Raw genomic sequence first — 61,778 nt, 5'->3', positions numbered from 1 at the left:
GAGAGTCATGGTGAATCGCAGGAAGCCGGGGGTGCAGGGCCCTGAGTCCCCCAATACTGGGGGTGCAGGGCCCTGAGTCCCCCAATACTCCGTGACAAGCTCTTCCAAGTATGAGGGCCAGCGGGGAGAAAGCTCAAAGGGGCTTGTCTGAAAATGTATCAAGGGGGTGTTTGGATCACAGGCTCCTCTGAGGCGAGGGATGACAAGTCAGCTGGGAAGGGTCAGTGGTGGCATTGGACATGAAGACAAGAAGCTTGTGTTGGATACGCTGGAGGAGGGGGAGCCAGAGGAGGCTGACATGGTCTCAGCTGTGCGGCGGCTTTGTGGACAGAACTGAGCGGGGCAAGATTGCGTTTGTGAGGGCCAGGGGAGAGGATGGTCCAGAAAGCGAGATGCACGGCTGGACTGGAGGCTTAGCCGGGTGGAGGGATAGGAACAGCTGTAACTTGGAGATGCTACGCAATGGACATTTTCCGTCCAGACCAATCTGGGGATGGGGTGGCCCGAAGTATTTTTGCAAGGCAGAGGCAGGGAGGGAAACAGGAAACATTGGTTTCATTGGCAGATACGTTCCCATCAGACACGGTGATTTGATGAAACTTTTGCACCAGGGCCAGGATACAAGTTCTGCGCCCCGCCCCCAAAAAAGTGTTCCCCCCTCGGAGGAATCAGAGGGTGACAGCACTTGCTTGGGGAGGGACCAAGGGGTCAAATTCCAGCTTTCCTGATGCTGACATGGAATGGGGGAGATGTGAATTCAGTGGGTCTCCCCCACTCCAAGTGCGCTGACCATCCACCGGGTTTGGAGGGGGTGGGGGTCTCTCTTCTTCACATTGTTCCACTTGGTACAAACAATTAAATATTCCTTGATGCCGGGATTTCAACCTGACTGTCAGAATCACTAGCATCTAGAGTCCGGCTGTCTCTCTCTCTCTCATTCTCTTGGGTTTTTTGGGAGGGGGCAGAAAAGTTTCAAAGGTCTCAATTTCCTCCAAGTGCAGAACCAGGAACTTTTTTTTTCCCTCCCCCCTTCAATCTCAAACTTCTGATAACCAGCCACTGGTTCTCACCCGGCCTGTCTCCACTAGATGAACCAGCTCTTTGGTACCAGGTAGTTTCCCCCCTGGGAAGTTACTGCTACACTAAGTCACCGGCAAGTTTTTGGGGTGAGTTAAACATGGGGGGGCTTTGGTCAGGTTGCCAGCTAGGGCTGTATAGACTGTCACCCAAATGCTGATTCCTCCGGGAAAGCCTTGATCTTACCCAATCTCCCCCAAGCGGGGCCGCACTTTGCTAGGACCTTTTTCCCAGATACCTTCTGAGGAGCTGCTGGCCCTCAACCAGTCCTTTTCTAGTCGTGTGTCTCCAGTGCTTCTCTTCCAACTGGGAAGTCATCTTAGCTCCTGTTTAATATTTCTGAGGATACGTCAGAGTTTCATAAACTCAAGGACCATCCATGAATGTCACTGACGTGCTGTTTAGTTTCTCAAATCCTTCCAACGTCATTCTTTGTATTTAGCATCACTAGTTGCGCACATAAACCCAAGCCAATCTGAACAATTTGTAAGATTTGGCTACCCAAATATATTATAGTCTAGATCCAGGCTGCTAACATCCATCATTTAATCATACAGTGACTTTTTAAGAGTTGTTTTTCTTTTAAAGTTTGGTCCCTCGGTTACTTTTGAGCCGTCGTTAATTTCATTCTTCCCCCTTCATGTGTTAATTCATGCACCTACTTTAGTCTAATGCTACTTTCCCCCTTGACGAACTTTTAAATGTTCGTCTTACCCCCTGTAGTTTAGCATCAGCTCATTTATGTTGGTGGTGAAAGACCAAGTTAAAACACATCATTTGACCATTTCTTTCCCGACGAATTAGAAAGATCTCCAAAAATATCACGCCCAAGAATAAGGTAGAGATCGTGCAGCTTCGGTGCTGGCTCTGTATATGATGAAAACCACTTCAAGCCGGGGGTGCTGCACCCCCAGTGCCCCTAGTTCCAGCACTTATCAGTTTTTTTAAAGGCTGTGTAGCTGACTGAAAATAGTTCTTAGCCCGAGATTCCTGGGCGGTGTCTGAAACCCAGACATTGGAGCACCGGCACATTGAACGTGACATGAATTAAAAGTGGTAGAACTGATTTTTTCCAGTGTCTACACTTAGCTAAATGGAGAAAGCAAAGCACAACCAGGCTGCAGCATAGAAAATCTGGGATCGTTCCCTGCTGTGAAGAAACAAGCCGGCCCTGCCCTCCAGAAATCAGTGCCTAAAACAAAGCGTTTGGTTAAACTCTCTCTGGCTTTGAGAGGAAAGCTTGGGCCAGCAGGGGGCGCTGTAGGAGAGCATTTGGGGGCTTCAGGCTGGCTGTGCAGGGATGGAGATCGCAGGGCTGGGCTAGCAGGGGCTGGGGGTTGGGAGCCGGAGTGCAAGCAGGGTGTACGCGGTACCGGCAAGAGATGTTTAGGGAGTACGGGGTACCGGAAAGACTTGGGGCTAGGAAGGGCTTTTGTTCTTTATAAGGCTTTCACAGCACAATGCATGTGCTGACAAACTGAAAGGTTTTGTTTAAGTGTGTTAGCATGTGTATTGTGCTGTTAAATCGGCCAGGCGTCCTCAAGAGGGAAGCGGTGTGTGTGCGTGCGGGGTGGAGGGACGGAAGGTGTTTAAACAATGGTTTTGATTCTGTTTCTTCCCATTGGTCTGAATTATCCGTGACAGACTGGAAAATGTAGCCGACCTTCATTTTCTAGGGAATTTGTAGGAAGTTTAACAGCCCCGATTGTTTTCAGTGTTAATCAGTTAGCCTGGCTAAAGGTGCAGTCACACCCGAACAGCAAAAAATTAACCTGGCCTCTTAGGCTAAACAGAGTCAGGTCAGGCTCCATCTCTGTTGTTACATAACAGAGAACAAAACTCCAGGGGGCATGGTGCTGGCACACACAGGCGCCGACTCCCTGGGTGCTCTGGGGCTGGAGCACCCATGGGGAAAAATTAGTGGGTGCTCTGCACCCACTGGCAGCCAAGCTCCCCGCCCCGCCCCACCTCATTTCCTCCCCCAACAAGTGCACCATGTACCCGCTCCTCCCAGCGCTTCCCGTCAACAAACAGCTCCGGGAGGGTGGGGGGAGGAGCGGGAACATGGTGCCCTCAGGGGAGGAGGCAGGGCTGGGACGGTGATTTGGGGAAGGGACTGCAATGGGGGGGGGGCGGAGTTGGGGCGGGGACTTTGGGGAAGGGGTTGGAATGGGGGCAGGAGGGGGTGGAGTTGGGGCGGGGACTTTGGGGAAGGGGTTGGAATGGGGGCGGGGCAGTGGTGGAGTCAGGGCGGGGCCAGGAGCAGAGGGGGGTCGAGCCCCCCCCCGGGGCCAGTAGAAGTCGGCACCTATGGTCTCAGGTATGTGGTGTGATTTTTCCGAATCTCTTTGGGGACGAGTCTTGTCGGTGAAAAAGCTGCTACTTATGATTCTGCGGTTCCTTGCATGTATCATCTTGGTATCTGAAGTGCTGAATATTAGCTCTGTTCGCTCCGTGTTTGCTCCTGTGGGGACGCCCGCGAGGTATGTAGCCAGCACGGGAAGGGACACGTCAAGGCGAATGGCCCGTTACGGATCACTCAGCTCACCGTGGAAAATGCCTGTCGACATTGAATGGGCGTTTTGTGGACGTTCTAACTAGATAGGTCGGGGTGATGGACGTGGACCTTGCCCGTGTGACTCCAAACAGCGGGAGAACAGATTTCCCTTCGCTTGGCACTTGGCAGAAGCTAAAAGGCCTGGCCTGGAAAAATCTCCGTTTTGCGTCTTTCCTGCTCCGGCCTCTGGACTATGAACATCTACAAACGGGAGCTTTCAAACCCCCTCCCCCTGCCCAGCCTCCCGGCTGCGCTCACCGGCCCTGCTGGGAGGCGACTGTGTTTGCCACACACCGTGTGTCTGCCACACACTGTGAGCCGGTAGCGCAGCCAAGGCTGGTCCCGGCCCCGGGAATCGCTCCAGCCCCTCGGCAGTGCTGAGATCAGCCAGGCCAGGGCCTGCCCCGGACGGAGTCCCTCGAGATGCCCAGCCAAGCTCCCCGCACTGTCCCCTTCCTCCCTCCCGCCCCGGCTGAGACCGGCCAGGCTGCTGCCCCACTCCCAGGTGGCTCAGCTCCGGGGGGACAGGGGGGGCCCACAGGTGCTGGGAAGCAGAGACGGCCCGGAGCCGGAGGTGCACTGGGGTCCGGCCAGGGGGCCGAGAGGAGCAGGGGGTGGGGCCGAGGGGAGTAAATGGTGGGTAGGGGGAGCCAGCGGGGTCTTGGGGAACAGGGCAAGCGGAGCAGCCCAGGGCCCCTTCTGAGCACGGGCCCGGCCCCATGGCACCCTTGGAGCTGTTGTACACCCAGCACTGTTGCTGATTTCTCCCTGACAAAGATCAGATGGCTGCCGACTTTCTCCCACGCGTCCGCAGCCTTTGATACCTGTGGTGTAAGCAACATAGCCCTGGCTTGAGTGGTTTTGTTCTTTCCTCTCCAGATGCTCCCCAAACCAGGTTCCCCACTCCGCACCCCCTGAACTCCCCTGGAGGGCGCACAGCCCCCCCATGAGCCCAGCCCAGCCCACCCCACCCCGGCAGCCCCCGCCCTGAGTCCACTCAGTGGCTTTGCCGGGCTTGGGCCGCTGCAGCAGCTCGGCAGGGAGGAGCTGCCTTCTGGGGGCTCCTGGGGGCTCCTGCAGCAGATGCATGTGGGCAGAGGCCCCCGTGCACCCCCCCCCCCCGGCTTTCCCCTCGCTGTGCTCGGGCTCTGTGGCTCCCGGGAGTGTGAGCCGCCGCTGCCCCTCCCGGAGCCAGCTCAGGGCCCTGCGCCCCGGTGGCTAACATGCCCGGGAGCCACAGAGCCCGAGCGTGGTGAGGGGGCAGCTAGGGGGCGCATGGGGGCCTCTGCCCGCATGCATCTGCTGCAGCCTGCGGGAGCCCCCCGGGGGGGGGGGCCAGGCCACAGCCTGGGCAGGAGGGGCAGGGGACGCGGCTGCTTCTCACTAGCAGCGCTGCCGCCTTTGCAGGGCTCCTGTCCCCCTGCGCCGCGCCAGCTCCTCCATGGCTGGGGCTCACCTCCCCTGCAAGCCGACACTCTGGCTATCCGGTGCCTCCGGAAGGCGGCTCCTCCCTGCCAAGCCAGGGCACTGCTTTTTGGCGCCCCCAGGGCCATCCTTAGGATTTATGGGGCCCTATGCAGTATTATTAAACTGGTGCCCCTATGCCCCACGGCAGCCTGGGCTTGCAGCCCGGCGGGGGCGGAGGGACAAGGCAGAAAGAATAAAAAGCCGCCCGGCCCGCCTCACCGTGGTGGAGAGTCACAGTTCCCCGCAGAGACCCCTGTGCCCTCTCCCTCACGCAGAATGGACATGCAGAAGGTACCTAATTAAAAGCACTAAACTTGGGAATAAAAAGTGTCAGTCACGGGTTTTTTGATATGTCCGGAAGTTTGTCAGACATTTATTTGCAAATACTTTGTAGTAAGGGTGAGTCAGCTGTTCTGCTGAAAACAATATGAAATATTATGGAATACATGATGCAGCTCGTCTCTGGTTTACATTTTCTTAATCAGTATTTCTAGGCCGATTTTATATTTTAAATGTACTCTTCAGCCTTCGTAAAGTCACCATTCCCGATTACTACATATTTAACTCACTGAAACAGACATCATTTTAAATCCATCAGTCACAGAGGTTTAGAGTGTTCAGAACAATGTTCACTGCTTTTAGAAAAAGGGAACACTCATTTACCGTGTGTGAGCTCCATAACAATACACACGTTTATGAAATGTCACCAACTTTAAAAAATATGTTTTCAAAGATTTTAGGCATCACAGAGGATTTTATATCTTACTAAGGTACTGATTTTGCTTAAAACTAGTTCATCAGATAGTCAGAAGTAAAGAAAGGGAAACTCTTTGTCCGGCTATCTGGAAGGAAAGGGCTGTTGCTTCCTTCAACTCGGGGCCGGGGGGGTGGAGTAGAGAGGGGGTGAAGGGAGAAATGGATGGACAGAAAGGACAGGAAGACTTTGGGAGTAAGTTTTTTTACTATAGTAATTAAAATGTGTATTTTAGATAAGGGTGGTCTTTTGAAGAATTTATTTTAAAAAGCCATATGTCTGAAGATCCAAGCATTTAAGGCTAAAGATGATGGTGCATCTAAAAATTATGCAAGGATTTTTGAGAGAGGTGATTTTATAATCTTCACCAACTCGCTAATGAAATATTTTTAAATCAAATTTTACACGACGGTCCTGTAGACTGACATGTTCTGAGTAAATATGACAGTCATGCATAACTGTTTTTGTCAGTACATTCAGAAACTGACAGTAGATACCTGGGGGTTGGCAAATGCCTGTGAAATGGCTTCATTGCCCCTTGAATGGCTCTTTAACAATTTCAGTGTTGTGCTAATAGGTCTGGCAGGCTGGAGACTTTTTCTCTTTTAACTACTAGATCCCCTTCCCAGGAAGACTCGGAGCCTGCAGGAAGGGTCCCATGAGTGCAGTAACAGCAAGAAATGATTTCTGCTTGCACCAGGAGTGAGGGGCACCAGCAGAGCTGGGGGGGAGCCCAGGCCTGGGCTAGCAGGGGCTGCAGGTCGGGAGTGAGGGGCACCGGCAGAGCTGGGGGGGACCAGGGCCTGGCTAGCAGGGGCTGCGGGTCGGGAGTGAGGGGCACCGGCAGAGCAGGGGGGAGCCCAGGGCCTGGCTAGCAGGGGGCTGCAAGTTGGGAGTGAGGGGCACCGGCAGACCTGGGATCAGGGCCAGCTCCAGGCACCAGCCGAGCAAGCTCGTGCTTGGGGCGGCAGGTTCTAAGGGGCAGCATTCCACCCAATCCTTTTTTTTTCCCCTGCTTTTCTTTTTGGTTCGCTGCTCTGGCCGCCCTGTAGGGGACGGCGGTGCGGAGGAGGGGAGCGCCCTGCAGGGAGCCGGCTGCCTGCTCCGTCTGCCCCAGCTGGTGCCAGGTCTGCAGCAAGCCCGGCAGCCCGCGTCCTTCCCTTCCCGCCAACCAGAGCGGCGCGGAGCCCTCCCGGCAGGTGGCGCGGCGGCAGGAGCCGCGTGGCAGTGCCCCGCTGAAGGAAGCCCTGGTCCCCCCTTCTCTCTCTCCCCCCCCCACTCCCTCTCCCTCCCACCCCCACCCCCGCTGCCCGGGGCATGTCTGCAGCGCCGGGCGTCTCCCTGCACCCTGGCTCCGGCCGCCCCGCAGGTTGTTTTTTTTTTTTGCTTGGGGCGGCAAAAAAGCCAGAGCCGGCCCTGGCTGGGGGGGGCAGAGCTGGGCTAGCAGGGGCTGCAGGTTGGGAGTGAGGGGCACCGGCAGAGCTGGGGGGAGCCCAGGGCTGGGCTAGCAGGGGGCTGCAGGTCGGGAGTGAGGGGCACCGGCAGGGCTGGAGGTGAAGGGGGTGGAGGAGCCATTCTCTGGGGGTCGCTGACATGGGACAGGGGTGCGCATTGGTTCCCGGAGTGGCAAGGACCAAACAGAATCTGAGGTCTTCATATATTTAGCCTCCAAGTGTCTGAATTCCACAGCCAGGACTCCTGGGTTCTATTTTTACCTGTGCAGCTGACTTAACTAGTGTCTTTAGTTAGTCCCCAGCCCCTCCGTCCCCGTCCCCCCCCCCACCCCGGTGTAATTCCCGTCTCCCTGGGAAGCTGATCAGGCCCCGGAGACTGCGCCCCGCTCTGACCCATGAGGTCGGGGGGGGTCTCCCTGCTTTGGGGGCAGGCGATGCCCCTTGGCCCACAGTCTGGCTTCCTGCCTCCTTCCCCAGCGGGTGGGGGGAACTGTTAAGCAATAATGTGCCTTCCCCCCCCCCCGGGGCGGTTTCTGAACGGACGCCCCACACAACTTCCTCAGAACTTTCTCTCTGCAGCGTCTCTCTCCTGCAGCCGCCCGCCCTGGCTGGATTAGCGCCAAGGGTGTTGCCTCGCCCTGAGGGAAGTAGCATGTTTGTGCCGCATCTGTGGGGCTTTTATTCTCTGAGTGGGAGGGGGTTTCCTGAATCCTTATCAAAACATTCCTCGCTCTCTGGAGGGATGGGGGTTGCTGGGAAGCTGCTGGGGCTGGGATCCCTCTCGCCTGGATTTCTTGGCCTGCCAAAGAGAGTCTGCAGCTCACTCGTCTCCGCCTGTTCTGGAATCCGGGAAATCTGAGAAGCCACAACACCTCGATTGTAGCTAAGCTAACCCCCGCCCCCCGAGGCCCCCAGTACAGTTGTTCTAGGTGGTTCTTCATTCTGGAATCCCAGAACGAAGCCAACGCTGGCTGCTAACCGAATTGGAGGTAAGAGGTGTTCTAGAATGAGACACCTAGAACCCGGTCTGTCTGCCATCCAGAGTGAAGCCAATCCCGTCTGCTAACCAAGTGGGTGATTCAGGTGCTCTAGAACGAGGGGACCCCTGGAACCTGATACATCTGGATTCCAGAATCAAAGCCAGCTCCAGATGTTCCCATCATTTGAAGTGCAGGCACTCAGGAATGAGGAGAACCCTCGAACCAGGTCTTTCTGGATACAGCAGGAAGCCAACCCCAAGCCTGAACAGAATTTTGGGCTTTAGAATGATGCAGCACCTAGAACCCAGACTTTCTAGAAGTAAGCAAGAAGGCAATCTTGAGCCACAGGGGACAATGAAAAATCACATCTTTGGGTGGTCTGGGTGCTTGTAGTGAGGCGGAGTAGCCTCCCTTTGAGCTGGACAGGGAGGGACCACTGCATTCCCCCTGGTAGGCAGAGCCGAATCCGGCCCAGCACTGGAAGTGCCAGGGAGGGACAGGAAGTATAAAACCAGAGCCCCAGAGCTCAGTTGGGACTGGACCACCAGAGGGAGCAGACATCTCTTCCAAGGAGCGGAGATCTTTGCAGGATCCTGGACTAGCACCTGAGTGGAGCTGCGCCTTGCGGTTGGAGGAGATGGATGAGTATCCCAAGGAGCATACCACCATCCGACGAATGCCCCAAGGAGCTGTGGGGACTGCGGGTGGCTGAGAACCCCGAGGAGATGGAGGACCTTTGGACTACAGAGCCCTACGCCCAGACTGGGGTAGGAAGCAGCCCAGGGGAACCAGACTGTGACGGTGCCTCCCATCAGGCTTTATGGAAATATGTTTAGAATGTGTTTTATGCTGCATATGCCATGTAACATATCTCTATAAAGGTTATGATCTATTGAATGTATGAATCCTATTTGTATGCATGTATCATTTTTGTATTCAAAGTTATGAATGTTATGAATGTTGGCTGTGTACTGGCTTGATTTCTAAATAACCTTAGTAGAGCATTTGGTCAGTTCCTGGAGAAAGGAATGTTGAAATTAAGTACCTAATCAAGAAACACTTAAAGGACAATGGATCTTGGAATGCTCCAATCCACACAAGAAGTCTTCCTGGAGACATACAAGATACCATGTGGACAACGGCTTCTGCCTGTAAAGACTGTGAGTCATGCATGGACATGTGACTTGCCCAGGTGACTCCTAAACTCCATCTTGGAGCTGGACTTTGCATAGGAGTGAGGAGGGGGTTCTCCACCCACAAGAGAAAGTCTATTTAAACCCCGGGGAGACCCCTCCATTTTGTCTTCAGCTGGCTAAAGAGGGAGCCTCCCCACCCCCCAGGATACTTGGAAAAAACTGGAACAAAGGGGTGTGAGTGATTGCTGGACCCAGGCTAAAAGGAGTCTGTAAAAGGGAGCATTCTGGAACTGGTGAGGATCTTATCTGTATTCAGTTTGATTAGACATAGATTTGCGCATTTTATTTTATTTTGCTTGGTGACTCACTTTGTTCTGTCTGTTACTACTTGGAACCACTTAAATCCTACTTTCTGTATTTAATAAAATCACTTTTTACTTATTAATTAACCCAGAGTATGTGTTAATACCTGGGTGGGCAAACAACTGTGCATATCTCTCTATTAGTGTTATAGAGGGCGAACAATTATGAGTTTACCCTGTATAAGCTTTATGCAGGGTAAAACGGATTTATTTGGGTTTAGACCCCATTGGGAGTTGGGCATCTGAGTGCTAAAGACAAGCACGCTTCTGTGAGCTGTTTTCAGGTAAACCTGCAGCTTTGGGGCAAGTAATTCAGACCCTGGGTCTGTGTCGGAGCAGACGGGAGTGTCTGGCTCAGCAAGACAGGGTGCTGGAGCCCCGAGCTGGCAGGGAAAGCAAGCGCAGAGGTAGTCTGGGCACATCGGGTGGCAGCTCCCACGGGGTTTCTGTGATCCAACCCGTCACACAGACTTCAATCCGGTTCTGCAGCCGGGGAGTGAGTCAGTGTGTTTCGGGAGGATCACCGGTGGTGAACCCATCTGCCATTATTAGGGTCTTGGGCTGGGACCCAGTGGAATAGAGTGGGCCCGGGTCCCTCTACCCCCCACACATTGACCTCAACCCTGGGGTCACGGCTAAACCCCCTCTTTGTGTCCAGAAGGCCTGGGCTGTTTTGCGGGCTCACCCCCAGCCAGGCGGCTGTGGAGCCATAGACTGTGCGCCGACTGTTATTTGCTGTCTGCCTGTAGTGAGGTGAAGTGGCCTCCCTCCCTCGAGAGTGAGGAACCACTACAGTGCTCTAGGAACACCAGGAAACGGGCCTTTCGGGGATGCAGGAGGATCCAGAACACTTCTGTTCTACAGCCCAGAACCCCTGGTGCCTTTGGGCAGCTGGCAGAGTTTCTGAGTGGTCTGACTGTGGCTGGGGTGGACCTGCCATGTTGCCGTTAGAGCATTATGTTTCCTAGAATGCAGGGAAACCAAAACGGGCTCCGGGGTTCATGGGGCATTTCTGGACTGGGGCAGTCTAGAGCTCTGACTCCTCTGGGAAATCTAGGGTTCTGGAATCCAGAACCTTCATCTCTCCAGTGTCCTGGGTGTGGAGGCGGCAGGGATCTTTGGGTTCTGGAATTCAGTGCTTCTCGGTGGATCCCTGCCCTTCTCAGACATCAAAACACAACGTTCGAGAATTCAGAAAGCATTTTTTCTGGAAAATGTGGTGCTCTAGAACTCGGACTCTCCAAGCCGCACCCTCTAGAACAACCAGCGTTTTCTGAATTCCACATCCAGGATTCCTGGGTTCTATCCTGGCTCTAGGAGTGGAGTGGGATCTAGAGGATAGTCACTCTAGAACCCAGAATGTGCAGCCTAGAGCTCTAGAAGCCATGCACCTTGGGGCAATGAGTTCTGGAGCCAAAAATTCCACATACCCCAGCTCTAGACACTCTAGAATCCCGGCCCTTTGGTCAGCTGTGCACTAGAACAGATCATATTTAGCCCAGTCACTCAAGAAATCGGAATGTTCTGTTCCTGGAGGTCTAGAACACATTATGTTCATCTCCCCCGGGAACTCTAGAATAGCGTTTCTCACTGACCAGTCCATGCTCCCTGAGATCTCCCTGACACCATTTAGGAAGGCAGCAAGCAGGTCCCTGATATTAAAAAGGTTGAGAAATATTGCTCTAGAACTCAGAGCCTTCAGACATCCAATGTTCTAGAATGGAGAGGCCTTTCCCCCCCCCCCCCCAGGGCCCCATTGTGCTTTCTGGGAAATTCCATTATTTCTCCTTAACCCGACCCATTCCCTGGGTTTAGGGGAGAGCATGCATGCTCTAGAACAGTGGGTGCTGTAGAACGCCACGTTCCAGAACCCAGAACGCATTGCAGCTTCATGCGGATGGGGCAGGAAGGAGCTGGGTCTACAAATAGTCAAAGAGGAAGGAGTGGGGCTGTTCGAGGCCGGATGCTAACCTTCCACTGCTGCTGCTTAACAGCGTGACTCCACTAACTGTTGGTTTAGAGGGCTGGGCTCTTGGTGGAGACAGATGAAGGGTCAGTAGATGCTGAGGGGACTGCTCAGAGCAGGGTAATTGCCTTCTACTGCTGCCGGCTGATGGAGTCGCTCCTCCAGCTCAAAGGTTAGGGCTGTTGGGGAGAGAGACCAGCTCGCTGCCCTGGATTTTGTCCCAGGAAGCGGCCGATCAGCCATGGCCGCATCGTTCCCAACACCGACCTACAGGTGCGGGGGTCTGCTGGAGAAGAAACGGCGCTTGTCCTGCACTGGGAGGATGACGCCGAGCCCCGGAAGTCACAGTGGAGCTGGGCGGAGTCCCTCGGAGTCTCTCCCACCGGGAGCGGGGCCGCAGGGAGCTGTGCGTGATGGGCGGAGTTAAGGTGAGGTGAGGGTGAGTGTCCAAAGCCACGTTGGCCCAGGGGGGATGGAAAATGAGGCCCTGTCTGTCCATGCAATGAAGTGGGGGGCAGATCCTAGAGATCCTTCAGCCATAGGCATCGGGGAACAGGGAATGGGGCAGGGGTCTGTCCCCTCTAGGGGGCGCTGGCTCCCATCCGGCCCCAGGGCAGGGACTGGCTGGCTCAGGGGGGCGGGGAATGGGGCAGGGGCCTGTCCCCGCTAGGGGCACAAGTCCCTAACATACCTTGTATTGCAACTGCTCCACAGATCCCCCCACTTGCTGAGCCCTGCCTGGGTGTGTCTGGGGCTGAAGCTCGGCTGGGGGGGCGGGGGGGATGACACAAGGGAAGTGACTATGACTGATCTGGAGCTGGTTTCGCCTGGCCGGGGGCTGTGGGGGAACCACAGGCGGCTCATCCCAGCCTGGGAAACCGGCCGCAGCCTGTCACATGCACGCGGGAGAGACGCCCAGCCCGGCCGGTGCCCCTCACTCCCGACCCGCAGCCCCCTGCCAGCCCAGCCCTGCCCCCACAGCTCTGCCGGTGCCCCTCACTCCCGACCCGCAGCCCCTGCTAGCCCTGCCCCCCCCAGCCCTGCCGGTGCCCCTCACTCCCGACCCGCAGCCCCTGCTAGCCCAGCCCTGCCCCCCAGCCCTGCCGGTGCCCCTCACTCCCGACCCGCAGCCCCCTGCGTACCCCCTCCCCCAGCTCTGCCGGTGCCCCTCACTCCCGACCCGCAGCCCCCTGCGTACCCCCTCCCCCAGCTCTGCCGGTGCCCCTCACTCCCGACCCACAGCCCCCTGCGTACCCCCTCCCCCAGCTCCGCCGGTGCCCCTCACTCCCAACCCGCAGCCCCCTGCGTACCCCCTCCCCCAGCTCTGCCGGTGCCCCTCACTCCCAACCCGCAGCCCCCTGCTTCCCCCCTCCCCCGGCTCTGCCGGTGCCCCTCACTCCCGACCCACAGCCCCCTGCATGTCCCCTCCCCCAGCTCTGCCGGTGCCCCTCACTCCCGACCCACAGCCCCCTGGTATCCCCCCAGCTCTGCCAGTGCCCCTCACTCCCGACCTGCAGCCCCTGCTAGGCCAGCCCTGCCGGTGCCCCTCACTCCCGACCCGGAGCCCCCTGTGCAATGGGGGGGCCCCAGGCTCCCAGCCCCGCTCTGCCTCACTGGGGGTCTGGCTTCACCTGGGGCTTTGAGCACCCGGCCCCAAGCCTGGATCCCCGACTCTGAGACTGGATCCCCCCCAGTCCTGAGCCCAGCTCCTCTCCCCGAGCCGGCTCCCCCCCACGCCCCAGCCCCATCAGACCCCCGGCCTCAGGCACTGGGGGGAGGCGTCTCCAGGATGGAGAGGCTCCACCCCGCCCGCCATATTGTCATGGTGATGATGTCCCCAGTGTTGCCGTGGAGACGGCCGGCCATCCCCATGTCGTCGTCGTGGCAATGCTGCCAGGTGCCTTATCACCCGCATGGAGTTCCATGACCTATGACCTCTGCGGACCTGCGACCTCGTGAGTGTCGCCATGGTGTTAACCTGGCTATGATGAGCACCATGCAATTGCCATAGTGATGACCTCATGCGACCCATAACCTCCTTGACCTAATGTAACCTGTGACCCCATTTGGCCTTTGAACTCTTTGGCTGTGTGACCTCTGACCCCCTGGGGGTTGCCATGGCTGTGACCCCATGTGGCTGATCACCCCCTTGAGCTGACCTCCCATGACCTATGACCTCCTTGGCATTGCCATGGTGCTGACACCGTGTGTCCCATGATGCCTTGTGTTTCATCAGGGCGGGGACCTCACCCACCTCCTGACCTCCCACACGGTGCCCATGATGATGTCATCATGGCTGTGACCTCACGGGGGGTCCGGCTCCTCCCACGTGTGACATCATGGCTTTGCCTCACCCACTGCCCACCTCCCCACCCCCATGCTTCAGCCACTAGCCCCCAGGCCCCTCCAGGAGCCGGGGAGAGAACCCAGGAGTCCTGGCTCCCAGTCCCCCCCCCAACCACTAGACCTCCCCTCCTGGGTCTCTGTTGTTGTGTCTGTTGTCAGTGTGGGTGTGTTTCTCTATTTGTTTACCTATTTATTCCTGTTTGTGTCTTTGTACCTGTAACTCTGTGTGTGTGCGTGTGTGTGTAGCTGGGTTGTAGCTGGAGCATGTGTGTGTGTGGCTGGGGGTGTATGTGTGTGTGCTTAGCTGGGGTGTAGCTGAGAGGTTTGTGTATGTGTAGCTGGGGGGGTATCTAGCTCTGTGTGTGTGTGTGTGTGTGTGTAGCTGGGTGGGTGGGTGTGGCTGGGAATGTATGTGTCTGTGTGCAGCTAGGGTGTTTGTGTGTGTGTGTAGCTGGGTTGTAGCTGGGGGGGGGTGTAGCTGCCGTGGGTGTATGTGTCTGTGTGTAGCTGGGGTGTGTGTAGCTAGGGTGTTTGTGTGTGTGTAGCTGGGCTGTAGCTGGTGTGTGTGTGTGTGTGTGTGTGTAGCTGGTGTGTGTGTGTGTGTGTGTGTAGCTGGGGTGTAGCTGGGGTGTAGCTGGTGTGTGTGTGTGTAGCTAGGGTGTATGTGTGTGTAGCTGGGGTGTAGCTGGGGCGTGTGTGTGTAGCTGGGGTGTGTGTGTGTAGCTGGTGGGTTTAGTTGGCATTTAGACGGGTCGTGTGTGTGTGTAACTGGAGGGGTGTGGCTGGCTGGTGTGTGTGTAGCTGTGTTGTGTTTGTGTGTGTTTACACCTAGTCTCCTTGCATTCCCATCTCTCTCTGAGTCACTAACCGGCTGCTTATTTTTATACCCCTTGGCGATCATGTGTCCTGCCCCCCTCTGCAGCTGTCCCTGGCACCAAACCCCTGCCACACCCACCCCGTGTGTGTGTGTGTTTGTGCCAATGTATATATATATAACGGCACAGATCACAACCAGACTGACTCTCCTCCAACCGCCCAGCCCAAGGACTGTCTGATCTTCCACCCCTCGACGACCATGGGCAAAGTCCTCGTTCTGTGCCTGGCTGCGCTGAGCTTTGTCGGGATCGGTAAGCCCCAGCCCTACCCCACACAAATCCCCCCCCAACTCCCTCTCCTCCCCTAGGAAAATCTCCCCCTTCCCTCTGTCTTTGCCAGGTTCCCTTCCGAGCCCTGGGGGAGAATTTTGCCACTCAACAAACCAAATTGGGCGGGGGGGGCAGGAAAGTGGCTCTGAACAGTGCAGTTCAGAAGTGGGGGGGGCTCCTCCCCTTTGAGCCTGTGGTTCAACCCCCTAAGTGCCCCCCCCAGCCATGGGGCTCAGAGGGGCTCACGGGTTTTAGGGATTACACCTCCGCTCTCTGGCTACAAATTGGCGAAGATTCACCCCACCGCTGCCACCAATCTGGAGCTGGGAGTAGCCCATCCCCACGACTTTCCTGCTAGCTCCCAAGTCTGCCCACTTCCCAGCCCCCCTCGTCAGCAGATGGTCCCCCAAACTCATGGCTTTTCTTGAGGCCCCAGGAGTAGGCAGAACCCTCCCCCCACACACACACACACACACTTGCATTTTCTGTGGGAAACTGCACCCCCTATTTTCTACTGCCCCCTAATTTTCCCCCCAGGTCGTGCCCCGCCCAACAGACTCACCCACAACCCTGATTAAACCTGCCATTTAAAAATTGTTCCACGCGCACAGATGTTGCACTCCCAGGAGAGGTAGTTTAGTAGGATGGGAGGGCAGGCTGGGAGCCAGGACTCCTGGGTTCTCTCCCTGGCTCTGGGAGCAGAGTGGGATCTAGTGGTTAGAGCAGCGGGGCTGGAAGCCAGGACTCCAGGGTTCTTTCCCTGGCTTTGGGAGGGGCATGGGGTCTAGTGATTAGAGCGGGGGGGCTGGAAGCCTGGACTCCTGGGTTCTCTCCCTGGCTCTAGCAGTGGGTTGGGATGTAGTGGTTAGACCAGGCAGGGAAGCCAGGACTCCTGGGTTCTTTTCCAGCAGACAATTCCCTTTCTTCAACCTACAGTTTGGAAATAGGGCGGGGGGGGGGGGGGCTGTTTTCCTGCTTCACCAGTCCAGGGCACACACCAAGCTCTGCTCGGGTCGCCCACCCCTGCCATTTCCCCTCCAAGGGGGCAGCTGGGAGATCTCTTGCCCTCGGCCCGGGCTCAGGCAGGACGCTGGCCGGAGCTGGGGGGACCCAGAGCCCAGCGAGCAAGGCTTTCTGTGCAGCGGACACACACCAGCAGGGACACACACCCGCCTGACACACGGGAAAGGCATTTGGATTTGGTTTGGCCTTGAGTCCAATTTTCCAGGCTGGGTTGTTTTTCCCGTGGTTTGAAATCTCGCTTGCCAAAACACACCCAGCTTTTCACGGGTGTGTTTTGTGTGCTGTTGTGTTGTGTGTGTGCCTGGCTTTGTGTTGTGTGTGCTGCACTGGTTCTTTGTGGCACGTCCCCATGGGTTTGTGTATGTGTCGTCGTGTTTGGCGTGCCTGTGTTTGTGCCTCGTTTGTATTTGTGTGCCTTTGTGTTTTGTTTGTGCTGGTGGGGTTTTGTGGGCCCATGTTTGTGTTAAGTGGGTGTGTCCTTCTTGGCATGTTTTTGCGGGTGTCTGTGGTTGGTTTACAGCTGTGTATTTTGTGTGTTTGTGTCATGTTTCGGATGGGTGTTGAGTGAACCTGTGTCGCTTCCAATGTGCACACACACCTCGCTTTGTAAGGCTAGCCCTGTGATGGTGGGGTGTGCAGCATTGTGCTTGGGTATTGTCTGTGTCTATACAACTGTGTTGTTGTGCAGCTCAGTGTTTTTGTGTAACTCCTGTGTGTTGGGTGAAAATAATTGGAGTACTCATATCAGGATGCGTGTGAATTCCAGAATTGAGCTGTTTTTACAGGGCCAGGGCTAAATATAAAACTGTTGTTATCTATCCCACCTCTGCCACCAATGCTAGTAAATCTGATCATTGCACCCTCCCCAATAGCCCCAAAAGGAGATAGACTCGATCTCATCCTTTCTCGCTCTGTTCCCAGGAGCAGCCCTGCAGTGCCTGAAATGCGACTTCACCGTATTTGGCATCCCCTGCCACACCACCACCGTCACCTGCAAGGACGACCAGCTCTGCGCTATCATCCGGGGCCGTGCAGGTAACACCCCTTCCTCCTCGCCAGCTTCCTCTTCCAGTTCCTCGTCCTCTCTCCTCTTCCGTTTCTCTCGTGTCCCCTCGTTCTCTGGCCCTCTGCATTTCTCTCTGTCTCATTCCCTCTTTCTCGCTCTCTCCCCACAGCCGGCCACAAGCTGATCATGAAGAAGAACTGCGTTGACAAGGGGAAATGCCACACCAACGACACCTCGTCCTTCGCGGGCATCACCTACAGCACCTCCTACGAGTGCTGCGAGGGCGAATTCTGCAACTCGGCCGCGGGCGCCGGGGCCCAGCTCTCCCTGGCCGCAGGGCTGGCCATGCTGGGGGCCTGGCTCGCCCGGGGCCTCTAATCCCTGCTCTAGAAGCCGGGAGAGAAGAGGAAATAATTTCTGTTGGGGGGCAAAAAAAATCCATCCTGACCTTGCCTTTAAATAGCCCCGCCCCTTTTCTTCTTAAAGGGGCACTTGTTAGCCAGAGGTGAGACCCAATCTTTGGCCTTTTCTTGGTCGTCTTAAATCATTGTAACCTGGGGACGAAGGGGAAAGACCCTCGGGGTCTGTCCGGAGAAGGAAAATGTATCCCCCATTCTTTCGTGGTGGCCCCCTGAACTTTTTCACTCGTTCATTCTGTTTCTTTTTGTCAAGTCTCACTCTCGGTCTGATAAGCTACCCATTGCTGCAGTCTCCAGCCTCCAAACCCGCCCCAGCTGGCATGCTGCCATTTTTATGTAACCCCGCCCCCCCGCAAAAAAAAATCCAAGGCGAGCAGCTGAATTTCCCACCTGTCCCTGCCGGCTCCCGATGACACGGGACTGTCAATGAGGGAGCCGCAGCCTGTGGACAAATGTACCTTTAAGAATGGGGCGCTGCGGCACCATCCCCTGCCTTGAGCCCCCTCGCTGCAGCTGCCAATGCCCCATTGGTGGCAGCGGTGGGATCTGCGGGGGCTGCAGCTGGGGTCAGATGCCCTGGCTCCAGCTGTCCAGGCCTCTGTATTCCTCCCTCTGCCTTCCCCCCCTCATGCTCACTGGCACTACAGACATCTGGTGCCAGATGTTCACTGCCTTCCACACCGGCCCCGCCCGCACCTGGGGGCAGCACTTCTGCTCGCCAGCCTTGCCCACAACTGGCCCCACGTCTTTGCCTGGCTGCAGGGCTGGCATCGGGGCAATGATCACCCAGAGGGTGCTGGGGGGAGGACTCTGCTCTTCATCCCACTGCCGACAGAGGTTGGGCAGGGGCTAGAAGGGGCCGGGAGCGTTGTATTGCCCCCACACAACGGCACAGCAGCTTGGTGCTGCCCCCTGCTGGCGCGGGCAGGATCAGCGCCTCGGCTTCCTCTGCTCATGTTCTCGTGAAATGTGTCCAGAATAAATCTTGTCTCGGCTCCGATCGCCCAGCAGTTGTGACTTTCTTCCTCCCTCCCTCCTGACTCGCAGCCGCTGCTACCCCGGTCCTGTCCCCCCACAGCTCTGCTGGTACCCCTCACTCCCGACCCGCAGCCCCTGCTACCCCGGTCCTGTCCCCCCACAGCTCTGCCAGTGCCCCTCACTCCCGACCCGCAGCCCCTGCCAGCCCAGCCCTCCCCGCCCCCAGCCCTGACGGTGCCCCTCACTCCTGACCCGCAGCCCCTGCTACCCCGGTCCTGTCCCCCCACAGCTCTGCCGGTGCCCCTCACTCCCGACCCGCAGCCCCTGCTAGCCCAGCCCTGGGCTCCCCCCAGCCCTGCCGGTGCCCCTCACTCCCGACCCGCAGCCCCTGCCAGCCCAGCCCTGCCCCCGCCCCAGCTCTATCGGTGCCCCTCACTCCCGACCCACAGCCCCTGCTACCCCAGCCCTGGGCTCCCCCCATTCCCAGCTCTCTGAAATGCCCTGTGGGTTGGAGCTGGGACACACAAGGCCTGTGGCTGGGGCATGACTCAGAGCTCTGTTGTTGTGGTGTTCGCACTGGGCGTATGTGCGGGTGATCAGAAATTCCCCGTGCTGCACACGGAGTTAGCGCCCAGAGCCGGGCGTGAGCAGACAGGCTGGGAGCTCGGCAGCAGGTGGGGCTGGGTGCTGGGGGGTGAGATTGTGGAGCCGGGCGCAGTGACGCAGTGTGCCTGTGTACCAGTGAATTTGTGCTGTGTGTGCTGTGAAATTGTGGACCAGGACACAGTGCGGTTGTGTTGTGTGTGGTGTGTATTTGTTCTCCTGAAACGCGTCCAGAATAAATCCTGTCTCGGCTCCGATCGCCAGCAGTTGTGACTTTGTTCCCAACCCGCCAGCCCCCTGGGGGCGCGTGGGGGGCAGGGCACAGTGCAGGTGTGTGGGGGGGTGCACAGGGTGTGCGTGCGGAGCAGGGCACGATGCGGCTGTGTTGTGTGGCCGCGTCTGTCACAGGTGGGGCTGGGGTTTTGTGTGGGTGTCATTGGGTGTAGTAGTGTAAGTGTGTGTGTAATTGTGTTGTGTGTAGCTGGGTTTCTGTGTTGGTTTTGCTGCATAGTTATAGGTGTGGGGGGGTTGTTTTATTGTGTATATGTGCATTTCTGTGTGTGTGTGTGTGTGTGTGAGTGTGTGTGTGTGTGATTCTCTGTGTGTGTGACTATGTTGTTGTGTGTAACTTTGTGTCTGTGTGATTGCGTTGTGTGTTTCTGTCTTGCTCTCGGTGTAGCTACTTCTCTGTATGTCTGTTTTATTGTGTGTGTATGATTGTGTTATTGTGGGGGGTTCTCTGTCAGTGTGTGTGGTGTGTGATTGTGTTATTGGGGGGGTTCTCTGTCAGTGTGTGTGGTGTGTGATGGTGTTACTGGGGGGTTCTCTGTCAGTGTGTGTGATGTGTGATTGTGTTATTGGGAGAGCTGTGTGTGTGTGTGTGTGATTGTGATTGTGGCAGTTCTGTCCCCCAGGGATCTGTACTGGCCCCAGTCCTATTTAACATATTCATAAACGATCTGGAAAAAGGGGTAAACAGAGAGGCCAAAATTTGCAGACGACACAAAACCACTCAAGATAGTCCAGTCCCAGGCAGACTGCGAAGAGCTACAAAAGGATCTCACAAAACTGGGTGACTGGGCAACCAAATGGCAGATGAAATTCAGTGTTGAGAAATGCAAAGTGATGCACATTGGGAAACACAATCGCAACTAGACATATACAATGACGGGGTCTAAATGAGCTGTTACTGCTCAAGAAAGATCCTGGAGTCACTGTGGAGAGTTCTCTGAACTCATCCACTCAAAGCGCAGCGGGGTCAAAGAAGCAGAACAGCATGTTGGGAATCATCAAGAAAGGGAGAGCGAATAAGACAGAAAATATCATGTTGCCTCTATTTAAACCCGTGGGATGCCCACACCTTGAACACTGCGTGCAGATGTGGTCGCCCCGTCTCAAAAAGATCGATTGGAATTGGAAAAGGTTCAGAAAAGGGCAACAAAACTGCTGAGGGGTGTGGAACGGCTGCCGTTTGAGGAGAGATTAATAAAATGGGAATTTTTCAGCTTGGAAAAGAGATGACTAAGGGGGGATATGACTGAGGTCTATGAAATCATGAGTGGTGTGGAGAAAGTGAATAAGGAAGTGTTATTTACTCCTTCTCATAACACAAGAACTAGGGGCCATCCAATGAAATTAATAGGCAGAAGGTTTAAAACAAACAAAAGGAAGTATTTCTTCACACAAGGCACAGTCAACCTGTGGAACTCCTTGCCAGAGGATGTTGTGAAGACCAAGACTAACAGGGTTAAAAAAAGAACTAGATAAGTTCATGGAGGATAGGTCCATCAACAGCTATTAGCCAGGCTGCGCAGGGATGGTGGCCCCGGCCTCTGTTTGCCAGAAACTGGGAATGGGCGTCAGGGGATGGATCACTTGATGATTCCCTGTTCTGTTCATTCTCTCTGGGGCACCTGGCATTGGCCACTGTCGGTAGACAGGATACTGGGCTAGATGGACCTTTGGTCTTATGTTCTCTGCGGGTGTGTTTGTGTGGTGTGTTATTGGGGGGTTCTGTGTGTGTGTTGGGGGGGGGTTCTGTCCCCCAGGGATCTGTACTGGCCCCAGTCCTATTTAACATATTCATAAATGATCTGGAAAAAGGGGTAAGAGAGAGGCCAACATTTGCAGATGATACAAAACCACTCAAGGTAGTTCAGTCCCAGGCAGACTGCGAAGAGCTACAGAAGGATCTCACAAAACTGGGTGACTGGGCAACCAAATGGCAGATGAAATTTAATGTTGATAATTGCAAAGAAATGCACATTGGAAAACACAATCGCAACTAGACATATACAATGAGGGGGTCTAAATGAGCTGTTCCCACTCAAGAAAGATCCTGGAGTCACTGTGGAGAGTTCTCTGCAAACATCCACTCAATGCGCAGCGGGGTCAAAGAAGCAGAACAGCATGTTGGGAATCATCAAGAAAGGGAGAGCGAATAAGACAGAAAATATCATGTTGCCTCTATTTAAACCCGTGGGATGCCCACACCTTGAACACTGCGTGCAGATGTGGTCGCCCCAGCTCAACAAAGATCGATTGGACTTGGAAAAGGTTCCGAAAAGGGCAACAAAAGTGCTGAGGGGTGTGGAACGGCTGCCGTATGAGGAGAGATGAATGAGATTGGAACTTTTCAGCTTGGAAAACAGATGACTAAGGGGGATAAGCTAGACGTTTATAAAATCATGCCTGGTGTGGAGAAAGTGAATAAGGAAGTGTTATTTACTCCTTCTCATCACACAAAAACTAGGGGCCACCAAATGAAATGACTAGGCAGCAGGTTTAAAACAAACACAAGAAAGTATTTTTTCACGCAACACACTGTTAATCTGTGGAACTCCTTGCCAGAGGATGTTGTGGAGGCTAAGACTATAACGGGGTTCAAAAGGGAGCTAGATGAATTCCTGGAGGATAGGTCTATCAATGGCTATTAGCCAGGCTGGGCAGGGATGGTGGCCCTAGCCTCTGTTTGCCAGAAGCTGGGAATGGGCGACAGGGGATGGATCACTTGATGATTCCCTGTTCTGTTCATTCCCTCAGGGGCACCTGGCACTGGCCACTGTTGGTAGACAGTGTGTGTGTCTGGTTTTCTGTGTGTGCGACTATGTTATTGTGTCTGTGTCTGTTCCTGTGCGTGTGTGTCTGTGGGGATTATGTTGTTGTGTGCGTGTGTGTGATGGTTATTGTGTCTGGTTTTCTGTGTGTGTGTGCATGGTTGTGTATGTGTGTGATTGTGTCTGACTCTTGTTCTGTGTGTCTGTGCGTGAGCAGTTGTGTGTGTGTGTGGATCTGTGTGATTGTGCCTGAGTCTGGCTCTGTGTGTGTCTGTGATTGTGTTATTGTGTCTGGTTTTCGGCGTGTGTGTGTGCATAGTTGTGCGTGTGTGTGTATGAGATTGTGTCTGAGTCTGTGCGTGCGGTTGTGGTTGGGTGGCTGTGTGTGTGTGGTTTTGGTAGGGAGTGTGCGTGCATGTGGTTGTGTGCATGCATTTGTGATCGCGTCTGGTTCTGTTTGTGCGGTTGTGGTTGGATGTATGTGGTTGTGTGTTCTCTCTCTCAGCCCCACACTCCCGTCACAAACTCTGCTCCGTTCTCCTTTATTCTCTGCTCCAAACCCCCCCAAATCGCCCAGTCCCCATCTGTCACCCCAGCCCCCATGGGGCGGGGAAGGCGGAGGGCCGGACGCCTGGGTTCCTCTTCCAGCTCTTCCCCTTGGAAAGCCCCTGGTGGCCTCAGGGAGCCTCCGACCCGCCCTGTGGGGGGCGCTGGGTGTTGACACGCGGCTCGGCCCCGCCCGGACCCCGACACAGAGCTCGAGGGGCGGGGGTCGCTCCACAGGGGTTGACGGGGCCATCATGGCTGGACAAGATCGGTGCCCCCTGCTGGGATGACAGGAGCCCACAGACACCCCTGAAACGGGGCTGGCTCAGGGGGTGGGGAATGGGGCAGGGGTCTGTCCCCTCTAGGGGGCGCCGGCTCCCATCCGGCCCCAGGGCAGGGACTAGCAGGCTCAGGGGGTGGGGAATGGGGCAGGGGCCTGTCCCCTCTAGGAGGCGCCGGCTCCCACCTGGCCCCAGGGCAGGGACTGGCTGGGTCAGGGGGCGGGGAATGGGGCAGGGGCTTGTCCCCTCTAGGGGGCGCCGGCTCCCATCCTGCCCCGGGCCAGAGACTGGCTGGCTCAGGGGGTGGGGAATGGGGCAGGGGCTTGTCCCCTCTAGGGGGCGCCAGCTCCCATCCGTCCCCTGGGCAGGGACTGGCTGGCTATGGGGGGCAGGGAATGGGGCACAGGGCCTGTCCCCCCCAGGGGGCGCCGGCTCCCCACCTGCGTGTCCCAGCCCAGCCCCACGTTCTCATACAGCTGCGTCTGGGATTTGGGTCCGGGAGGGTCTGGAATAAGAGACAGGAGAGAAACCGCATGAGAATTGATGGGAGCTCCTGGGGTTGGGGGGAGAGAAATCCCTTCCCCCCCAGGCCCTTGAATGAAGGCAGACACAGCCCTGCCCCCCACCCCACAATGGGGTAGGGGCGAAGGCTGGCTGCTGCCCCTAGCCCCAGCGGCCCCACAGATCCGTAGTGGGGCACCTACCTGGCTGGGTGTTCGCGGGAAGGTCGTCCAGGTGTGACCTGCAGAGAGAGAATTGGGGGACGAGTGAGCGGGGGCCTCCCTACTGAGCTTCAGGGATGGGACCCAGGGGTCCTGGTGCCCAGCCCCCCCCCCACTCTAATCACTGGACCCCACTCCCCTCCCAGAGCTGGGGCGAGAACTCAGGAGTCCTGGCTCCAAGCCCCCCTGCTCTAACCACTAGCCCCCGCTCCCCTCCCAGAGCCGGAGAGAGAACCCAGGAGTCCTGGTTCCCAGCCCCCCCTGCTCTAACCACTATCCCCCGCTCCCCTCCCAGAGCCGGGGAGAGAACCCAGGAGTCCTGGCTCCCAGCCCCCCTGCTCTAACCCATCAGACCCCACTCCCCGCTCCCCGCCAGTACTTACCTCCGGTCCGGCTGCCCCCGCCTCCACAGCGCCGCCCCCAAGGCAAGGAGGAGCAGGAACTCCAGCGCTGCGCACACGGCCAGGGGGATCCAGGCGGAGCTACAGGCGGGTCCCCCCATGTTGGGGGCAGGGGGGTCCTTCCCTGCTCCCATCGCCCGGGGAAAACACAAGGGGTGAGTGAGGAACAGAACCCCGGAGTCCTGGCTCCCAGCCCCCCCCCGCTCTAACCACGAGACCCCACTCCCCTCCCAGAGCTGGGGAGAGAACCCAGGAGTCCTGGCTCCCAGCCCCCCCCTCTCCCCCACTCCCTACCCAGAGAACCCCAGTGTCCTGGCCCCATCCCTACCGGCGAGGTTGAAGGTGACTTGCAGGCCGTTCACCTCACACTTGACCCGTTTTTTCTTCTTCCTGGCCCCTTGGTCGCTCGTGTTCCAGCAGGCCTGGAGCAGCGCCGCCCGCGAGCCCGAGAAGACAAGGTGCCGGCCCTGCCTGTCGGTGTCCTGCGCCCGCTGCCCGTCGACCCGCCATGTCACCGCCGGCAGCGCCTGCCGGTCCAAGATCGCACAGGAGAACTGGTGGCAGGTCATGTTGGTGTGGCCGGTCGTCAGCACCATCTGGGTCCCTGCAGGGACAGTTAGGCAATGGGGTGGGGAATGGGGCAGGGGCCTGTCCCCTCTCGGGGGCGCCAGCTCCCATCCAGCCCCAGGACGGGGACTGGCTGGCTCAGGGGGGTGGGAATGGGGCAGGGGCCTGTCCCCTCTCGGGGGCGCCGGCTCCCATCCAGCCCCAGGACGGGGACTGGCTGGCTCAGGGGGGTGGGAATGGGGCAGGGGCCTGTCCCCTCTAGGGGGCGCCGGCTCCCATCCGGCCCCAGGACGGGGACTGGCTGGCTCAGGGGGGTGGGAAAGGGGCAGGGGCCTGTCCCCTCTCGGGGGCGCCGGCTCCCATCCGGCCCCAGGACGGGGACTGGCTGGCTCAGGGGGGTGGGAATGGGGCACAGGGCCTATCCCCTCTAGGGGGCGCCAGCCGCGACCCACCTGTGACAACCTTCAGGTGGTAGGTGTTGCGGGTGTCTCCCTGCACCGAACACCAGTAGGTCCCCGTGTCCCCGTCCTCGGCCCCCCGCAGGTACAGGGAGTGGTTGCGGAACACGGAGAGCCGCTCCCTGGCCTCCGCCTCCTTCTGGGCCTGACCCGCCGCGCCCCGGAATAATGGCACCGACGAGGACCCAGGAACACCAGCATTGTAGGACCACGTCACCTCTTCCGTGCCCGGGAGAGACTCAACCAGGCCGCAAGGGAGCTCCCGGTCCTGCCCCTTCTGGACGTAGGCATCTGCGGGGAGGGGGATTCACAGGGGTTAGATTTCCTGTCACTGAGATGCCACTGACTCTGGGGTGGGGCGGCTGTTTATACAGGGACCCCTCTCCCGGCCCTGTGATGCAGTCTGGGGTGGCCAATAAAAAGCAGGTTTTTACCTTCCTCTCTGGTGAGTTGCAGCTGGAGAAGGAGTAAGATCCAGATGGGGGTCATGATGCCCCGAATGCCGGGGTCCTTCTGTGGGGCACTACCTTGGCACTCTATCTCCAAGACCCAAGGAGGAAGAGACCGAAATAGTAGCTGTCTCCGGAGTGACTTGGGGGTTTGGTGGCCGGCTTATCAGGGACGCACAGCAGCAGCGTAGGAGTGGGAAGGGGGCGTGAGAGAGAGGGAAAGGGGAGTGGTGTGATCCACCCCAGAGATGGCTGCATCTCAGTGCCGGGGGAGAGAATCCCTGTATAAACAGCTGCCCCACCCCAGAAACGGTCGCACGTCAGCGCGGCAAAACGTCCACCGTGAACCCTCTTTGGAGCTAGAAAATTGGTGTGACTTCAATATGGTGCCACCGATATGGCTGCCATGTTCCAGAGATTTCCGCCTGCCGACACCAAAATGGCCACCACATCCTGAACCCAAAGCTATTGAGTGGGCATGAGCCCAACAGAGCAACACCAACATGGCCACCAGATCTCAAGAGACGCCAACTGGCTTCGCTCCAATATGGTGACATCAACATGGCCGCCCACATCCCCACCGAAGAGATGCTGAGTTGGCAGGAGACCCATAACGGCCAAAGCATCCCAGAGAAACTAACTTGGCGTAACCCCAATATGGCGATACCAACATGGCCGACACATCCCAGAGACGCCATCTTGGCCTAACTCCAATACGATGGCTCCTAAAGGGCCAGCACCTCCCAGAGACGCCATCTTGGCATAGCTCCAGTGTGGCGATACCAAGATGGCCGCCACATCATCGGCTCAGAGACGCCAAGTTGGCATGAGACCAATGGCCGACACATCCCAAAGACGCCATCTTGGTATAGCTCCAACATGGCGATACCAACATGGCCGCCGCATCCCCCAACTCAGAGCCGCCAAGTTGGCATGAGACCAATACAGCCGCTCTAAAATGGCCACGGTGTCCCCACCCCAGCGGCCAGTTGACGCCACCTCCAAAACGGCTGCCAGGCCCCCACCCAGTTGGCATGACCTCTGACCCCCCATCCCCCTATGCTGGCACCAAAATGGCTGCCCAGAGTTGGCATTACTCCCAACATGGCCGCCACGTCCCCACCCTGGAGGTGCCAGGCTGGTGCGACCCAGGCCGTAGTCGTGGCAACACCCCCTTTCGTCCCCCACCACAGGACTAAATTTGAGGGGGAGAGGGAAGGGGGAAATGGACGCCTGGCCCTTTAAGAGCGGGGGGAGGAGGGACGAGAAAACGGCCGCTTGGCCCTTTAAGATCCGTCTCCCAGAGGGAAGCGTTCTGAAATCCCCTGGTTAAGTCTGTCCGCCGCGGGCTCCTGTAGAGAACCCGGAAGTGGAGTTAATCCCCCCCGCCCCCCTCGTCCACCCGGCCCCCGGCTTTGGTCCGGGCCAAGATGGCGAAGCTGCTGAGCTGTGTGCTGGGGCCGCGGCTCTACCGGGTCTATCGGGACCGGGGGCCGGCCAGGCCCTCCCGAGACGGGGATGAGGCAGCCGAGGGGGCCCAGGATGGTTCTTGGGTGAGTCCGCCTCCTCTCCCCGCGGGAGACAATGGTATCGCCCGGGCTCCCGTTATCTCTATGGGGGCTTGGGAAAGACCATGGCGGGGAAAGGGGGCAGCTCCCCATTGTCCATCATGGAATGTTCTGAGCCCCAGGATCTTGATATCCCTCTGGGCGATACCATAATGGAACATGAGGGGGGGTTGGTCTTCTGGGCTGCTCCCCGTTATCCAGCATGGTATCCCCAGGGGATTGGTACCCCTCCCTTGGGAGAGACCATTGTAGCACAAGGAGCGGGGTAAGCTGAACCCCTTTCCTTTCCATTCTGCAATATGGTATTGACAGGCACCCCCTTTTGGGGGAGACCATTGTAGGAAATTGGGGGTCACAAAGAGTTGGACCTCCCCCCCCCATTATCCAATGGTATCGTCCAAACCCCGTGGCTATTGATACTCCCTTGGAAAAACCATTGTAGGACATAGGGGGGGTGCCACTCTCTTTCACTTGATATGGTAGCTGCTAGCCTTTGAGGTAATGATGTTGTCACCCACTCAGGAGAGACCACTCACTAGGAAGATGTATGTACATGGCCTCTCCTAGGCTCTAGTGTATTGATATCCCAACAGGTCAGTCCACTGTGTATGGTACTTGAAGAAATCCAGTTCCCCCCATTATCCGGCATGGTATCTTCCAGGCCTTAGGGTGTTAATATCCACCTGGGACAGACTATTATAGGAAATGGGGGGAGGAGAGTACCAAGGGGGCATCTTACCCCTTTCCGCTATCTGATATCTCCCAGCCCCCCAAACATAAATATCCCCCTTACCTTGACTCCCATTCTCACCCTGTTGCCATGACACCATCCCCCAGCATTTGGCGTGACTCCTGTGTGTGGCCTTGCTCAAAATGGCCACCATGATGCCATCCCCAGAGGTGCCAGGTTGGCGTGACTCCCATGTGATGTAAAAAAAATGGCTGCCATGGCCCCATCCCTGAGGCCCAAGTTGGCCTGACTGCAAAACGCTGTCACCAAAATGGCTGCTGTGTGTCCACCGCAGAGGCACGAGGTTGTCCCAGTTCCAGCATGGCGTCACCAAAATGGCTGACACACCCCCACCGTGCCAGGTTGGCGTTACTCCAAAATGGCTACTGCTGCTGCTTCCCCCTCCCTGAGCCGCCATGTTGGCGTGTCTCCAGTATGGCCGCCGCCTTGTCGCTCAGGAGGCATTGGGTTGGCATGACCCTCCCCCCCATGTGACCTCACCAAAATGGTCACCATGTCCTTCGATGGGTGGTCCAAGTTGGTGTGGTGTTGCTGCCTCTCTCGCCCCCATGGGTCCCACATTGACTGATTCCAGCCCTGTGGTACATGCCCCCTCTCCCAACCCGTAACACCCTGTTGGCTCCTTGGTGGCAGGATGGGGATCTGTCTGGGTTTTCCCCCATCTAACTTGGAGGCTTAACTCCCAGTTTCCCCCATGCCCTCCCGGTCACCCGAACACCCAGGGGCTCAAAGGGATCCCCAGGGTGCTCAAAATGACGTGGGGTCTCTCCCACCAGGAGTCGTACTACCAGCCGCGGACGCTGGAGAAACATGCTGACAGCATCCTGGCCTTGGTGAGTCCCCCTGCGCCTTCAGGGCTGGGCCATTCAGTGGAACCCAGGCGTCCTGGCTCCCAGCCCCCGCGGTAACAACTAGACCCCACTCCCTGCACCCTCCACCCTCCGGGTCCCTCTCACTCCTCCATAACCTGCCCCAGAGGGAAGCAATGACTCACTTCATGCAGCGAAAACATGTTTGTCTCTAATCCCGTCCCACGGGTCCTGGCTGGGTTAGATACTCCAGCACTGCGGCAGCCTGCAGTCCCTGCCCTGAGGTGAGCCCCAACCCGCTCCCTGCAACAACTGGGATAGAACCCAGGAGTCCTGGCTCCCAGCCCTGCCCCCCCGCTCTAACCATTACACCCCACACCCCTGCTGGAGCTGGGATAGAGCCCAGGAGTTCTGGCTCACAGCCCCCCTGCTTTAACCACTACACCCCACATCCCTGCTGGAGCTGGGGATAGAACCCAGGTATCCTGGGGGTGGGTTTTGTTGGCTGTATCATCCTACTGACCCTCTCTTCTGTTCCTCGCAGGCGTCAGTGCTCTGGTCTATTTCCTATTACACTTCCCCCCTGGCTATGTTCTACTTGTACCGAAAAGGTAGGGGGTGCTGTGCTGCCAGGTGTGGGGCTGGGGGGTCAGCCACGGGCACTCTCCCCGGCTGTCAGGGCTGGCCCCAGGGCAGTGCTAGGGGGTGCTGTGCTGCTGGGAACCAGGCTGGGGGTTTCAGCCGGGGGCGCTCTCCTCTGGCCCTTGCTCAATTCCCAATTGTGCCTGCCTTAAACATCCCACCCTGCAGTTATCTTCATAGCTGTGATTTCCCCTTCACTTCCTGTCCCAAAATGGAGAGATGTCATTGGGCTACTGCCAGATCCCGCCCCATAGCTGGCTGCATCTCACGCCAAGTGAGCCATCTCAGTGCAGCGTTACATGCGGCTGTTCCCCAGCTGCCCCACCCCAGAGGTGGTTGCATCTCAGTGCTGGGCAAGCCGTCCCTGTGCAGTGTTATGTGCAGTCATTCCCCAGCTGCATCACTCCAGGCTGATTTCCTCCCTGGGGGCCCAGCTTAGGTGCCCACTGAACCCTGGCTCTCAACCCCCCCGCAGGATACCTGACCCTGTCGAAGGTGGTTCCTTTCTCGCACTACGCTGGGACCATGCTGCTCCTTTTGGCCGGGGTCGCCTGCCTGAGAGGTGAGGAGTGGGGGCTGGTGGTTAGAGTGGGGGGGAGGGGGCTGGGAGCCAGGACTCCTGGGTTCTCTCCCTAGCTCTGGGAGGGGAGTGGGGTCTAGTGGGTTAGAGCAGGTGGGGGCTGTAGCCTGGACTCCTGGGTTCTCTCCCTGGCTCTGGGAGGGGAGTGGGGTCTAGTGGGTTAGAGCAGGTGGGGGCTGTAGCCTGGACTCCTGGGTTCTCTCCCTGGCTCTGGGAGGGGAGTGGGGGCTAGTGGTTAGATCGGGGGGGTCTGGGAGCCAGGATTCCTGGATATGCCGGACATCTCTAATTCCGTGTCTCTGTCGCAGGCATCGGGCGCTGGACCAACCCCCAGTACATCCAGTTCATCACCATCCTGGAAGATAGCCACCGCCTCGGCACCCCAGAAATCAAGGTGAAGGGGGTGGGGGGGGGACCCCGACCTCTCCCTACGACCGGGGGAAAACAATGCAACCCTCCCCCCAATGTCTCCCATGATGCTCAGGGGCCAGCCCTGCCTATATCTCCCACGATGCCTTGCTGCCCCTTCCCCCGGTGCCGTTTCCCATCTCCCATGGTGCCTGTGGCTTCCCTCGGTGCCAGCCCGTTTCCCAGGATGCTGGTGGCCCGGCCCCTCAGCATTGTGCCTCCAATGGTGCTCGGTTCCCCTCCCTTGCCACACTGGGGTTGAGCGCACCTGCCGGAGCAGCCCCCGGCCAGCAGGGGGTGCCGACATGCTGCTCACTCTGCCATGGGGGTGGGGGGCTGGAATGACCCATTCTAGCCGGAGGGGAAGAGGAAGGGGAGGCTCCACACACCCCTCCGTCGCTCTCTCTAGGTTCGTCTCACCCGCCTTCCTTTCTCTCTCTCTCTCCCTGCTGCAGAAGAAACTCGCCAGCTACAACTTCGACTTCAGGAGCTGGCCCGTGGACTTCCGCTGGGACGAGGTCACTAGCCGGTGCGTGCAGAGAGAGAGCCCAGGAGTCCTGGCTCCCATCCTCCCCGCTCTAACCACTATCCCCCACTCCCCTCCCAGAGCCGGGGAGAGAACCCAGGCGTCCTGGTTTCCAGCCCCCGCTGTAAGCCCCTTGTTTGCCCTGCAGGTCGGACTCCCGGGGCGTCTCGCTGATGCAGCCGGAGCCCAAACATCGGAGCGCAGCCAACGGCTTCCTCCATGCCATCAAGAAGCTGCCCTGCCAGATCGCCAGGTAAGCTCTGCCCCCGGCACTCAGGGGAGGGGCTTAGCTGGATTCTGGGTTCCCATTGGCTGGAAGGAGGAGTGCAGAATGCTTGGAGGGGTTCCTAGAATCCGGGGAGACCCAAGGCATTATGGGAGTCATGGTGTCAGCACCAGGGCATCATGGGAGATGTGGGAGGGCAGAGAGGACTCCTTGGTGCTGATTGGCCAGACGGGGTGGGAGGAACTGGAACATTTAGGAGCATGTCCTGGATGCTGATTGGTCAGCCAGTGAAGGGGGAGGTGGCTTTGGAATGTTGATGGAGGGGTCCTGTCTGCTGATTGGCCACAGGGATAGGAGGGCACGGGGGGGGGGGGGGGGAGTTTCTGGAGTGCTGAGAGGGAAGGATGCTGATTGGCTGAGGGCTGGTGAGTGGGGCTTGGAATGCTGAGAGGGGATCCTGGCTACTGATTGGTTAGGGGTGCAACTCGGCAGCTTCTGGCTGGGGGAGGGGGTGGAATCCTGCCTTCTGATTGGCTGGAGTGCCCCCTTGCTGCCTATTGGCTGAGGGTAAGTGGGACATGGGACCTGTGGATCCCAGATGCTGATTGGCTGGGGAGGGACAATCATGTGATTTTCATCCCTGACCATAAATGGATCTCCTGGATGGTTGGGGGCAGATCTCGTGGATGTGGGGGGAAGGGAGGCAGGGTGATTCTCTTCCGAGGGAGGGGCAGGGGAACAGCGCCGTCCCCACCTACCGCCTCCCTCTGCCCCCCCAGCTACATTGTGGCGCACACGTTCGGGCGCAGGATGCTGTATCCCGGCTCCGTCTACCTGCTGCAGAAAGCCGTCATGCCCATGCTGCTGCAGGGCCAGGCCCGCCTGGTGGAGGAGGTGAGTCCAGGAGGCACAGGATGCGGCTGGGGAGAGAACCCAGGAGTCCTGGCTCCCAGCCCCCCCCGCCCCCCCCCCACTCTAACCCACTAGGCCCCACTCCCTTCCCCAAGCTGGGGAGAGAACCCGGGAGTCCTGGGTTTCCTGTTTAACCCTGCAATCTTTTCCCCTGGTGGCCCAGTACAATGGGAAACGAGCCAAGCTGTTAGCCTGCGACGGCAACGAGATTGACACGATGTTCGTGGACCGTCGGGAAAGCTCCGAGCCCCACGGCAAGAAACTGGTGAGCGTTTCTCCACTCGGCGGCGGGGGCTCGGTCCAGCCGGGACGTGAGTCGTGCTTACGGGGTGGGGGTCTGGATCCGGAAAACAGGGACTCTGGGGGACAAATCCACGGCCCGGGCACTCCCCATGACGAAGGGGCGAACCCCGTCCTGGTAGCGGGGCGGATCGAGCGGGAGGTGGCGCAGCGCCGGGCAGACGGCTGGTGGTATAAAGTGCCAATAATTCATAGCGAAAGAGCCGATCACAGGGCAATCGGGGCCCCGTGGGCTGGAGGCAGCGCCAGCCGCTTGGCGCCGGCCAGTGGGGATTGGGGGGCTCCCACTTGGCACTGGCCAGGGGCGTTTGGGGGCCTCTCCCTCAGTGTAACGGTTTCCAGCTCTGTTCCCAGCCCTGCCTCCTCGGTGCGTAAGGACACAATGCCCAGCTGGGGTCCAAATTTGACCAGGCTGAACCACCTCACCCACCCCAAGGGAGGGGCCCGGCTTCCTGCTGCGCTCATAATGCCCCCTCCTGCCAACCAGGAGGGTGGGGGAACAACTTGAAAACAGTCCCCTGGCCAAGGACAGGACTCCCTGCGCTGGCCTGAAATGGAACTGAAGCCACGGAGTATTTTAATACATAGGGGCAACTTCCTCCCCACCAAAATGCATCTGACTCTGGGGCGGAGCAGCTGGAGAACAACCACATGGCGACGCTGCTCGGGGATGGCTTACCCGGCGCTGAGATGCAGCCACCTCTGTGGCGGAGCGGCTGGGGAACAGCCGCATGGCGACGCTGCAGCAACTTACGATGGGTTGGGGGGGGAGATCCTGTATCTGATTTTAGGGAGGCCGAATGGATGTGCCCGAGTTGGGGTTCAGCCGGGACCCTCATTGTCCCCTCTGTGTCCCCCACCCACCCCCAGGTGATCTGCTGCGAAGGCAACGCTGGATTCTATGAGGTCGGCTGCCTGCCCACCCCCCTGGATGGTACGATCCAGCATCACTGGGGATGTTTCCCCCCCCCTTCCACTTGGGTAGGATCCGATCCCTTTGGCAGGACTGGGGCACAGCTCTGCTTGGACCAGTCAACTTCTATGCATCGGGGGGAGGCACTGCTTTTGGACCAAGCTACCTGCTCTGGATGGGGGTGGAGGCTGGGGTGGGGGGGTGTCTCCCTTTGGATTAGTCCATTCCCGTGCTTTGGGACAGAGGGTTGGCTTTTGGACCCATCCATTTTTTTGTGTGTGGGGCAACAGGTTAGGGCAGCCCATTTGGGCCAATCCACTTTTCCTTGGGATGGTCCTGGTTGGACTAACCCATATCGCTGTGCAGGATGGGGGTGCAGGAATCAGGTAACCTTTCTTTGGCCCAATCCATTTCTCTGCATGGGATAGGGGTTCATTGGGAAGGATCCATTTCTATTTGGGGAGGGGGTTGGGGCTGCCACCCTTCTGTCTGCCCTAGGGCACTCCAGTTTGGGGGGCACAGGTTGTCCTAAACTGCAGGATACCAGGGGGTGAGTTGTGCCCCCCCCATACTCAGCAGTGGAACTGCCCATCAGCTCCCCACACTTTGTTGCAACCGATGATCTCTCTGGCATCCGCCCAGTGGGTTCTGTCCATGCTGCGCTTGGCCCCACGTTAACCCCTCCCTGCTTCTCCCTCCCAGCCGGCTACTCGGTGCTCGGATGGAACCACCCCGGCTTCGCTGGCAGCACGGTGAGTCTGGGGGTCCCCAGGGGTGGGACAGAACCCAGGAGTCCTGGCTCCCGCCCCCCCCTCCCTCCCCCCGCTCTAACCACCTGACCCCACTCCCCTCCCAGAGCTGGGGAGAGAACCCAGGAGTCCGGTCTCCCAACCCCCCCGCTCTCCCCCGCAGGGCGTCCCCCTGCCGCAGAACGAGGCCAACGCCATGGACGTGGTGATGCAATACGCCATCCACCGCCTGGGCTTCCCGCCCGAGGACATTGTGCTGTACGCCTGGTCCATCGGGGGCTTCACAGGTACCGGGGGGGCCGGGGAGGGGGGGGAGGAACCATGGGGCTGGGTTGGGGAGGGAGGGACCATATACGAGGGGAGAGTCAGAAGTGGGGACAGATCCAAGCCTGCCCCAGGCGGGTGTCTGTGTTTGAGCGTATGGGGGGGGGGGGGGGGGCTGATCTAGCCCCCACCCACCCTGCTGACATCCTCTCTCCTGCAGCCACGTGGGCGGCGATGTCGTACCCGGACATCAGCGCCCTGGTGCTGGATGCCTCCTTCGACGACCTGGTACCCCTGGCGCTCAAGGTCATGCCAGAGAGCTGCAGTAAGTGACCCCCCCCCTTCTGCCCACATGGTTCAGCCCTTCCCCCTCCTCACACCGCCCACGTGGTTTGGCCCCTTGCCTCAAACACATGGACTAGTCTGAGAATCCAGCGGCCTTTCCGATCCCCCAGCAGGTCATATGACCCCACTCAGCCACTCAGAATTCCCCTCTGAGCCGTGACATTCGGGAGTGTCCCATGTGTGGCGGCGGTAGGGGTGGGCAAACCCAATTGGCTGCGGAAACGGAGGAAGCTTTCATTATCAGGTGGCAGGCGGGGGTTAGCTTCCTCTCCCTGAGAGGTTCCATTAGCCATTTGTGCGGGGGATTAATTTCCTCCCCTTGTGGAAAATGGGTCAGTCCTCTGTTAATACAACCGTCCCTGTTGCAACCAGTGTTCTGTCCTGCACCTGCAGCGAGACATTGACCGGGCTGGGTTGCCAGAGATCAGCTCCCAGCCTCTGGCTGCATCTATCGCTCGTTAGTGCCGAGCCGCTTTTAACCTAACGATCGTTGTTTACGGTCTAGAAGCAACCTACAGTCACTGTTGCAACTGATGTTCTGTATCGCACCTGCCTGGTGGCACGATGTGGGGCTAGATTGCTCTGATCTCTCCAGCAGGTAGGGTGGCCTAGTGGATAGAGCGTTGTACTCTGGGACCTGGGGTTTCTTTCCGGCTCTCGCTGGCCTGCTGGGTGATGTCACCATTCTGTGACTCTGTTTCCCTATCTGTAAAATGGAGCTGATGGGACTGGCCTCCTTCATAAAGCTCTTTGATATCCTGGAAATGCGCTGTGTGAGACCTCCTGGTCTGTATCGCCCTGCCGCAAGTTAGCTAGCGCTTGTACCGTATCGCCGTTGCAACCGATGTTCTATATGGCACCTGTCTGGAGGCAGATCGGTGCCAGTCAGCTGGATCGATTTGATCTCTTACTCTTCGGAACGCTGTCGCAGCTCACGTTCGGTGCCCCACCGCAGCTGTTTAGGTCCCTCTGAGCTCTCTTCACACCTTGGAAACTGAGGCAGAAGGGACCATGGTGGTCATCTGGTCTGGCCTCCTGCGTAACCCGGCCTGGAGAACGCTGCTGAATTAATTCCTGGTTGAAGTTTTAGGGGGAAATGTTCTTGGCTGAATCTAGCTAAAAAATTAAAATTAAAAAATTAAACACTGTTGCAACTAATGTTCTACGTGGCACCTATCTGGAAGCGGAGTCTGGCCATAGCTGGGTAGATAGCTTCAATCCTGCTCGTTCCTTGGAAACCTATTTATTAAGCATGGTGTTGACGAAACCCCCCTGGGTGTTTCTGTGGCTAGGTCATACTTGACTCTCCACGATTTTGTTTTTGAGTTCTAATTCCTCTGAAACCTGCATGTCCTAGGAGGGCTGGTCACCAGGACGGTGAGGCAATACCTGAACTTGAACAACGGCGAGCAGCTTTGCAGGTAAAAAGGGAAACTGAGGCGCGGACGGCTGGGGGAAGTTGAGACCTGACGAATGTCGGGTTCGCAGGGTGGCGCTCTGCAGGCGTTCGGCTCAGAAAAACCCAGCCCTGGACAACAGGGTGTGGTTGTGAACCTCCATCTGAAGCCAAATCTCTGGACCCAGCCCTGCTCATCTCCGGGCCTTACTGATAACCTGTGGAACTGCCTGCCACATTATTTCATGCATATTCGTGGCTAAATCCTTTCTTCCCCAATCCCTCCAAACTCTTGTCCTCGTATCCTGTGGCAGCTGGCTCCATAGCCCAATAATGAAGTCTAAGTCTCTCCCTCTATCCTGGCCTCTGGTATCAAGTGGCAGGTTGATCAGGACAATATCATGGGGTGGGGAGTTCCGCAGGTTAACAGTATCCCTTCTTGAACCTATCCACAATCTTGGCCCTCAGGATTAAGCCTCGGGACTACTTGCCACTGGTGAAATATCTCATCTTGGACGGGTGGAGGACGGGGGGATGTTAATTCACTATCTCACCCACCCCACCCAGTCATGTGGCCTCGCTTAGCGGTTTATTTCTATTTCTTTGTTTCCCAAGATACCAGGGGCCAGTGTTGCTGGTCAGAAGAACGAAGGATGAAATTATCACCACCACGTGAGTAAAAGTCGGGGAGGGATGTGGGGGTCTAGTGGTTAGAGCGGGAGGAGACGGAGGCGGGAGCCAGGACTCCTGGGTTCCATCCCCGGCACAGGGAGGGAAGTGGGGTCTAGTGGGTTTGGGGGAGTGGATTCTGCAGTTCTAGTGTGCCATATAAAGAATTCAGAGAACCATCAAACTCATGTCAGTGAAGAGTCTGGAAAATACCCTTAACTCTGCCCCCCTTTTGGTGTGCCTTAGGGTCCCAGAAGATATCATGTCAAACAGGGGGAATGACCTGCTGCTGAAACTCCTCCAGCACCGGTGAGTTGGGGGAGCCCAGGGCTGGGATCGCAGGGGGAGTGAGGGACACCACCGGAGCACTGTGTCTAACCCCCCCTCCCCCCGTTCCAGGTACCCCAAGGTGATGGCCGAGGAGGGGGCGCGAGTCGTTCGGGAATGGCTAGAAGCTTCCAGCGCCGTGGAGGAAGGTAAATGCTCTAACCACCAGCCCCCACTCCCCTCCTAGAGCTGGGGAGAGAACCCAGGCGTCCAGCCCCCTCCCCCCAGCCCTGCTCTAACCGGCCCCCTCCCCGCAGCCTCGGTGTACAGCTCCTACGAGGTGGACGAGGACTGGTGCCTGTCCGTGCTGAGCTCCTACCAGGCCGAGCACGGCGGCCACTTCCCCTGGAGCGTAGGTGAGTGTGGGGCGGCAGCGAGGGCGGCCAATGGGATGCCGGGGCCGCAGCTCGGGCCAATCAGCTCGGAATCAGCGGGAGGATCGCTGGGCTGAGAACCGGCCAGCGCAGGTGCTGGGGATCAGCCAGTGGGGGGGTTTCCACCCAGGGGGTGGCTGGGAGGCGAGGGGGGGGGCGGTTTGGAGGGGAATCAGCCGGGGGCGGGGGGGTTGGTCTCTTCCTGACTTTAGACCTTTCGCCTTCCCCACAGGGGAGGACATGACGCCCGAGGGGCGACGGCAGCTGGCCCTGTTCCTGGTGAGTGGACCCCGATAGCCCCTCCCTCCCAGCAGTGGGGGTGAGCGTGAGGCCAGGAGCCAGGACGCCTCGGTTCTATCCCTGGCTCTGGGAGGGGAGTGGGGGTTAGTGCTTAGAGCGGGGGGGGGCTTGGAGCCAGGATGCCTGGGTTCTCTCCTGGCTCTGGGAAGGGAGTTGGGGGTTAGTGGTTAGAGCAGAGGGGGGGCTTGGAGCCAGGACGCCTGGGTCCTCTCCTGGCTCTGGGAAGGGAGTGGGGGTTAGTGGTTAGAGCAGGGGGGGGGCTCGGAGCCAGAACGCCTGGGTTCTATCCCCGGCTCTGGGAAGGGAGTGGGGGTTAGTGCTTAGAGCGGGGGGGGGGCTTGGAGCCAGGATGCCTGGGTTCTCTCCCGGCTCTGGGAAGGGAGTGGGGGTTAGTGGTTAGAGCAGAGGGGGGGCTTGGAGCCAGGATGCCTGGGTTCTCTCCCGGCTCTGGGAAGGGAGTGGGGGTTAGTGGTTAGAGCAGAGGGGGGGCTTGGAGCCAGGACGCCTCGGTTCTCTCCCCGGCTAGTGGCTACAGCAGGGGCTGGAGCATCCCTCCCTGCCCCCCATCACTGATTCCCTCCCTCTTCTCTGCCCTACAGGCCCGGAAGCACCTGCGGAACTTCGAGGCAACACACTGCACCCCACTGCCCCCCCCAGCCTTCCGTTTGCCCTGGCACTTGTAGCCGGGGAGCCCCCCCCCGTCATGCCCATCGATTGCACTGACACACACACACCCCGTTGGTCTGTTTTATATGGAGCCGGGTGCCCCCCTCCCTGCTGTGTGTGAGCCCCCGCCGCACGCTGTAAATCCGCCCCCAGCCCCAAACCTGGGGGGCCCCCCGAGCTGGAGAAATTAACAGTAAAGAAGGTATTTTTTGTACTTCGAGTCTGTCTGTCTGCGGCGATGCACCCAGCTCTGGGGGGTAGCCCCCCATGCCTGGATCCACAGCCCGGCCGCCAGGGGGCCCTGACACACAGTGGCTCCACTTTCCTCCAGCAGGGGGCAGCCCCTCATTCCCAGGCCTGCCGGGGTGGCGTCTCTGGCGCCCTGGTGTGGGCGGAGACGGGGCGAGGTGGGTGCCTAACGTTCATGCTGGCAGCCACTTCAAAGCGGCCCTGTGGGGGCCTGGGGAACTCCCAGCTACTGGATGTGGGGCCAGATTGTCTCCCAGGTCGGCTGGCCGCAACGTGTCCCATGGGGCCTCTTCTCCCCTATGGGTTCTGAGCCCCCTTCGCCAGGGGTCACCCACCCTCGTTAGCCTGCGGTACTCTCTCTCACACGCCAAGGTCTTAATTAACCTGTAGGCCCCTGAGCGCCAGGCTCTGATCAAACCAGGACGGGGGAGGCTCTCCTGTGACCAGTCGTTAACCTGGGGAACTCGCTGCCACTAGCTGCAGCCTGTAATTAGAACCCTGCCAATGTCTCCTTTCCAATTATAACAAGCTCTGCGCTGGTCTCCTGAGCCAGGTGGGGGCCTCATTCGCCTGGGGAACTTCCTGCCACACAAGGACTAGTTCCCGGGGCAGCTCTCTCACGCTTGATTCACCTGGGGAACTCTCTGCCCCATGATTCCCTGCCCTTCGTCAACAGGGCAGGACCGGCTGGGGCAGTGGGGGGCATTTCAGCCTCTGCGGGGGCAGCTCAGTGAGAGGCCAGCGGTGGCCGTCCAGTTCGCAGGCATGAACAGCAATGGAGCGGCCATCATTAGCTTTCAGAGTGAACGCTGTGTGGCAAAGGGAGCCGGCAGCGGCTGGTTCACACTCCCGGCAGACTGAGGCGCGGCTGGGCTGGGGGAAGTCTGAGCTGCTGTGATAAGGGCCCCGGCCCCTGACTCAGCCCCGGAGTCGCCAACCATGACGGCTCCCCACGTCCGCGCCCTCCACCGCCCCCCCCCCCCCCCGTCGGTTCCTGCCCCGGAGCGAGACGCGGACCCTGGCGGGGAGACGCCCTGAACCGATGGGCTTGGCCGTCTGGGTCCTGCTGACCCTGCTGGCACCTGGCCCGCTGCGGGGTGAGGGGCATTGGCAAGGCTGGGGGGGGGGCGGGGAGTGAGGGCCACCGGCAGAACTGGGGGAGCGGGGCTGGGCTGGCAGGGGCTGTGGGGCAGGAGTGAGGGCCACCAGCAGAGTTGGGGGGGGCCAGGGCTGGGCTAGCAGGGGGCTGCGGGTCTGGAGTAAGGGGCACCGCCATCCCTCTTTTTCCCCCCCTCCCAGGTTCCGCCCCGCGGCTGGAGGTGAGGGAGGCCGGGGGTCAGATCCTGCTGCTCTGTGGGGCCCAGGGCCCCCGGCTGCGCTGGGTCTGGTCCCCCCGATACCCCAAATGCGCCAGCGACCCTGGAGACCAGCTCGAAATCGCCCGGCTGCCCCCCGGGCCGGAGCCCCCCCTGGACCAGTTCAGGGGGCGCCTGGATCCCCACCCCTCCAGCCTGGGGGCCCTGCTGCTCCGGGACCTGGTCATGAGCGACTCGGGGACCTTCACGTGCCACGGGGAGTCTGGGGCCGAGCCCCCCATCCAGCTGGAGGTGACAGGAGGTGAGGCCAGACCCCCCAAAACCCCCTGCCAGCACTGGGGTCACCAGGCGCTCCCCAGCCAGGGCCCCACCCTGCTCCCCACAGCGTCCCCTGCTGACCCCCCATCTGCTCCCCCCAGGCTGTCGGAACAACCTCACCGTCTCCTCCAACCAGACGTCCCCCTCAGCCCTGACCCTCCACTGCCAGCGCTGCCCCCTGCTGGCTGGCTCGGCCCAGTTCCGCTGGTTCCTCAACTCCCAGCCCCTGGGCAACCGGGGCTGGGCTACCAAGAGCCAACTGGGGGCTACCGTGAGGCTGGACCCGTCCCGGCGCGGGGCCTGGGGGCACTGGGAATGTCACCTCCATGGCACCTCCTCTCGGGGCTTTGAGTTCTGCCTGGAGCCCCCCCTCGGGGCAGGAGGCGCAGGTAAGATAGTGCTGCATATCCTGCACCCCCCCACACCTGCCCCACGGTGTCCTCTGCTGGCCCTGACCCTGCCTCTGTTCCAGGCCCCAGCTCTGAGTGTTGGATGTGGGTCACGGCACCAATGGCGGTTCTGGGTCTGATCGGCGCAGGGCTGGGCGCTTGGCATCTGTGGAGGTGGAGACGGATACGGGGCAGGTGAGTTGGGGACCCAGAGTCCGGGGAGCGGCACCCCCAGCAGGGGATGGAGAGGGAAGAGAGAGAGAGGGACCCAGGAGTCCGGGGAGCAGAGCCACAGCCCGGAGTGGAAGAGGGAGAGACCCAGGAGCCTGGGGAGTGGTAGCCCCACAGGGTGGGAGAAGGGACCCAGGAGTCCGGGGATGGGGAGAAACCTGTTTTCATCATGTATCTTTGCCGTTTTCTTCCTTCAGTAACCAACAGAATCAAAACAAATGAGAGAAAGAAACAGGTGAGAGAGAGAAATAAAAACAACCCCCAGCCGCAGGCCTGTTACCCTGGTATCCCACGGTTACCACCACAGGTCAGAGCCATGGGGCCCAGGTATCCCACCGCTCCCACCATAGGTCAGAGCCATGGAGCCCAGGTATCCCACCGCTCCCACCATAGGTCAGAACCATGGGCCCAGCTACCCCGGTATCCCGCCTCCCCAGCTGAGTGCAGAGTGGATCCAAGATCTCCTGCCTGAGTAGCCAGGTCCGTAACCTTCCCAGCCATGTTCAGTCTGTAAAAATCCAGTGGTGGGTAGTTCCACAGGTCAACCGGCTCCTTGGTTACATTTCCGCGCCCCCCCCCCCCCCACTATCCCATCCCTGCTTTCCTCTTGATTTTCTCCTTCTCTCCATCCTGTGCCAAGGAGCCCCTGGGCCCCGTTTATCCCCCTTGGAAGAGTTGCAGCTTGGAGCCAAATCGACCGAAAAACACCTTGGGCCCCAGAGTTGGGAAAGAAAAGTGAGAGAGTGAGGGGCACCAGCAGAGCTGGGGGGAGCCCAGGGCTGGGCGAGCAGGGGCTGCGGGTCGGGAGTGAGGGGCATCAGCAGAGCTGGGGGGCAGGGGGTAGCGGGGGGAATCTCTGTAACTTACTGCCCCTTCTCTCCCTAGGTCCCAGGCATCCTGCTTTATGCTGAAGTCCAGCACCCACTGGTGGCTCGAGCCCCAGCCCCTCCCCCCACACGGCACCACGGTCTATGACACTATTGTCTGACCCCCACCCGCCCCGGCTCCACTTCCCCCTCCTGTCCACCCCCTTCATGAGTTGCATTCACACCCTGGCTCCCATCCCAGGTGATGGGAAATTCAACTGGAAGATGCAAGAAATCTCTGTTAGAATCTTGGGGTGGGGAATTCTGCAGGTTAACGGATTGTGGCATTAAAATCTGCCCTTGAAACCCTCGTGTCTGTGATGTGTCACCTTTGTCCTCAAGACCCCACCCTTTGGGCCTGGCTCTGGGGGGTGGGGTTCAGGCAGACGCAGCTCCACTTCATTTCCTGCCCCAAACGTCTGTGAAGAGCCACCCAGCTCCCCTGCCCCACAGTTAGCTGCATCTCAGCACCGGGCAAGGGATCGCTGTATAACCAGTCCCCCGCCCCAGAGTTAGCTGCATCTCTGCACTGGCCGAGGAATCCCTGTATAACCAGCCCCCTGCGCCCCACCCCAGAGGTGGCTGCATCTCCGCTCCTGGCAAGGGACAGCTGAGAATGAGGAGAATTCACGCTGAGCCACCCGCCTCCATGGGCGGGATTTGAACCTGTGAACCCCAGCTTTGCGCCTTGCTGATTGTTATCCTGCGGCTGCAGCACCAGGACCAACCACTAGGTGGGGAAAAAACTAAGCAAGTGGGTAAAGCCAGGAGCTAATCGGGTGTTGGGGGCTGGGACCCAGGACTCCTGGGTTCTAACCCCAGCTCGGAGAGGGACGTGGGGCCCAGGGGCTTGAGCAGGGGGGATGGGAGCCAGGACACCTGGGTTCTATTTGCAGCAGGGGGCAGCTACTGCCCAGGAGCCCGTGTGATATCCTGTGCTTTGCTAGCAGCAGCTTCCTCTTCGCTGTAACCCTGTGAGCAACGCCCCTGCCCAGAGGCAGACGCACCCTGTGCCCGGAGACCCCTCTCCCTGCCCCACGGCTCCCACCCCTCCCCGGCTCCACCATGCGCCCCCCTCTCCTGCCTCTGGCCCTCGCCCTCCTCACAGCGGTGCCCCCAGGGGCTCAACAAGGTACGGAGCCAACCGGGCCGTGGGGCTGGGAACTCGCACTCGGTGGGTGGGGGCTCGGCCGGAGCAGCGGGGGGCTCAGCGGGGGGTGCTCTCCTCTGGTCCCAGTACGCTCAATAAGGAACCCAACTCCCAGGGTCCCAGGAGAATCCCAGAGCTGGTGAGCCCTTTCCTGTTGCCCTGCAAATCTTCCCCCTGCGGCTCCAGCTGGATGCACCCTTCCCCTTCACTTCCTGTCCCAAACTTGTGTTCAGCTGTTACCCACCCCAGAGGTGGCTGCATCTCCGTGCCAGGCGAGGGGTCCCCGTCACTCTTGTCCCCTTGTAGGCAGGAACCACTCGGCTCTGGAGTTTGCAGGCCCAGAGGTGACGGCAGAAGCCGGCTCGACTGTGAGTCTGTCCTGCAGCCGGCCAAGACTGACCTGGCAGTGGATCCCACGGTACTCACTCTGTGCTGGTGTCAGCGGTGGGATACAGACGATCTACACGGTGACAGTGGCTGGGGCAAGGTACAGCCTGTGGGAGAGATTTAACAGGCGGCTGCGTCTCCTACTGGATCAGGGAACCTGAACCTACATCCTTCAACTGAGAACCCTCCACATGAACGACTCAGGGGCTGTCTTCTGTCCCTGCCCCAGCCCCAGCCAGAACGCCACGCCGATCTCCGTGACCATCACGCCCGGTAACTGCACTGCCGGGGGGCTGGGAACCAGGACAACTGGGTTCTCTCCCTGTCTCGGGGAAGGGACTGAGGGGGTCTAGTGGCTACAGCAGGGGCTGGAGCGTCTCTCCCTGCCCCCCATCACTGATTCCCTCCCTCGTCTCTGCCCCCCAAACCCGGAAGCTCCTGCAGCACTTCAAGGCGACACACTGCACCCCCCCAGCCTTCCGTTTGCCCGGGCACTTGTAGCCGGGTGGCCCCGTCATGCCCATCGATTGCACTGACACCCTCCCCAGCCCCCTCCGTCGGTCTGTTTTATATGGAACCAGGTGCCCCCCTTCCTGCTGTGTGTGAGCCCTCCCGCCCGCCGCACGCTGTAAATCCGCCCCCAGCCCCAAACCTGGGGGGCCCCCCGAGCTGGAGAAATTAACAATAAAGAAGGTATTTTTTGTACTTCGGGTCTGTCTGTCTGCGGTGATGCAGCCAGCTCTGGGGGGGCAGCCCACCATGCCTGGATCCACAGCCCGGCCCCCAGGGGGCCCTGACACACAGTGGCTCCACTTTCCTCCAGCAGGGGGCAGCCCCTCGTTCCCAGGCCTGCCGGGGTGGCGGCTCTGGCGCCCTGGTGTGGGCGGAGACGGGGCGAGGTGGGTGCCTAACGTTCATGCTGGCAGCCGCTTCAAAGCGGCCCTGCGGGGGCCTGGGGAACTCCCAGCTACTGGTTGTGGGGCCAGATTGTCTCCCAGGGCGGCTGGCTGCAACGTGTCCCATGGGGCCTCTTCTCCACTATGGGTTCTGAGCCCCCTTGGCCAGGGGTCACCCACTTCCGCCCCCAGCCCCTTGTTAGCCTGCGGGACTCTCTCCTACACGCCAAGTGTTAATTAACCTGTAGGCCCCTGAGCACCAGGCTCTGATCAAACCAGCACGGGGGGGTCTCTCCTGTGACCGGTCCTTAACCTGGGGAACTCACTGCCACTAGCCGCAGCCTGTAATTAGAACCCCGCCGACGTCTCCTCTCCAAATAAAACGAACTCTGCGCTGGTCTCCTGAGCCAGGCAGGGGCCTTGTTCACCTGGGGAACTCCCTGCCACACTGTGATGTTATGAGTGTCATACGCTTCTCGGCTCTCTATGAGCTGGTACGTGAAAACATTATCTATTATCTGTCCTTATCAGTTTAATATCTCATTGGAAGGTGACAGGGCCAGGAGGAGTTAATTACCTCCCAGACTGACCTGACCCATGGTGAACTGTAGAAACTGGTTAGGGAGATCTGTAAATGAATAACGATGCCGGCTGCATTTCAGAGCTCTAGAGATCTCAAGGGGAGGTGTTTGCTCGGGTCTTGGGATGTCAGCAAACAAGTCTAGTCTATTGCTAGAGCTTTAATTCAAAGATCAAAAAGGAAGATTGACATTTATGATGATACTTGAGTGAAGTAGTATTATTGTCTCTAGGTCTCTTTGAAGGTTGTGGTAACCTGGATCTGAACTGTTTAATGGGTAAATGACCCTGTGCTAATTGCCAGGATGTTTGGGAGAAGGAGAATTAAGCCTATTGTTTTCTCAGGCCGAAAGGCTGCTGGAAATGTATAAAAACCCTGGGACACGATCCTGCTTCATCTCAGATCTGCTTTGGGTTTCAAGAGGGGGAAACCTTAAGCCACAAGGATTGAGATCCCCGGTCACTGACTGGAGTCACCCTGAATATGGACATTGGACTATAGCCTCGGGACTATTTCTAAAAGGACTTTTGGCAACGACAAGCTCATCTCTGCTGTGTCTGAACCTCAAGAATTGAATTCAAGTCTGTCTGTATATTGATCTTTTAACCAACGCTCTCTCGCTTTTCTTTTTTAATTATTTTAGTTTAGTTAATAAGAATTGGCTATAGTGTGTATTTTGGGTAAGATCTAAGTTATCATTGAACCTGGGTGTGTGGCTGATCCTTTGGGGTTGGAAGAACCTTTTCTTTTATATGATGAAGTAAGATTTTCAGTAATTATCATCATATCTGACATGTGTCTGGACGGAGGCCTGAGGCTGGGCACTTTAAGGGAACTGCGTTGTTTGGACTCTGAGTAACCAGTAAGGTTCTACAGAGGCTGTTTTGTGCTGGTTGGTAAATCTAAATATTGAAATATCCACCAGCGTTTGGGATTTCTCTGCCCCGTTCTGTTTGCAGTTCACCCTGATTGAGTGACCTCGGCTGGCTCCCACGGGCACCGTCTCTCTCTCTCTCTCACACACACACACACACACACATATATATATATATATATATATATATATATATATATATATATATATATATATTCCCAGAGGCAGCTGTCAGAACTCTCTGCCCCATGAGTCCCTGCCCTTCATCAACAGGGCAGGAGTGGCTGGGGCAGTGGGCGGCATTTCAGACCCTGGAGGGCAGCTCAGTGGGAGGCCAGCGGTGGCTGCTGTGGTGGGGTTCGCAGGCACAAACAGCAGTGGAGCGGCCGTCGTTAGGTTTCAGAGTGAACACTGTGTGGCGAAGGGAGCTGGCAGCAGCTGGCTCAGCTCCCGGCAGACTGGGGCCGGGGGAAGTCTGGGCTGGCATGATAAGGGCCCCGGCCGGTGACTCAGCCCCGGAGGTGCCAACAATGACGGCTCCCCACGTCCGTCCCCCAATCGGTTCTTACCCTGGAGTGAGACGCGGACCCTGGCGGGGAGACGCCTTGAACCGATGGGCTCAGCTGTCTGGGTCCTGCTGGCCCTGCTGGCACCTGGCCCGCTGCGGGGTGAGGGGCATTGGCAGAGCTCGGGGGGGGGCACGGCTGGGCTAGCAGGGGCTGCGGGTCGGGAGTGAGGGGCACCGGCAGAGCTGGGGGGGGCGGGGCTGCGGGTCGGGAGTGAGGGGCACCGGCAGGGCTGGGGGGGCATGGCTGGGCTAGCAGGGGCTGCGGGTCGGGAGTGAGGGGCACCGGCAGAGCTGGGGAGGGGCAGGGCTGGGCTGGCAGGGGCTGCGGGTCGGGAGTGAGCGGCACCGGCAGAGCTGGGGGGGGGCAGGGCTGGGCTGGCAGGGGCTGCGGGTCGGGAGTGAGGGGCACTGGCAGAGCTGGGGGGGGCAGGGCTGGGTTGGCAGGGGCTGTGGGTCGGTAGTGAGGGGCACCGGCAGAGCTGGGGGGGTCAGGGCTGGGCTGGCGGGGGCTGCGGGTCGGGAGTGAGGGGCACAGCTAACACTCTCCCCCTCCCAGGTTCCCCCCCGCGGCTGGAGGTGCGGGAGGCCGGGGGTCAGATCCTGCTGCCCTGTGGGGCCCGGGGCCCCCGGCTGCGCTGGGTCTGGTCCCCCCGATACCCCAAATGCGCCGGTGACCCCGGAGACCAGCTCGAAATCGCCCGGCTGCCCCCCGGGCCGGAGCCCCCCCCGGCCCAGTTTAGGGGGCGCCTGGACCCCCACCCCTCCAGCCTGGGGGCCCTGCTGCTCTGGGCCCTGGTCATGAGTGACTCGGGGACCTTCACGTGCCACGGGGAGTCTGGGGCCGAGCCCCCCATCCGGCTGGAGGTGACCGGAGGTGAGGCCAGACCCCCCTGCCAGCACTGGGGTCACCGGGGGCTCCCCAGCCAGGGCCCCACCCTGCTCCCCACAGTGTCCCCTGCTGACCCCCATCTGCCCCTCCAGGCTGCCGGAACAACCTCACCGTCTCCTCCAACCAGACGTCCCCCTCAGCCCTGACCCTCCACTGCCAACGCTGCCCCCTGCTGCCTGGCTCGGTCTCCTTCCGCTGGTTCCTCAACTCCCAGTCCCTGGGCAACCGGGGCTGGGCTACCAAGAGCCAGCTGGGGGCTACCGTGAGGCTGGACCCGTCCCGGCGCGGGGCCTGGGGGCGCTGGGAATGTCACCCCCTCGGCGCCTCCTCTGGGGGCTTTGAGTTCTGCCTGGAGCCCCCCCTCGGGGCAGGAGGCGCAGGTAAGATAGTGCCGCACATCCTGCACCCCACACACACACCTGCCCCACGGTGTCCTCTGCTGGCCCTGACCCTTCCTCTGTTCCAGGCCCCAGCTCTGAGTGGGGGATCTGGGTTGTGGCGGCGGTTCTGGGTCTGATCGGCGCAGGGCTGGGCGCTTGGCATCTGTGGAGGTGGAGACGGATACGGGGCAGGTGAGTTGGGGACCCAGAGTCCAGGGAGCGGCACCCCCAGCAGGGGATGGAGAGGGAAGAGAGAGAGGGGGACCCAGGAGTCCAGGGAGCAGAGCCCCAGCCCAAGGTGGAGTGGAAGAGGGAGAGACCCAGGAGCCTGGGGAGTGGTAGCTCCACAGGGTGGGGGAAGGGACCCAGGAGACCGGGGATGGGAGTGGGGAGAAACGTGTTTTCATCGTGTATCTTTCCCATTTTTTTCCTTCAGGAACCGACGGAATCAAAACAGAAAAGAGAACAAAATAGGTGAGAGAGAGAGAGATAAAAACAACCCCCAGCCACAGGCCCATTACCCCGGTATCCCACCGCTCCCACCATAGGTCAGAGACATGGACCCAGGTATCCCACCGCTCCCACCATAGGTCCGAGCCCTGGGCCCAGCTATCCCGGTATCCCGCCTCCCCAGCTGAATGCAGAGCGGATCAAAGATCTCCTTCCTGAGTAGCCGGGTCCATAACCTTCCCAGCCATGTTCAGTCTGTAAGAATCCAGTGGTGGGTAGTTCCAGAGGTCAACCAGCTCCTTGGTTAGATCCCCCCCCCGCACTATCCCATCCCTCTTCCCTCTTGATTTTCTCCTTCTCTCCATCCTGTGCCAAGGAGCCCCCGGGCACCGTTTATGCCCCTTGGAAGAGCCACGACTTGGAGCCAAATCGACCGAAAGACGCCTCGTGCCCCAGAGTCGGGAAAGAAAAGTGAGCGGGGGCAGGGCGGGGCAAGCAGTGGCTGCGGGTCAGGAGTGAGGGGCACCGGCAGAGCTGGGCAGCGGGAGGCAGGGCTGGGCTGGCAGGGGCTGTGGGTCGGGAGTGAGGGGCACCAGCAGAGCTGGGGGGGGCAGGGCAAGCAGTGGCTGTGGGGCGGGAGTGAGGGGCACCAGCAGAGCTGGGCAGCGGGAGGCAGGGCTGGGCTGGCAGGGGCTGTGGGTCGGGAGTGAGGGGCACCAGCAGAGCTGGGGGGGGCAGGGCAGGGCAAGCAGTGGCTGTGGGGCGGGAGTGAGGGGCACCAGCAGAGCTGGGGGGCAGAAGGTCGCAGGGGGAAATCTCTGTAACTTCTTACCCTTTCTCTCTCCAGGTCCCAGGCACCCTGCTTTATGCTGAAGTCCAGCACCCCCTGGTGGCTCGAGCCCCAGCTCCTCCCCCACACGGTGCCACGGTCTATGCCACTATTGTCTGACCCCCACCCGCCCTGGCTCTGCTCCCCTCTCCTCTCCACCCCCTTCATGAGTTGCATTCACACCCCTGGCTCCCAGGTGATGGGAAATTCAGCTGGAAGATGCTGGAAATCTCTGTTAAAATCCTGTGGTGGGGAGTTCTGCAGGTTAACAGATTGTGGCATTAAAATCTGCCTTTGAACCCCTCGTGTCTGTGGTGTGTCACCTTTGTCCTCAAGACCCCACCCTTTGGGCCTGGCCCCGGGGGTGGGGTTCAGGCAGACTCGGCTCCCCTTCAGTTCCTGCCCCAAACGTCTGTGCAGAGCTGCCCCGCCCCAGAGTGAGCTGCACTGGCCAAGGGATCCCTGTATAACCAGCCCCCCACGCCCCACCCCAGAGGCGGCTACATCTCCGCTCCAGCTGTGGGACATCTGACCAGGAGGAGAGTTCAGGCCGAGCGCACCCACCTCTGTGGGCAGGATTTGAACCCGCGACCCCCAGCTTTGCACCCTGCCTGTTAACAATTATCCTGTAGCACCAGGACAAACCACTAGGTGGGGAAAACTGAGCAAGTGGGTAAAGCCAGGAGCTAATCGGGTGTTGGGAGCCAGGACTCCTGGGTTCTATTCGCAGCAGGGGGCGGCTACTGAACAAGAGGCCGTGTGATATCCTGTGCTTTGCTGGCAGCAGCTTCCTCTTCGCTGTAGCCCTGTGAACAACGCCCCTGCCCAGAGGCAGACGCACCCTGTGCCCGGAGACCCCTCTCCCTGCCCCACGGCTCCCACCCCTCCCCAGCTCCACCATGCGCCCCCCTCTCCTGCCTCTGGCCCTCACCCTCCTCACAGCGGTGCCCCCAGGGGCTCAGCAAGGTAAGGAGCCGACCGGGCTGTGGGGCTGGGAACTCGCACTCGGTGGGTGGGGGCTCGGCCGGGGCAGCGGGGGGCTCAGCGGGGGGTGCTCTCCCCTGGTCCCAGTGTGCTCAATAAGGAACCCAGGAAAATCCCAGAGCCGGTGAGCCCATTCCTGTCACCCTAAAAATCTCCCCTTGCGGCTTCAGCTGGATGCACCCTTCCCCTTCACTTCCTGTCCCAAACTTGTGTTCAGCTGTTACCCACCCCAGAGGTGGCTGCATCTCCGTGCCAGGCGAGGGGCCCCCGTCACTCTTGTCCCCTTGTAGGCAGGAACCACTTGGCTCTGGAGTTTGCAGGCTCAGAGGTGACGAAAGAAGCCAGCTCGACTGTGAGTCTGTCCTGCAACCTGAAGGGGCCGAGGCTGAGCTGGCGGTGGGTCCCGCGCTACCCGGTCTGCGCTGGTGTGAGCGGTGGGATAAAGACAATTTAAACAGTGACGGCGGCTGGGGCACATGACACTCCGGAGGGGTGGTTTAAGAAGCGACTGCATCTCCTAACCAGTCGGAGAACCCAAACCTCCGTCCTCCAACTGCAACCCCTCCACATGAACGACTCGGGGGTCTTCTTCTGTGCCAGCCCCAGCCAGAACGCCCCGCCGATCTCCGTGACCATCATGCCCAGTAACAGCACTGCCGGGGGGCTGGGAGCCAGAACACCTGGGTTCTCTCCCCAGCTCTGGGAGGGGAGTGGGGGCTAGTGGTTAGAGCAGGGAGCTGGGAGCCAGGACACCTGGGTTCTTGCCTAGCTCTGGAAGGAGGGGAGCAACAAGCAGCCAGCAGGGTGCGGGTCGTTAACTAGATCCTTCACGTTTGGCTCTGCCCCCACAGGCTGCCCGGCCGGGGCGTCCATTGCCGCGTCCCCAAGGAGCCGGTCGTGGAGGGAGCATCTGTGTCCCTCTCCTGTACCCCCTGTGGGGCGCAGGGGCGCAGGGGCCCACGTCACCCCCAGCAGGGGGCGCCACGTGGCAGCTCAATGGAGAAACGCTACCAAACTCCACAGCCCTTCGGATCCTGAGGGCCAACAATGTGACAATAGATGGTTTCTCCAGCTCGTTGGAGGGTCTGTGGAGCTGCCACCTGCCTGGGGATCCCCCCCGGTCTGGGAGCTACTGCCTGGAGCGCGAACCGGGGCCGCACGGGACCCAGCAGAGCACGAGCCCCACCCCCACCAGTCCAGGTGCGTATTCAGCCCCCGTATCCCTGTCACAGTCAATGCGGCCACTTCTGGGGCGGGGCAGCTGGGTACCAGCTGCACAGAACGGCGACACCCCAGCGTTGGGGTGGGGAGCGAAGGGGGAGCCTGGATGCAATGGGGGGAGGTCGGCTGGGAACCCTGAGTTTGGCTTAGGCCTGGGCGCTGGAGTCCACAACATACCTGTGGGGGAAAACGTACCAAGGGATCCCTGTGCTGGCAGCCCCGTGTCCCACCCCAGAGGTGGCTGCATCTCAGCGCCCGGCAAGGGGTCCCTGTATAATCAGCACCGTGTCCCGCCCCAGAGGTGGCTGCATCTCAGCGCCCGGCAAGGGGTCCCTGTATAAACAGCCCCGTGTCCCGCCCCAGAGGTGACTGCATCTCAGCTCCGGGTTTGTGGCCGCTACAAGCTTCTGTCTCCGGTCGCAGGCTCCGGGATGACGGTGCTGGCCGTGCGCTGTGGCCTCGCCTTCCTCTTCTTCAGTGCCACCCTCGGGGCCGTCGGCTTCGTGCACTGGAAGACCCGGGCCCAGCCGGCCAGCAGGGACCCGCCCCTTTAACGCCAGCGCCCCCTGGTGGGATCCCCCTGCCCTGCTCCCTGGGGCACAGAGCCAACCCTGACTGCCTGGGCACAGCGCCCCCTGCTGCCCCCATCCCGCTCCCTGCAGCCCAGCGCCCCCTAGTGCCATCATTTCTCTGCCGTGTAACTCACTTGACGGCCGTATCCTCCTTCCCTGTCCTTGGCTCCCTTTACACTCCCATTGTGCCATTGTCCGGGCTGTCAAGCAGCTTAAACCCTATTTGTACAACAAGAAATTCATTGTGGTGAGCGATCATGGCCCCGCTGCACAAGGCCAAGGGGACCAACTCCAGGCTGCTGGTATGAAATGGACACAATCCACATAACGGGGGAGGAGAATATTGTAGCTGATGCATTGTCCCAGATGGGGAGTCCTTGGGACGCACTTAGCGATGTTTGTGCCACCCCTTCCTGCACCAATTGTGCGTTGGGGGTGTGACGTTCTGAGTGTGATATAATATCTCATTGGAAGGTGACAGGGCCAGAACGAGTTAATTAACTCACAGACTGACCTGACACAAGGCCGAACTTTAGCGACTGGTTAGGAAGATCTGTAAATGAACAGAGCTTTGAAATGCAGCCGGCATTGTTAGAGAGAGAAGGGGAGATGTTTGCTCAGGTCTTGGGATGTAAGCAAACAAGTCTTGTCTATTGCTAGAGCTTTAATTCAAAGATCAAAAAGGGAATATTAACATTTAGGAAGATACTTGAGTGAAGTAGTATTATTGTCTCTATGTCTCTTCGAAGGTTGTGATAAACTGGATCTGAACTGTTTAATGGATAAATGACCCTGTGCTAATTGCCAGGATGTTTGGGAGAAGGAGAGTTAAGCCTATTGTTTTCTGAGGCCAAGCAGCTGCTGGAAATGTATAAAAACCCTGGGACACGATCCTGCTTCATCTCAGATCTGCTTTGGGTTTCAAGAGGGAGAAACCCTGAGCCACAAGGATTGAGATCCCCAGTCACTGACTGGAGCCACCCTGAATATGGACATTGGACTATAACCTCTGGACTATTTCTAAAAGGACCCTTTGGAGAAGTCTTAAAGTGTTTTGCACGACCTCCACCTGTCTTTGTTTATACTTTGGTTTCTTTGCGATACTTAACGTAGGACCTACCCTATTTGTCTCAGGAGGCAGTATGAGAGAGGGACCAGTTCCCATGTGCCTTGTCCCCACTGGAACCAACCCTATCCCCCCTCCTGCTATTTGGTGACAAAATCCATCCAAAAAAGTTACTTGGTTTGATGCTTTGATTTGTTTATGATACAAAATGTAGGACCTACAATATTGCTCTTGGCGGTAGTAATGGAAGAGCCCCCACCTACTGCCCTCTGGAGAAGCAGAAAATATCCATTCAGGGCCAGTATGTTTACACTTTGGTTTCTATACAATACACAGGGTAGGACCTACAATATTATTCTCAGCAGTCAGGAACGGGGGGCAGAGTGGTTGCCATGAGCAGGCTCCCCATTCACCTGCCATTGTATTCCACCACTTGGACCAGCAAAAAAAAAGGATTCTGTTTGTTTACAGTTTATTTTGTTTACAATCCATCATATAAGACCTACATGGGATGGTGTTCCAAGAAGAAGGAGTGCTAGGCAGAGACGGGCTCCACCTAACGAAGAGAGGGAAGAGCATCTTCGCCAGCAGGCTGGCTAACCGAGTGAGGAGGGCTTTAAACTAGGTTCACCGGGGGAAGGAGACCAAAGCCCTGAGGTAAGTGGGGAAATGGGATCCTGGGAGGAAGCACAAGCAGGAGAGCGCAAGAGGGGAGGACTCCTGTCTCATGCTGGGAAAGAGGGACGATCGATGAGTTATCTTAAGTGCCTATACACAAATGCAAGAAGCCTGGGAAACAAGCAGGGAGAACTGGAAGTCCTGGCACAGTCAGGGAACTATGATGTGATTGGAATAACAGAGACTTGGTGGGATAACTCACATGACTGGAGTACTGTCATGGATGGATATAAACTCTTCAGGAAGGACAGGCAGGGCAGAAAAGGTGGGGGAGTTGCGTTGTATGTAAGAGAGGAGTATGATTGCTCAGAGCTCCGGTATGAAACTGCAGAAAAACCTGAGAGTCTCTGGATAAAGTTGAGAAGTGTGAGCAACAAGGGTGATGTCGTGGTTGGAGTCTGCTATAGACCACCAGACCAGGGGGATGAGGTGGACGAGGCTTTCTTCTGGCAACTAGCAGAAGTTGCTAGATCGCAGGCCCTGGTTCTCATGGGAGACTTTAATCACCCTGATATCTGCTGGGAGAGCAATACAGCGGTGCACAGGCAATCCAGGAAATTTTTGGAAAGCGTAGGGGACAATTTCCTGGTGCAAGTGCTGGAGGAACCAACTAGGGGCAAAGCTTTTCTTGACCTGCTGCTCACAAACAGGGAAGAACTAGTAGGGGAAGCAAAAGTGGATGGGAACCTGGGAGGCAATGACCATGAGATGGTCGAGTTCAGGATCCTGACACAAGGAAGAAAGGAGAGCAGCAGAATACGGACCCTGGACTTCAGAAAAGCAGACTTTGACTCCCTCAGGGAACAGATGGGCAGGATCCCCTGGGAGAATAACCGTCCAGGAGAGCTGGCTGTATTTTAAAGAATCCTTATTGAGGTTGCAGGAACAAACCATCCCGATGTGTAGAAAGAATAGTAAATATGGCAGCGACCAGCTTGGCTAAACAGTGAAATCCTTGCTGATCTTAAACGCAAAAAAGAGGCTTATAAGAAGTGGAAGATTGGACAAATGACCAGGGAGGAGTATAAAAATATTGCTCAGGCGTGCAGGAGTGAAATCAGGAAGGCCAAATCACACTTGGAGTTGCAGCTAGCAAGAGATGTTAAGAGTAACAAGAAGGGTTTCTTCAGGTATGTTAGCAACAAGAAGAAAGTCAAGAAAAGTGTGGGCCCCTTACTGAATGAGGGAGGCAACCTAGTGACCGAGGATGTGGAAAAAGCTAATGTACTCAATGATTTTTTTGCCTCTGTCTTCACGCACAAGGTCAGCTCCCAGATTGCTGCACTGGGCAGTACAGCATGGGGAGAAGGTGACCAGCCCTCTGTGGAGAAAGAAGTGGTTTGGGACTATTTAGAAAAACTGGACGTGCACAAGTCCATGGGGCCGGATGCGCTGCATCCGAGGGTGCTAAAGGAGTTGGCGGGTGAGATTGCAGAGCCATTAGCCATTATTTTTGAAAACTCATGGCGATCGGGGGAGGTCCCAGATGACTGGAAAAAGGCTAATGTAGTGCCCATCTTTAAAAAAGGGAAGAAGGAGGATCCGGGGAACTACAGGCCAGTCAGCCTCACCTCAGTCCCTGGAAAAATCATGGAGCAGGTCCTCAAGGAATCAATTATGAAACATTTAGAGGAGAGGAAAGTGATCAGGAACAGTCAGCATGGATTCACAAAGGGGAAGTCGTGCCTGACTAACCTAATTGCCTTCTATGAGGAGATAACTGGCTCTGTGGATGAGGGGAAAGCAGTGGATGTGTTGTTCCTTGACTTTAGCAAAGCTTTTGATACTGTCTCCCACAGTATTCTTGCCACCAAGTTAAAGAAGTATGGGCTGGATGAATGGACTGTAAGGTGGATAGAAAGCTGGCTAGATCGTCGGGCTCAACGGGTAGTGATCAATGGCTCCATGTCTGGTTGGCAGCCGGTTTCAAGCGGAGTGCCCCAAGGGTCGGTCCTGGGGCCGGTTTTGTTCAATATCTTTATTAATGATCTGGAGGATGGTGTGGACTGCACTCTCAGCAAGTTTGCAGATGACACTAAACTAGGAGGCGTGGTAGATACACTAGAGGGTAGGGATCGGATACAGAGGGACCTAGACAAATTGGAGGATTGGGCAGAAAAAAACCTGATGAGGTTCAACAAGGACAAGTGCAGAGTCCTGCACTTAGGACGGAAGAATCCCATGCACTGCTACAGACTAGGGACCGAATGGCTAGGTAGCAGTTCTGCTGAAAAGGACCTAGGGGTCACAGTGGACGAGAAGCTGGATATGAGTCAACAGTGTGCTCTTGTCGCCAAGAAGGCTAACGGCATTTTGGGCTGTATAAGTAGGGGCATTGCCAGCAGATCGAGGAACGTGATCGTTCCCCTTTATTCGACATTGGTGAGGCCTCATCTGGAATACTGTGTCCAGTTTTGGGCCCCACACTACAAGAAGGATGTGGAAAAATTGGAAAGAGTCCAGCGGAGGGCAACAAAAATGATTAGGGGTCTGGAGCACATGACTTATGAGGAGAGGCTGAGAGAACTGGGATTGTTTAGTCTCCAGAAGAGAAGAATGAGGGGGGATTTGATAGCTGCTTTCAACTACCTGAAGGGGGGTTCCAAAGAGGATGGAGCTCGGCTGTTCTCAGTGGTGGCAGATGACAGAACAAGGAGCAATGGTCTCAAGTTGCAGTGGGGGAGGTCCAGGTTGGATATCAGGAAAAACTATTTCACTAGGAGGGTGGTGAAACACTGGAATGCGTTACCTAGGGAGGTGGTGGAGTCTCCTTCCTTGGAGGTTTTTAAGGCCCGGCTTGACAAAGCCCTGGCTGGGATGATTTAGCTGGGAATTGGTCCTGCTTTGAGCAGGGGGTTGGACTAGATGACCTCTTGAGGTCCCTTCCAACTCTGATATTCTATGATTCTATGATTCTATGAATGTTAGCCTCAGTGGAGTATAATGGAAGGTAACCAGTACCGTTCTGGAAATCATAGAATCATAGAATATCAGGGTTGGAAGGGACCTCAGGAGGTCATCTAGTCCAACCCCCAATCCCCCCATCTTCTTTTATCAGGGGAAAGTATTCACAACTCAGACAAATTTTGCTTATGTTTTGATTTACATAATACATAATGTAGGACCTACAATATTGTTTGTGGATTGTGACTGATTCCCATCAGCAACAGTTTCCTCTGCAATATACCCTCCCACCCCTCTCCTTCTGTTGCTTCAAGCCACAGAATATTTCCTTCCTGCCCAATACCCACTTTATTGACACCTTGCTTTGTTTACGATACATAATGTAGGACCTACAATATTGTCAACACAGTTCTCCGCCCCCCTCCATGACCAGAGAATTAACTGCAGAGACAGACTGGTGTCACAGGGAGTCTCTGAGGGAAGGGGGCGTCTTTCCCCAAGGTGGAGCCTGGCCATGCCCCAGAGGCGCCTGCGCTCGCCAGCCCCGTCAGCCGTGGCCGGTGGCCAGTTCAGAGTAGATGGTGGCCGGGCCAGTTTCTGCCCTGACCCCGGCCCCACGGGGTGCCTGGAAGTGCAGGGTGGAGTATTGGATCCCCTCCGGGCCCTGCAGAGATCGGGCAGGACAGAGCGGGCGTTAGGGGGGCATTACTGCCTGGGGGCACTGCCAGAGGAGAGCCCCCTGCTGCCCCCCACCCACTCCCCACAGCCCAGCGCCCCCTGCTGCCCCCGTCCCGCTCCCCGCAGCCCGGCGCCCCCTGCTGCCCCCGCCCCGCTCCCCACAGCCCAGCGCCCCCTGCTGCCCCCGCCCCGCTCCCCACAGCCCAGCGCCCCCTGCTGCCCCGCCCTGCCCCCCACGGCCCAGCGCCCCCTGCTGCCCCCGTCCCGCTCCTCACAGCCAGGGCTGGATTAACCTTTCGTGGGCCTGGCGCCAAACATATTTCCGGGCCCCCAGGCAGGCAGTGGAGCCTGGCGCAGGGAGGTCAGTCCCCGGAGCGAGGGGCAATGGAGCATGGAAGGGGCAGCCCCGCTCTGCCCAATGCGAGGGCACTGGTTACAAACCCGTGCTCGACTCTGTGCTGCCAGCATGACCCTTCCCCTCGGGGGGGCACCATGCCGCGCCACACAGCCCCCCCACCCCAACACCCCCCAACTCCCTATGGCCAGAGCCCCCCCAGTCCCCTCCACACAAATGCCCAGCGCCCTGCACAACACCCCCCTGCCCACAGCCCCACAACTGCCCAGCACCCCCCACAGAACCCCCTCTCCCTAGTGCCCAACACACAGAGATCTTCCCCGCCCCCTCACAGCCCAGCACCCTCCCCCCCGCAGGAAACCCCTTCCCCTAAGCCCTGCTGGGAGGCGACTGTGTCTGCCACACACTGTGAGCCGGTAGCGCAGCCAAGGCTGGTCCCGGGGCCGGGAATCGCTCCAGCCCCTCGGCAGTGCTGAGCTCAGCCAGGCCAGGGCCTGCCCCGGACGGAGTCCCTCGACATGCCCAGCCAAGCTCCCCGCACTGTCCCCTTCCTCCCCCCCGCCCCGGCTGAGACCGGCCAGGCTGCTGCCCCACTCCCAGGCGGCTCAGCTCCGGGGGAACAGGGGGGCCCCACAGGTGATGGGAAGCAGAGACTGCCCAGAGCCGGAGGTGCACTGGGGTCCGGCCAGGGGGCCGAGAGGAGCAGGGGGTTGGCAGGAGGTGGGGGGAGCCAGACGGGTCTTGGGGAACAGGGCAAGCGGAGCAGCCCAGGGCCCCTTCTGAGCATGGGCCCGGCTCCATGGTGCCCTTGGAGCTGTTGTAAACCCAGCACTGCCCCCGGCCCTGCCACCCCCCACTACCCCCCGCTACCCCCCGCCCCCCACGGCCTAGCACCCCCTGCTACCCCCCCGTGCTGCCTCTGGCCCCGCCCCCTGCAGCCCAGCCCCCCTTGCTGCCCACAGCCCAGTGCCCCCTGCTGCCCCCCGCCCCGTCCCCACAGCCCAGCGCCCCCTGCTGCCCTCGCCCTGCCCCCCATGGCCCAGCACCCCCTGCAACCCTCTACTGCTGCCCCCGGCCCCGCCCCCTGCAGCTCAGCCCCCCCTGCTGCCCCTGCACCCGGCCCCACAGCCCAGTGGCCCCTGCTGCCCCCGCCCCGAGTGCCGGGGGCGTTACCTCGCCAGCAGGCAGGGGGTCAGCCGACGGGGGCTTCTGCTCGGCTCCGCCAGCCTCCGTGGGGCCGGGCTGCTCGGCTGGGAACGGGGAGAGACAGCGATGGGTTACAGATGCCAGCCGTGGAGCCCCCCAGCCCGGCCCCCCTGGAGGGGACAGGCCCCTGCCCCGGCCCCAGCCCCTGGCCCCAGAGCTCACCCCATTGCTCCCACTTTCCGTCCATCTTCGTCGCCGGGAGGGTCGCGCTGGGGATACACAGGGACAATTAGACGATTTCCCACGGCAGAGAAACCCCTGGGCTAGGCCCGGCCCCTATGGAATAACCCCCTATAGCGGCCGGCTGGCCTCACCCCATCCTGTACTCCCCCCATACAATACCCTGCCCTATAGACTCCAGGCTGGACCCACTGCCTCGGGCACATTTCAGGGCACAGCTCCTATAGACGAATGCTCCCTCTGCCCCTTAGCCCATCACCCCTATAGGACTGGCCCAATAGCATAACCAGTCTATAGCCACCTGTCTGTCTGTGCCTCCGCCTATACCCCTCACCTATAGACTATTGCCTTTATAGCCCCACCAACCCTATAGAAGACCCCCCTTATATCCCCACTGACCCTATAGGCTCTCACCTATATCATGTACCTTGTATCTGCCCCATAGAATAAATCCCTTCTATAGCCCATATACCTGTTCCCTATAGTGAAGTTTATCCTGTCCTATATGCACTCCCTAGAGATTATCCCCTATAGACACCCTGTCCCTATAGAACAGCATCCCCTATATCCCCCATCCTGGACCCTCCCCCTACAGAATATCACATCCTGTATCCCCGGTTCTGTACCTGCCCCTATAGAACACCCCCTATATTCCCCAATCTCTCCCCCTCCCCCTATAGAAATATTTACCCCTGTAGCCTCATTAGCTCTTATGGGACCCCCCCCAATTCCCTCCCCATCCTGTTCCCACCCCCCCATGGAATGTCCCCCTATAGCCGCCCCATTCCACCGCCGCCCCCTATGGACTGACTCCGCCTACATCCCTGCCCCCTAACACCGCCCCGCACCCCACTGCCCCTCCGCCCCCCGTACCTGGCATCCCTCGGCCGGCGCCTCCTGCAGCAAATTACAGCAACGGCGCCCACGAGGACCAGGGCCAGAGCAGCCCCGCGCAGCCCCCGACCAGAGGCAGGAGGGCGCCTGGGGTGCCGGTGTCTGGGGGGAAAAATGGGGGCTAGGATCACTCACCCGGCGCTGAGATGTGACTGCCTCTGGGGTGGGGCACGGGGGCTGGTTATACAGGGATCCCTCGTCCGGCGCTGAGATGCGACTGCCTCTGGGGTGGGGCGCGGGGGCTGTTCATAGAGGGATCCCTCGCCCGGTGCTGAGATGCGACTGCCTCTGGGGTGGGGCACGGGGGCTGGTTATACAGGGATCCCTCGTCCGGCGCTGAGAGGCGGCTGCCTCTGGGGTGGGGCGCGGGGGCTGTTCATAGAGGGATCCCTCATCCGGTGCTGTGATGCAGCACCTCTGGGGTGGGGCACGGGGGCTGTTCATAGAGGGATCCCTCGCCCGGCGCTGAGATGCGTCTGCCTCTGGGGTGGGGCGCGGGGGCTGGTTATACAGGGATCCCTCGTCCGGCGCTGAGAGGCGGCTGTCTCTGGGGTGGGGCGCGGGAGCTGGTTATACAGGGATCCCTTGTCTGGCGCTGAGATGCGGCACCTCTTGGTGGGAGCTGGGGAACAGCCGCAGAGAACACCTGTGTCCAGTGCCCTTCAGTGCCCCTTTTCCACCCCTCTCGGCCGGTCGCCTGCAGCCCCAGCTGAGCTGGAATCAGGCGGAGAAGCGAGGGGGGCGCAGGGCAGGGGGAGATCCACACACCTGGACTGGTGGGGATGGGGCCGGGTGGGGGGCTCTCCTGGGTCCCGTGCCCCCCCGGGTCACGCTCCAGGCAGTAGTCCCCAGACCGGGGGGGATCCCCAGGCAGGCGGCAGCTCCACAGACCTTCCAACGAGCTGGAGAAATTCTCTATCGTCACCTTGGACCTCAGGATCCGAAGGGCTGTGGAGTCTGGTGGCGGCTTCCCATTAAGTAGCCACGTGGCGCCCCCTGCTGGGGGTGACGTGGGTCCCTGCGCCCCACAGGGGGTACAGGAGAGGGACACAGACACTCCCTCCCCGACCGGCTCCTTGGGGACCGCGGCAATGGACGCCCCGGCCGGGCAGCCTGTGGGGGCAGAGCCAAACGTGATGGAGCCACTGAAAGGGCACCCCCTGCTGGCGGCTTCCCCCCACACACACACACCCGGCTGGGCTAGAACCCATCAAAATCCTAAACCACTCCCCACAGCTGGGGAGAGAACCCAGGCGTCCTGGCTCCCAGCCCCCCCTGCTCTAACCACTAGACCCCACTCCCCTGCTAGAGCCAGGAGAGAACCCAAGAGTCCTGGTTCCCAGCCCCCCAGTAGAGCTGTTACTGGGCGTGATGGTGACGGAGATCGGCGTGGCGTTCTGCCTGGGGCTGGCACAGAAGAAGACTCCTGAGGCGCCCATGTGGAGGGTTTGAAGTTCGAAGACAGAGGTTCGGGTTCCCTGATCCGTTAGGAGACGCAGCCACTTCCTAAATCTCTCCAGCAGGCTGTTCCCTGCCCCACCTGCCGTCACTGTGTAGATCGTCTGTATCCCACCGCTAACACCAGCGCAGACCGGGTAGCGCGGGATCCTCAGGCTCGGCCCCATCAGGTTGCAGGGGAGACTCACAGTCGAACCGGCTTCTTTCGTCACCTCTGGGCCTGCGAACACCAGAGCGGATGGGTCCTGCCCGACTGGAGAGACGGGGTCCCCTTACCCGGGGCTGAGATGCAGCCACCTCTGGGGTGGGGCCCGTATACAGGGATCCCCCATGACCCTAGAGAACCCCTCCTTGCTAACGAGCAAAGGGGTCGCTGTTCGACACCGGTAACCCCTGACAAAGCCCCCGCACGCAGCCCCTGGTCCTGGCAGTATTTCTCCACAGCGGGCCGGGTGAGGCCTCTCATAACGGCTCCTGGCTGCAGCCCTGCGTCTGAGCGCCAAACGGGGGCTGGGTCCCAGGCCGCGACGACGGACGAGCTTTGCCCGCCTGGCTCCAGACGCCTGGTCAGCCCCTGGAGGGCAAAGCCAGCTCGGTGCCGGGGGGCGGAGGGGCCAAACCAGAGTCAAGCCGGGTTCTGGGGCCTGTTGCTTTGCAGTGTGGACGCAGTTCCGCGGACTCGTGAGGCAGGGGAGACTTACAGTCACCTTTCCCCACCCCACCCTCCACGGG

The 61,778-nt window shown here is 58.9% G+C and overlaps 5 protein-coding genes across 7 annotated transcripts; 4 read left to right on the top strand and 1 right to left on the bottom strand.

Annotated features, from left to right (window-relative positions):
- Positions 1–15,096: 15,096 nt before the first annotated feature.
- LOC128847671 (sperm acrosome membrane-associated protein 4-like) lies at positions 15,097–18,692 on the top strand. Its single transcript, XM_054047262.1, has 3 exons — positions 15,097–15,226; positions 17,189–17,302; positions 17,443–18,692. The coding sequence occupies exons 1-3, from the start codon at positions 15,175–15,177 to the stop codon at positions 17,649–17,651; spliced, it is 375 nt and encodes a 124-aa protein (XP_053903237.1). The 5' UTR covers positions 15,097–15,174; the 3' UTR covers positions 17,652–18,692.
- A 4,163-nt stretch (positions 18,693–22,855) lies between these two features.
- Positions 22,856–25,874, bottom strand: LY6G6F (lymphocyte antigen 6 family member G6F). 2 transcript variants are annotated; one of them, XM_054047915.1, is made up of 7 exons: positions 25,739–25,874; positions 25,299–25,595; positions 24,608–24,883; positions 24,262–24,403; positions 23,861–23,898; positions 23,597–23,661; positions 22,856–23,156 (listed from the first exon to the last, which is right to left on the bottom strand). In XM_054047915.1, the coding sequence occupies exons 1-7, from the start codon at positions 25,791–25,793 to the stop codon at positions 23,007–23,009; spliced, it is 1,023 nt and encodes a 340-aa protein (XP_053903890.1). In that variant the 5' UTR covers positions 25,794–25,874; the 3' UTR covers positions 22,856–23,006. The 2 variants fall into 2 exon arrangements, with proteins under 2 accessions (XP_053903890.1, XP_053903891.1); XM_054047916.1 differs by having other exon boundaries at positions 22,856–23,153.
- Positions 25,875–27,152: 1,278 nt separating this feature from the next.
- Positions 27,153–38,692, top strand: ABHD16A (abhydrolase domain containing 16A, phospholipase). Its single transcript, XM_054047954.1, has 20 exons — positions 27,153–27,306; positions 28,849–28,905; positions 29,426–29,492; positions 29,999–30,085; positions 30,412–30,497; positions 30,967–31,040; positions 31,186–31,290; positions 32,043–32,157; positions 32,339–32,440; positions 33,346–33,409; positions 34,091–34,140; positions 34,301–34,424; positions 34,622–34,726; positions 36,104–36,167; positions 36,758–36,814; positions 37,058–37,120; positions 37,211–37,287; positions 37,396–37,494; positions 37,745–37,791; positions 38,412–38,692. Exons 1-20 carry the CDS (start codon positions 27,184–27,186, stop codon positions 38,493–38,495), a joined length of 1,650 nt encoding a protein of 549 aa, XP_053903929.1. The 5' UTR covers positions 27,153–27,183; the 3' UTR covers positions 38,496–38,692.
- A 1,069-nt stretch (positions 38,693–39,761) lies between these two features.
- Positions 39,762–42,157, top strand: LOC128848205 (uncharacterized). 2 transcript variants are annotated; one of them, XM_054048022.1, is made up of 6 exons: positions 39,762–39,824; positions 40,027–40,344; positions 40,463–40,750; positions 40,834–40,945; positions 41,179–41,216; positions 41,867–41,934. In XM_054048022.1, the coding sequence occupies exons 1-5, from the start codon at positions 39,770–39,772 to the stop codon at positions 41,201–41,203; spliced, it is 798 nt and encodes a 265-aa protein (XP_053903997.1). In that variant the 5' UTR covers positions 39,762–39,769; the 3' UTR covers positions 41,204–41,216; positions 41,867–41,934. The 2 variants fall into 2 exon arrangements, with proteins under 2 accessions (XP_053903997.1, XP_053903996.1); XM_054048021.1 differs by lacking the exon at positions 41,179–41,216 and having other exon boundaries at positions 41,867–42,157.
- Positions 42,158–46,339: 4,182 nt separating this feature from the next.
- Positions 46,340–49,559, top strand: LOC128848102 (megakaryocyte and platelet inhibitory receptor G6b-like). The gene is made up of 7 exons (XM_054047884.1): positions 46,340–46,402; positions 46,859–47,176; positions 47,284–47,571; positions 47,658–47,763; positions 48,008–48,045; positions 48,398–48,492; positions 48,869–49,559. The coding sequence occupies exons 1-7, from the start codon at positions 46,348–46,350 to the stop codon at positions 48,968–48,970; spliced, it is 1,002 nt and encodes a 333-aa protein (XP_053903859.1). The 5' UTR covers positions 46,340–46,347; the 3' UTR covers positions 48,971–49,559.
- The last annotated feature ends 12,219 nt before the right edge of the window (positions 49,560–61,778 follow it).

Source organism: Malaclemys terrapin, chromosome 13 (assembly GCF_027887155.1).
Source record: "Malaclemys terrapin pileata isolate rMalTer1 chromosome 13, rMalTer1.hap1, whole genome shotgun sequence".
NCBI lineage: Eukaryota > Metazoa > Chordata > Testudines > Emydidae > Malaclemys > Malaclemys terrapin.
The sequence above is the reverse complement of the archived record's forward strand: the minus strand, read 5'-3'. Positions and strand labels throughout refer to the sequence as shown.

Coding starts and splice junctions, on each gene's coding strand:
- LOC128847671 (XM_054047262.1), top strand. CDS start 15,175: ATGGGCAAAGTCCTCGTTCTGTGCCTGGCTGCGCTGAGCTTTGTCGGG. Junction 15,227..17,188: donor GCTGAGCTTTGTCGGGATCG/GTAAGCCCCAGC, acceptor CTCTGTTCCCAG/GAGCAGCCCTGCAGTGCCTG. Junction 17,303..17,442: donor TATCATCCGGGGCCGTGCAG/GTAACACCCCTT, acceptor CTCTCCCCACAG/CCGGCCACAAGCTGATCATG.
- LY6G6F (XM_054047915.1), bottom strand. CDS start 25,793: ATGACCCCCATCTGGATCTTACTCCTTCTCCAGCTGCAACTCACCAGA. Junction 23,899..24,261: donor CGGGGGCAGCCGGACCGGAG/GTAAGTACTGGC, acceptor CTCTCTCTGCAG/GTCACACCTGGACGACCTTC. Junction 23,157..23,596: donor GGCTGGGCTGGGACACGCAG/GTGGGGAGCCGG, acceptor CTGTCATCCCAG/CAGGGGGCACCGATCTTGTC.
- ABHD16A (XM_054047954.1), top strand. CDS start 27,184: ATGGCGAAGCTGCTGAGCTGTGTGCTGGGGCCGCGGCTCTACCGGGTC. Junction 28,906..29,425: donor CTGACAGCATCCTGGCCTTG/GTGAGTCCCCCT, acceptor TGTTCCTCGCAG/GCGTCAGTGCTCTGGTCTAT. Junction 34,727..36,103: donor GGTCATGCCAGAGAGCTGCA/GTAAGTGACCCC, acceptor TGCATGTCCTAG/GAGGGCTGGTCACCAGGACG.
- LOC128848205 (XM_054048021.1), top strand. CDS start 39,770: ATGGGCTTGGCCGTCTGGGTCCTGCTGACCCTGCTGGCACCTGGCCCG. Junction 39,825..40,026: donor GGCACCTGGCCCGCTGCGGG/GTGAGGGGCATT, acceptor CCCCCCTCCCAG/GTTCCGCCCCGCGGCTGGAG. Junction 40,946..41,866: donor TGGAGACGGATACGGGGCAG/GTGAGTTGGGGA, acceptor TTCTCTCCCTAG/GTCCCAGGCATCCTGCTTTA.
- LOC128848102 (XM_054047884.1), top strand. CDS start 46,348: ATGGGCTCAGCTGTCTGGGTCCTGCTGGCCCTGCTGGCACCTGGCCCG. Junction 46,403..46,858: donor GGCACCTGGCCCGCTGCGGG/GTGAGGGGCATT, acceptor TCCCCCTCCCAG/GTTCCCCCCCGCGGCTGGAG. Junction 47,177..47,283: donor CCGGCTGGAGGTGACCGGAG/GTGAGGCCAGAC, acceptor CTGCCCCTCCAG/GCTGCCGGAACAACCTCACC.